Source organism: Leucopleurus acutus (genome assembly GCF_964270905.1).
Source record: "Leucopleurus acutus genome assembly, chromosome: 5".
Taxonomy (NCBI): Eukaryota; Metazoa; Chordata; class Mammalia; order Artiodactyla; family Delphinidae; genus Leucopleurus; species Leucopleurus acutus.
In genome coordinates, this window is record NC_139147.1 from 57,187,154 (window position 1) to 57,259,242 (window position 72,089).

Genomic DNA, 72,089 nt, shown 5'->3' on the forward strand with positions numbered 1-72,089 from the left:
TTCCTGAAATTTTGTGACAACCAAAACCTTTTTTTGTAAACCAAATTTAACTAGATTCTATAGAATCCTCTTTAGGACTCTTTAAAATAGGATGATTGCTTAATTCTGAAATCTAAGAATAATTGCACATTTAAAAAAAATTTAACATTTAATTGAAGTATAGTTCATCTACAATATTATGTTAGTTTCAGATGTACAGCAAAGTGATTCATTTATACACATATGTGTCTATTCTTTTTCAGATTATTTTTCACTATAGGTATTACAAGATATTAAATATAGTTCCCTGTGCTATACAGGTCCTTGTTTATCTATTTCATATATAGTAGTGTATATATGTTAATCTTAAACTTGCACGTTTTTCTAAGGAACACATATGGTCTGTTACCTTGCTACTCTGGTCTGAGGACCAGAACTGAACAAGTCCCAGAGTGATTCCTATGCCTGTTCAGCTTGAGGCACTCTTCTATAATCCTATGTCATTATTTTCCAGTGGGACTTTAATCTGTGGTAAGTAGAAGTCTTTCCTTGGGGCACATCCCTCATACCTGTTAGTATAAGATGGCTCACTCTGAGGAAAGAGAGGGAAGATTTATGTACCTTACCTCCTGATCTCTCATCTTCAATAGAACTCAACCCCAGCAAACACACACACACACACACGCATGCATGCACGCGCGCGCGCGCGCACACACACACACACACACACACACACACTCAGAGTCCAAACACTCCTTTATTGGGGGCTGGAGAGAAGTGAAAGTTGGATCCAAACTGAGACTTATTTCCTCTGGAGATGAGAGAAAAAAATGGGCCACAATAGCATCAACAGAGGGTAGGGTTGGGGAACTAATTCATCAATTCATTAAGTAAGTGACTTCATTCCTAGAAGGCAGCCTAGGAGATTGACACTATATATTTCAGTAGACTAGATAATCAACAATTATTTTTTTTTTCCTTTTTAAGGAGGTTGGTAGAGATGTGTGCATTTGCGTTTAAGGGTTATGCTGGGTCAGTAACAAGGGGTAGAAACAATAGTATAATCTCATAGCAACTCAAAAAATACTCAACATCACTTAACTTGTTATTCCTCACCTTCTTCATTTCTCATAAGAAAAATGAAAATTATGGCATTCACACCAGTCCTAATGAGGACTGCAATCAAGACAAACATGTATTTTCTGACACCTTTGAAATACGATACATGAGCTCACAGCTTTCTCTTGAGAAAAATTCCTTCTTAGAAGTTGAAAATTCAATAAGTGATGCATTTTAACCTTTTAAAATGGTGAGCTATAAAAATCAAGGTTTTCTACCAACCTTTTCAACCAAGTTGGACTGCTTCCCAGTGTATTTCCCCTGTTGGAAGAGCAGAGGAGGCCAGTTGTACCTATGTGCTTTTCAGATGCCAGAATAGTCCCTCTGACCTGGAGATGTCTGTTCTTGCGTTTACGGGAGTGGCATTTTCTGGGTCATCTAGCGTGCCCTTCAAATTTGCTGAAATGTCAGCTCTTTGTTGGGCCTCCTCCAGCGCTACTTTGCTTCCCTAGCCACCTTGTTGGGAAACAGCTGGGCAATGTTGGATTTATCCAAATGTGTCAAATTGAATATTGAATCAACAAGGTCTGCAAATGTTTATTATTGAATTCCAGCATATCTCACAGGATTTGATTCTGTATCCAGGGTAGGGATTCCTCACCACATTTCTTAGATCGAGCATGTAGGATTTTGTGTCACTGCATAATAGAAGCCAGAAGACTGCTATGCACACAAGATTAAGTTGAGCCCCCTTGATATACAGGTTTGTTTTTTTTTTTTTTCCTGAATACTACATATTCTGGGATTGTGACATTACATCCCTCCCGAGGCATATGAAAATGTTCAAGGGCATCATAAAATCCCTGCATAGCAGAAACAAAGCATCTTTCTGATTCATGATTGATCTGACAGTGTCACATTGCTTGCTTGCTCTTCTCTGAGAATATCTTCAATGTGGCAGAACTTCCTCGTTCATATCAAAACTGTGAAAGGGGTTAGTGAAAAGTTCTTTGACAAAACAAATTATAGTAAACGTGCATAAAATCAGATCATTAATTGTACCGTTGTTCTCTATGACAAATATTTGGCAAATAGAGTTTTTAATTAAAAAGTTTCTTGAGAACCCAGTGCTTATCATGTTCCTATTTGTTTTCTTTGAATCGGTTCCTGCAATTTCCACTGAACAGTGCTAGAAAAAGTAGAGATGAGTCAGTGAATAAGGATAAATCTTTCTAAGAAAGGCTTATGTGAAATCTTTTCAAGAATCACTAAAACAGAAGGTCATCTTGCTTTACACAAAAGCACATTTTTTTTTCATCTGTTTTATCAAGGAAGCAAAGAGCTTTGGAAGTGATTTGCAGTATGCTTTTGGTGAATAATAAAACGTTTCTCTTTTCTCTCTTTTTCTCTGTCATAGTGACAAACATTTTGACACCATTCTTCAAATTATGGAAAATAATCAGAAAGGGAAAAAAGAGACGCTGTGTCACACTGTCAGAAATCCCTGGGCATTTCAAATTTTAGCTCTGCATGAAGGAGTGTATATTTATCTAATTTCACACTTGGGTAGTGAATCATTAATCCAGAATGAAAATGGACTTTTCACTTTTCCGGATCCTCTTCCCGTTTAAAGTAACCAATCAAACAGCTTAATTTTTCATTACTTAAACAAAGAAAGAATATTTGGAAATTATTTCTTGTGCATCTCATTTATCCACAAGCACTCTAATTAGCCCGCATGAAATTTGAAGCTATTTACATACCTGCCTAATACAACTGTTTTTATTCTCCTATTTGATCTTACTTCTGTTTCTATTGCTATTTACTCCCTACTGCCCCTGGCTTTTTTCTTTTTTTCCTTGTGGATTTCACTGCTATGTTGCTTTCAGGTCTTCTAGATTTATACTTACTTGTAATAAGGTGAGCAAGTTTGGTGTTGCTTCCTTTACATGATGAGAATATGTATAACCAGACGATGGCATGATATATGCTAATAACTATCCTTTCGTAAGTACTTATTTTTTATATTATTACATTTATCCTTACAACAAATCCTTGAATAATAAAATTACTATTTTTCAAATGAATAAAATGATGTTTGTATAACTTCCCCAAGATCAAAGAGCTAAAACATGTTGTATAAGGATTCAAACACAGTGTTAGCCACACATATTGTCTTTGAAGTCAGATTGATTTCATTTAATATTGACTTGTGAGCCCAGAGTTGTTCATTCACCTAAGCCCTGAAGAGCAGCCATCCTGATGTTTCCTATCATGCTCCCCCAGCCTGTTGCTTTTAGGCAGGCTCCCTCTTCCTCATTACTTTTCCCTATCTCCTCTATTTTAAAATGTTTCTCAATCTTAAAACCTGCTAGAAGAATCTCTTATTCAGATTTTCACTGTTCACTTCCCCTGGAATTCACCTCTCTCACCTCAAACAGCTATAGAATTTTACTTTGTGATGCTATTCTGGTGGCCTAAGTCTGTCCTTTCTTCTTCTGTGGTCCTTATCTTTCATATGTATTGTAGTTGCTGCAGTACTTAAGAGACTTTGCCTACCGTATATTAAATTCTTTGAGATCAGGTATTTACCCTTATATCTTGAATGTATGAGTGCTCAATTAATGTTTGCTTGAGACTAAAGGTTGGTAAAAGATATCAGCAATTGAGTACAGAATCAAGCCATGACTTATTCTTCTGGCCTGACTAGTTGCCTACACTCACTTTCTAACGTAATATCTGCAATGGGGGTGGGTGAAATAATGAAGAGGGGTCAAAAGGTACAAATTTCCAATTATAAAATAAATAAGTCATGGTAATGTAATGTACAGCATGGTGACAGTTAATAATACTGTATTTGAAAGTTACTAAGAGAGTAGATCTTGAAAGTGCTCATCACAGGAAAAAAAAGTTTTGTAACTATATATGGTAACGGGTGTTAACTAAATTTATTGTGCTGATCATTTTGCAAAAGATGCAAATATCAAATCATCAAACTGTATACCTGAAACAAGTATGTCAATTATGCCTCAGTAAAAAAAAAAAAATTTTAAAGAGTAAGAATGGGTACTTTTAACCAACAGCACTCTTTGCCGCTGAATCTGATTCATTCACGGGTCATCTTGATGCTCCCTTGGATCCAGGTGTCAATCTTCTAATTTTTGGTTTCTGGATCAGACACATCTTTACAGACTTTTCAAAATAAAATTACCTCCATCAGTGTGTACTGTTCAAATGACATCCTTTTACAGCCAGCATTTTCTCTGGGTCGTGTCATTGACATAAGCCACTGGTTGAGTCATCGCCTCTCGTTATCAGGGGCCTGGCCTCTTTTAGACCCTGGGACGCTGTTGGAAGGAACCTCAGAGACAAAAGCATAATCCTTCCTCCTCACTTTAAAATAATGATTATACTAAGGCCCAGAATCCATACCCTTTATATTCACTCAGAGAAAGTGAGAGTAACCTCACACACTGACATTTCATGTCTGACAGAAGTACCTCTAGAGCAAATGTCTCCGCCACCTGAAATGCCAAGGAAGCCTTTGTGTGCCTTTGAACTTTCGGGGCCGGGTGATTGCAAGGAATGCCTCCCTCACAGAGGGGGGTGGCACCGCTGTTCACCATACTGGTGACGGGTACGGCTGAGGGTGAGGTCCCTTTTGTCTCTTGAACAACCTGCCCAGATAGTCATCCTTTTAAGCTTGTATGAAAAATAAATTCAAAGGTCACCTTCAGAATATATGGTTAAGAGAATCTCCACCCCAATCGCTCATAAATCTCAGCTGATAAATTTATGAGACACCACCTCAGTTGATGAAGTGAAGCCAGAGCATGTTCACACTGCAGCACCTGGGTGACTTGCTTTTAGACACAATTCTTTGCTGATAACTCATGAAAAAGAGCTTTCCTCTAATAAGGGAAAAAGGAAAGAAGTCTCTCTTGGGCTTAAGATTGGAGCCACAAATACATTTATATGCTATTTAAGAGGAGTCAGCTAATTCACTTCAATAATCATTTATTGAAACCCTAACATAAGTTACACACTATGCTAGGACCCAGAGTCACAAAGATGATTGAGACCCAGTTCCCTGACTTGAAGAAGTTAACTGTATAATTCAATATATAACTTGTAATCTTAGTAACTACCATCTGCACCAATGATGAAACTGCATTATAAAAAACACCACTTGTTTACCCTCAGCTTTCATTCAATAATTTCACACTCTTTGTGTTTTTTGGAAAAAATAGGAAAAAGATTACTTTGAATATTTTATGGCATTTGTTAGACATTTATTTGTTCATCAAATGTTTATTGAATGTTAGTTATGCACTAGGTCCTATTCTAGGTGCTATGATTACAGCAGTGACCATAGTTACATAGTTTGTGCCTTCACAGAGATTTCACTCGAATAGGGAAGAGAGAGTTGGGGGAAAAAAAGTAATAAAATTTCAGATAGGGATGCTTGCTATGAAGAAGAACAAGTAGGCAAGAGAATGGTTAGGGGCTAGGAAGGATGGATATCTGATCCTAAGGAAAGTAAATTTGCAGGTCCAGGTGATATGACTAATTGAAAGAAATTTCTCTCTGAGTTGGCATTTATGTGATCAGCCATGCTGCTTGCTTTGCTCCATCCTTATGCAGGTTAATCAGTTGGGAGAGATTCTTGACAGACGTTTGGCTGTGAATGTTTGCGTTCATTTATTACTCTTATTTTTAAGAGGAAAATGAGGATTGCACTCCTTAGATGAAGGGTTGAGTCAAGTAAGTTTTCATCTATTTCAGATGGATATTTCTAGGTTCAATAGAGATTTGGAAAGCATTTTCATGGACAATAGAGAAAGGAGGTTTTAGCTCTGCCTTTGGAACCCGGGTTTCTCAATTGAAAAAATCTAAAAGTTCCTTTTCTGTGAGACAAAATGTGTAATTTCATGAAGGTCACCGTAATTCTCATCTACCTCCTGGAGAAAATTCTTGACATCAGCTTGAAGGTGCTTTTATAAGAGACTCACTATAGAAACGTTCATTTCTTTTCAGTGTTTTTAATTCCCTACTCTGATACTGGCTAGTTAAGTGACCTTGGGCAAATTTCTTTCTCTCACAAAACTTTTGATTCTCCCTGACAAATTCCCTTTTCTTCATCACTCACACAGGTCTTGAAATCTCATCTCCCGCAGGAAGCAGTTCTAATAAATTAGAGAAGAAATGATTAATTCCAGTATGTCACTTCCACTGTATTCTTCTTCTATTCTGTGTCCCTACTAAATGCACTTATCCCCTATCCCAGTTTATAGCTAATAAAAAGACACTTTGGTTTTAATTTTATTATTTATTTAAAACTAATTACTTATGTTGTCATCCCATCTACATACTTACCTATTTCGTAGGTTATATTCTAAAGTAATTAACTTATCCTTTCAGCTTCATTGAAAATGGTCTTTACCCTCTACCTTTAATTCTGCTTAACAAAAGAGGATATTATTTTCAGGAGTGCAACTTCTTCCAGACACATCTGAAAATATCAGATGGCCCTGGGTGTCAGAGTATGGCCAAACATAGAGACTACTATGAACACAGAGCCTCAATATGACTTTTATATCTGTATTCCTAGTCTTACATCCAGTGTCGTGCACACTGTAAGTGCTCAGTATTAGCTGGTCAAATGTTGGTAGCAAAACACATCTTAGTACTGCCTAAGAAACCAGGACACATCTCTTAGGATCTAAGGTTTCCACAGAGTTTAGTCATGGCTTTGACAGCCTGGTCTCTGGAAAGGTTGGCGGGGGGGGTAAAGGCGCAGAGAATTCTGGAAATCCAGCTTGCCACCATCTCTGATACTAATTAGCTGGATGATCTTGGGCAAATCACCTGCTCTCCTTAGCACTCATATACGTATATGAAATTGAATGAGATTAGAGTAATTTAGGTGTATTATTATAGGAGTCCATGATTCTATTCATAATATCTCAAATAAACGAAAGCTTCTCCTAGGGACTATAGCTAAAAGTATGTTATGCTGTGGTCAGAAGTAATGTCTGGGTGATTGTGATCCTTCCCAATAAGCGGTAGGTATAATGGTTATGCTTGCAAGTGTATCAAGGAAGGAGTTATCTTCTAAGCATTGGCATGTCCAGTGTAGCAGGAAACTAACACTGGACTTCAATCAACTGGGAGCCTGAGATGAGAGAATTTTGATGTCGCCAACAGGCACATGAAAAATGCTCAATTATCAGAGAAATTGTTAGAGAATTTTGCAAATCAGAACTACAATGAGGTATCAGAATGGGCATCATCAAAAAATCTACAAATAATAAATGCTGGAGAGGGTGTGAAGAAAACGGAAGCTTCCTACACTGTTGGTGGGAATGTAAATTGGTGCAGCAACTGTGGTGAACAGTATGGAGGTTCCTTAAAAAACTAAAAGTAGAGCTACAATATGATCCAGCAATTCCACTCCTGGGCTTCCAGAGAAAACTCTAATTCAAAAAGATACATGAACCCCAATGTTCATAGCAACACTATTTACAATAGCCAAGACATGGAAGCAACCTAAATGTCCATCAACAGATGGATAAAGAAGATGTGATATATGTATACAATGGAATATTACTTAACCATAAAAAAGAATGAAATAATGCCATTTGCAGCAACACGGATGGACCTAGAGATTATCATACTGAGTGATGTAAGTCAGACAGAGAATGACAAATATCATATGGTATCGCTTATATGTGGAATCTAAAAGAAGGAAACAAATGAAATTATTCACAAAACATAAATCGATCCACAGACATAGAAAACAAATTTATGGTTACCAAAGGGGAAAGGAGGGGAGGGATAAATTTGGAATTTAGGATTAAAAGATACATACTACTATATATAAAATAGATAAACAACAGGGACCTACCGTATAGCACAGGGAACTGTGTTCAATATCTTGTAATAATCTATAATGGAAAAGAATCTGAAAAAGAATGCATATATACATATATATATATATATGTATAACTGAATCACTTTGCTGTACACCTGAAACATTGTGAATCAACTATACTTTAATAAAAATTAAGAAAAAAGAAGTTTGATGTCTAGCAGGTAACTGGATCTTTTATTTAGCAAAGAAGGCTACACACATAGCAGGGTACTGGGAAATACTACTTCTAGTACTGCTGCTGCAGCTATGAATATAATCTGCTTCACACTCAAGAGCACTGTAAGAATTAATGAGTGCAAAGTGCTATTGTGAAGGAGTGAAACTTCCAGAGCCTGGTCTATGCCTGTGAAATGGGCTGACACTAAATAATCCAGAGGTCCCCTAAGCAGGGTGCCATAAATATTAACATATGTATTACAGTGCATTAACAGTAGGGGCAATTAAAGTAACTCTGACCTAAACATAACAATGGCTGAATCATCCCTACTAGGCAGAGCAGAAAATTGTACACAGCTTTTGGGTATGGGGCAGTGAATAAGATCACAGCACCTCAGTGACAGTGAGGCAGGTGCAGCACTAAACGAAAGCTGTGGGATTCACAAGATACCCTGGCTCATTTCCAGGGAACACTTCCCCTGCAATTAAACATCGAGAGGACATTCATGCACCCTGCGCTAACTCAGTGCTGTGGTGTTTATTTATCCCTTTCAAGACACATATAGGAAAAAAGAACACTATTATCACACGTGGTAGGGGCAACATCTCAGCTGAATAATAAACTCTATCTTTTCCTTTACATTGCAAGTCTCCAGCTTTGAGGGTCTCCCTGCTGCTCGCATAAGAGAGCGCAGAGAGATGTCACCACCGGTGCTGTCTCGAGCATCATTCATGGGGATTACAAGCATGACTTTACGGGGTAGCAGCACAAGTGGTTATATCGGGCATTCATTAGAGGAAAGAAAACTTCTGTGAGAACTGACAGAGCACATTGTAGTCTTAAGAGCTCCTTATTCAATGGCCTGTACTAATCATTGCTGGGGAAAAATAATCTTTTTATTTTTTGCTCAAATAATAAGAACTCCTGAGCCACTCTTCGGTTATCAAAGGCTTCCTATGTGGTCTTTGTTCTCTTTGGCCACTGTGTCTGCTCCCAAAGACGCCTGTGATTTTGAAGTTACCCTCACCTTCTCCTACTTGAGCTTTCTCTTTCCCCGTCTCTCTTCTGTTAAACAGGAGCTTTGTGTGAGCAAGTTGCTATGGATGTTGCTGCTGCTTCAATGAAAAGTGTTATGAATAAAGCCACATTTTCCTAAAGCCTTCAAAAAACAAAACAGCTGGTTGGTTTAACAACCATCCTTTCCAAGAGTTTTCTGCATGATTAGGAATATAAGAATACTGCTTATAATCTGAGAACTCCCCTCTTTCCTTCAGAAAATAGAACAAAACAAAACAAAACTTTTTTGCTGCTTCCTGAAAAATAGCTACTTGATAAGAAATAAGTACAAATTGTGTGACTATTTCTCAAAGCCTGGCTCTGTTTGGGGTTCTGAGGCCATAGTACCAGGCTATATCTTCACTCGTGGATTTCAACTTTCCATGTGTTGCAGTGGGAATCTGGCCTATAGGACACAGTTACACATGTTTATAAATTACAGTCCTCTGTTCTGTTCTCACACTGGTAGAGGACAGATTCTTAAAGGTACAGAGGTTAAGCAGTGGAGTCATTAACATCAAGATGGTTAATTCTCAGAATTACCTTCTGCATTATGAAAATTTATAAATACTCTGTTTTACAATGTGACTTATAATGTGACTTTTTCTGTTACTGTTTTAGTTTTGGTTTCATTTGGTTTTGATTTTTAACAGTAATTTGCTGGGGATTCTGTCTGGTTAGGAAATAATCTTTGGGAAAAATGATGTATGAAACCCTTCTATTTCAAAACATAAGTTATAAATAAGATTTATTTGTGTTGAAAAACATCAGAATTACTTAACAAATAATCCTTTTACTTGCACATTTCCTCCTTTTTCTATCCAGATTCCATCAACCCAGGCCTGGCTTATGTGACCTATGTGGCCCTGTTAAAATGCTTAAATGTTAAAAAATGATTAAAGAGGATAGTCAAGGTGATAAAAACAAACTTTATCTAACATTTCATGAAGCAGTCAGTCTCTATTCCCAAGGGTCCAGAGAATTGCAAAATGGGGCGGAAGGCAGGAAGCTTTTATAGGATAAAGAATAAGGAACAAAGAAGAGAGAAATAGAAAATGAATAAGGAACAGGAAATATGTAACAGAGCCCATATGCAATGGCTCATTCTTTTCCTGCTCCTGAGTTGACTCTGTACCACTTATTTCCTATCTCAAAGACCTCATCTTTCCAGTTGCTCAAGGAGACACATAAGAATGTTCATCTTCTTCCCTTTCCCTCCTGCATCACATCTAGTGGCTCCTGGATTTCTCTTTTCACAGTTCGTGACTGATTTCAGAATAAAATAAATTCTCTGTAATATGGCGTGAAAGATCTTCCTGATCTGGCCCCTAATTATTTTCCAAATTCATTCTCTGTTGTCTTTACTGTTTCCCACCCCCCAAATCACTTTTAAACTACTTACAATTCCTCAAATGAAATGTCCTCTTTCTCATTTTCATAGTTCCCCACATTCTACTCTTCTTCCATAACACAAACACATTGTATTTGCCTTCCTAGTAACATTTATCACAAAGCATTGCTGTTGTTTATTTATGTGGTTTTTCCAATAGGTTTTGAACTTCTTGAAGGCAGACACCATGTTTCAGTTTTTTGTATCCCCTATAACTAGCAGAGAATTTAGTATAAGATATATATTAAATATAATACATGGATATAAGCACGTGCCCCATATTTTAAAAGTTTCAATGACCTCGCATTGTTTTCAGTATAAAGTACACACTCTTCAGCACCTCTCCTGTATCATCTTTTCCCACTTTTCTATTTATGTTTCAACAATAAGAGTGTACTTCTGGCTAGTCATTGTCTCATACTGATTTACGTCTCTTTGCTTCTGTATACGATGTTACTCATGCCCAGAACAGCTCCCCCTCCCCATTTTCTGCCCAGTGAACTTCTGCTCATTCTCAAAAATTTAACTCAAGCGTCCGCTTTCTTTGGAAGTCGCTGTGCTCTCTCTCCTTTCCCTTTCCTGCAGTTTAGGCTCCCTCTCCTTTAGCATCTTAGAACTTCTTTCTCCATTACTGTACTTTTCATATTATATTATACCTTTTGCTTTTATTGTCTTGCTCTTCAGAGAAAGGAAACAGATCCTTTTTACATCCTCAGTATGTAACAAGACACATGGTGCTGGGCTCAATAAATATTAAAAAAGGGGAAACATTATATATATAGAACTAAGTCCTAGATATCTGTCCTGCTTTTCTGAATAATTTACATTGCATCATGACACTTTCCATGAAAAGAGTTCCCTCCAAGATAGATCACACAGTATTTCAACGATGCAATCATTGCATAACACATTATTAGTTCTGTATTAGATAGCAAACAGATTAAGAGGCTATAAGAAAGACACTAAAATATAAAGTAAAATTAAAGCTTCTGGCTCTCTCTTGTAACATTCTAGAGATACTTGGCTTTAGGCTGCTATTATTTTCCCACACGCCCCCCCCACCACCACCACCACCAACAACCAGTTCTCCAATTATCTGACACCAACCTGGTGTCCTACAATTCAATTCAGTTCTGACTCTGACTAACCAGAATTAGTGTCAGACTCCACAGATTAAGGGCTTAATTCCACAAGACTGTCCTCACTTCAGATGCCAATCTCAAGTAACAGGTCCGCAGGTTACCCACACTTCTGTTTGACATGGTTTTAAAATTGGGGGTTCCCATAAGCTCTTCTGCATGCTTGATAATTTGCTGGAACTACTCACAGAACTCTGAAAAATGCTATACACTCTGTTATAGTTTATTACAAAGGCTATAAATGAACAGCCAGATGAAGAGTGAAAGAACAACCTAACTAACCAATAAGTGTACTCTATATATTAAACAACTCAAGAAATAAATATTTTTATATCCTATGTTCAATTTTCATAAATGTCTGCCTTTATCCTCACTTTGAGATTCTCAATTATTACTTTTTATACTATCGGTGTATCTTCCTCTAGAAGGCTTCTCTTTCTAATTTACGGATTATAGTATCTGTAAGTTTTTCCACCAGGTAATTGAACTTACTAAGGCTGTGTGTGAAATAGAATTAAATAGGCTCTGGGAGATAACATAAGGGACATTTTTATGATGTAAAGTAAGTATACATTTTAGTGCCTTGTCCTTGCAAATCTTTTTTTATTATTCAAGTATATTTTTGTTTATTTCCAATGTTTATAGATAGCTTCAGCAAATAAGTATCTCTGGAGAAGTTAGTTAGGAAGTTTCATTTACTCATACACATAGAGATAATTACCAAAAACTTAATAAAGTTTTGAAATGTGAAGTATAAAGGGAATTTTAAAAAACAGTAAGTATCACAACATGTTGAATTGAATGAAAAGTTATTTTCCTCTCTGAAAAACACAAAGAAAACAGAAACCTCATTAGAGTTTATTGGTAAAAGTATGCATGATGAGGTCATCCTCTGGTTTATAGACTGCAAGAAATTAGAGAATTCCCAAGTAACTATGTGGCATGTACTAAGAGACACCTTTTTGAAGTCACTTCCTCTGACGCTGTCTGAGTAAGAAGAATCTCTCTCCTTCTATATCTTTTTTTAAATCCCCTGGTCTGTATTCTGGCCAGAGCTAAGCCATTTTTTATCCTTAGTCTGCTTGATTACAATTGGGAAGCAAAACAGTGAAAGTGACACTATTAGGGAAGACAGGAAATTTTGGAAGCAGCTAAAATTGAAGTGCAATAGGATGTGTGTGTGTGTGTGTGTGTGTGTGTGTGTGTGTGTGTGGTTTGATGTTGCATTTATAGCTGTTGCCTGCCCAGCCCCCAACATCTCCCAGACATCCAAGAAGCCAGAGATCCTGGTTATTGAACATGAACAATTGTATGACAATTGGGTAATGAAAGTACCAGTTGGCTTAATTGCTGCTTTTTTCTAACTTGCTGAGATAACCATAAATAAAGGCAGTGGCCCTGATTGGATAAGGTAAAACCACATCTTTCTTCAGAATTTTTTGGTGGAAGTCAGTATATCTGAGTATGAAGGTGCTAAGCTTCTTAGGATGGAAAAAATGATGGAACAGCCTGTCACCTCTATGTCATTCATTTCACCCCATTTCCCCAAACAAATACCTCCAGTCATGAACAGCAGCAAATCTTTAGATGGTGATTGAATTCTAAACACTCATCACACAAGGAATAGTCTACAGATTTAAGGATATCAAATTCCTAATTTGATTTCTATGTGTGGCTGAATAATCTTAGCAAAGGGCTAGTGGAACCTTTTTTCTTTTTCTTTAATCATTTTGTAAAATCTTTAAAATGGATGATTAACAACATAATGATTATTAAAAATATTCAGAGATCCTATTACCCATAGTCTTCTTTTTTATCTGCCAGGAGAGCACAAAGTGTTGTCCCTTGGCCCCCTTCAAAGATTTTCTTCCTTGCTTTTTACACAACGTAAAGTCCCCTTCCTTCTCTCACTACAGTTGTTATATAATAGAGAAATGACACAGAGGTGTTAGTCTGTGAGGATAAAACTAGAGCCAGGAGACAAAATAAAGCATATAATGCAGAAAACAAAAAGGTTAGTCCATTGTGCCTCAGCAATATCTGTTGTCTATGGATAAAGAACTGGAATTCTCTACATCTACCGTGAGTGACCAGAACAAGAGCAAGTTTTGTGTTGTACTTCCTATTACATACTGCATACTGTGTTTCTTTATTATGAATGCTAATGAACCAACCAAAACTATAAAAAGAGGCCAAAAGAATAAGGAAAAAATAAGATTTGAGTCATAAAAATGCAGTATTTTTTTTCCTTTTCATAGAATCTTAGGCAAAGGCATTTCTTAGTAGATCTAGCGTCTTGAAATAAAAAGAAATACTAATGAAATGCAAAAAAAACCCCAGAAAAAATCAAACTTACTTTTATGTTCTGTATTCACACTTTATTTAACAAACTTTCTTATGGAGTAATTTATTATTGTATGTATCATTGAAATGTTAAAAAAAGATAAATCAAGCTCTCTCTTTTTCTCTCTAAACATCTACCTCTGTATCTGTATATCTCTATCTATATCTCCAGCCATAGCCAATGTGAACTTTTTTTTTTTAATACACCTTCAGGCTCTTAGAGTTCCACACCCCTGAGTATGCAGTGCAGTCATTTTTGTTTATTCTACTCTAAGCTCTTCTGACATTTATTTTGTGTTCTCATGAATAATTTTGGACTCATATAAGCATGTTAGTGGTGGTAATGTACCTCCCAAAAGAAACAAAGGGAAAGTACCATGCAAGATCAAGACTTGAAGCAACTTCAAGGAGAGGGTCAAGGAAGCAGAGTGTGAATGCGAGTGTGAAGGTAGGGAATGACATTGTAAAGGATGTCATAACAACCTCTGGGCAAGGAAGGACTGACCCACGATCACATGAGCTGGAGCTGGAAGACACTAAGGCCTGAGGCAAATCACATCTTTAAGGAATATGAGAACCACAATCATCACCACTCTAAAATTCAATAATGCAAATCCTTAAAATTTTTGCACTAAGAAATTTGTATTTGTGCTCATCCAACTCAATATGTTCCTGTATTAGTCTACCTGGGCTGCCATAACGAAATACCATAAACTAGGTGACTTAAACAACAGAAATTTATTTGCTCACAGTTCTGGAGGCCAGAAGTCCTACATCAGTGTTCCAGCATGGCTGGGTTGTGGTGAGGGCTATCTTTCTGACTCACAAACATCCTCCTTACCGTGTCCTTACATCATGGAGATAGAGTGAGGTCTCTGGTTTCTCTTCTTAGGGCACAAATCCTGTCAGGGCCCCATCCTTATGACCTTTTCAAATCTTAACTACTTCCTTACACCAAGTACTGTCACACTGAAAGCTAGAGCTTCAAAATATGAATTTTGGGGGGACAAGTTTCCGTCCACAGCAATGACGTTTCTAGAAATTTTTCTTGTACTCTCCAACAATGTGTGCATATGCAACTGTACTGGCATATTCTTTAATAGCCAGACTGACAAGAGTACAATAAGCAGAAACAAAATCCAAGCAGGACTTCCTTATCTAAACATAATTGGCAATGTTCAACTCTTTTTCACATTTCATCACTCTGGAATAACTTTTCTCCTTCTATCTTCCATCTCTTAAAATCCTTTGTGATTATGTTGGACCCACTAAGATAATTGGGGGAAATCTCCCAATTTAAAGTCATCTGATAAGAAGCATTAATTTCATCTGCAACCTTAACTTCCCTACCCATGTAACATAACATTGTCACAGGTTCCAGGGATTAGAATGTAGACATCTTCGGAGGACCATTCTTCTTTTTGTTCCTGCCTACCACCATATTCATATAATTATATTAGAACACGTAATTTCTTGTACCTGTAATCTGACAAGGTAAAGGACAAGCAAATTAAATAATTAAGTTTGGAACTGGGATTTCACCTAAATACTATGATTCTCCTGGGCATTTTAATTTCCGGCTTCCTAAAAACGGGCGTTTTAACATTGGATAATACTCAAATCAGATTATGGATATAAATTAAAGTGCATTTAATCAGCGGTACACAATTCAATTGTCCTCCAGTCCTCTTTAGCATTCAGTCAGCTGACACTCGCAAATTTTCAAACAGTTTAATAAAGAGAAACACATAAACTTGGCTATAGGGAATACACTGAATTTGAAATTAAGATTTAATGTATTCCAATTTCAAACTATAAAAGATTTTAGAAAGTATGAACAAAGAATTGCCCACATTTACAGTGGATTTGGAAATATAAAATTGTTTTATTACTGTCAATGCACAATATCAGTTTTACAAACAATTAGTATTTCAATTATGTTTTATACAGGGAGAACATTAAAAAAATAACATAATGTTAATTTGATGATCTTGGAAAATGCTCAAATGTAAGTTACTTGAAACAATAATGCACTCTTTCCAAGTAGTATGGAAAGTAATATGAAAGATATTAAAGTAATATCTTTAATTAAGATATTTACTAAGTGCTTATTTTATACAACATTTGGAAGAATATAAAATTTTAAAAGGATACAGACTCCTAAAATTTATATATCTGGTAGAGGAGAGAATAAAAACAAAATTATATAAAATATTACCTTTATATCACCTTATGTTTTACTTTAATACAAATAATATAAAATATAACTTTTTTTTTCTTTTTGTAAACCAATGCAATTTGGTCAATTGGACTAGCGTCTTCTTGAGAGAACAGGACAGGTAGTGAAAAAACTCTATTTTTGTTTCAGATATTTTAGTTGAATCAACATAGCTGATTGTTCGCTTTGAGTTCTGTACACAAACTTACAGTGATCAAAAGTCAGAGTAAAAAATTAAAGCACCAAAAGAGTCAGCACATGCTCGCTACACACACACACACACACACACACACACACACACACACACACACAAAAAAAAAAAAAAAAACTTGTTCTTTTTATGCATCATGTTAAAAGAACCAAGATAATAAAGCCATGTTGGGCATATATTTCATATTTGTCATGCCATATATAAATACCAAATAAATACTTGCCAAATGAATGAGCAAACAGTTGTCCTCAATGAATTTATTCAACATATTAAAGTCTTTAAGGTTGGAAAGAAGAGACAGACTCATTCAAAATTGAAATTTATTGAAAAAGAAAATGGGAATTTAGGAATAGAAAATTTCATCTTTTAACTATATGGCCACTCTGGGTCCTAGGATTTCTCACCCTGGATATAGCAGAGCTTCCATGGAGTACTAGAGCATTATTTCAGTACCTTGTAAGCTATGTCCTGATTTTCTTAACTGAAGATTTTTATTTCTTTAACACTTATCATGGAAAATTTTAATACACAAAACTAGTTCAGTGGCCCCATATCTCCATCACACAGCTGCAACAGTCATCATTTCATTGCCACTCTTCTTTAATTTCTGTTACCTCTACTGGCCCTTACCTCACTGCATTATTTTGAAGCAAATCCCAGACATCATGTCATTTCATCTATACATATTTATAGATGTGCCACATTTTTAAGTTGACAGGTTGGATGTGATGTTTTGAAAGTTCCACATTAAATCAATATATTGCCAATTTCTATCTACTGGGTTCTCTTTTATAATGGAATTACAGGAATACATTATACGCTGTATGTATGAGTCCTTTGTTTTTATGTGTTTGTGTCTATATTTAAACAATATGTTCTCCCACTCTATGTCTTTTGAGTTAATTCATGGTGTATTTGGAGAAATAGAATTTCTCATTTTTATTGTAGGCTGTTTAACATCTTTATTGGAGTATAATTGCTTTACAATCCTGTGTTAGTTTCTGCTGTATAACAAAGTGAATCAGCTGTACATATACATATATCCCCAAATACCCTTGCTCTTATACCGTTTCCCTCCCATCGTCCCTATCCCACCCCTCTAGGTGGTCACAAAGGACAGAACTGATCTCCCTGTGCTATGCAGCTGCTTCCCACTAGCTCTCTATTTTACATTTGGTAGTGTTTATATGTCCATGCCACTCTCTTACTTTGTCCCAGCTTACCCTTCCCCCTCCCCATGTCCTCAAGACCGTTCTCTACATCTGCGTCTTTATTCCTGTCCTGCCCCTAGGATCTTCAGAACTTTTTTTTTTTTTTTTAGATTCCATATATATGTGTTAGCATACGGTATTTGTTTTTCTCTTTCTGACTTAACTTCACTCTGTATGACAGACTCTACGTCCATCCACCTCACTACAAATAACTCAATTTCGTTTCTTTTTATGGCTGAGGAATATTCCATTGTATATATGTGCCACATCTTCTTTATCCATTCATCTGTCGTTGGACACTTAGGTTGCTTCCATGCCCTGGCTATTGTAAATAGAGCTTTCAATGAACATTGTGGTACATGACTCTTTTTGAATTATGGTTTTCTCAGGGTATTTGCCCAGTAGTGGGATTGCTGGGTTGTATGGTAGTTCTATTTTTAGTTTTTTAAGGAACCTCCAAAATGTTCTCCATAGTGGCTGTATCAGTTTACATTCCCACCAACAGGGCAAGAGGGTTCCCTTTTCTCCAAACCCTCTCCAGCATTTATTGTTTGTAGATTTTTTGATGATGGCCATTCTGACTGGTGTTGAGTAGTTTTGAGTGTCATTGTAGTTTTGATTTGCATTTCTCTAATGATTAGTGATATTGGACATCCTTTCATGTGTTTATTGGCAATCTCTATATATCTTCTTTGGAGAAATGTCTATTTAAGTCTTGCCCATTTTTGGATTGGGGTTGTTTGTTTTATTGATATTGAGTTGCTTGTAAATTTTGAAAATTATTCCTTTGTCAGTTGCTTCATTTGCAAATATTTTCTCCCATTCTGAGGGTTGTCTTTTCGTCTTGTTTATGTTTTCCTTTGCTGTGCAAAAGCTTTTAATTATCATTAAGTCCCATTTGTTTATTTTTGTTTTTATTTCCATTTCTCTAGCAGGTGGGTCAAAAAGGATCTTGCTGTGATGTATGTCATGGAGTGTTCTGCCTATGTTTTCCTCTACGTATTTGATAGTGTCTGGCCTTACATTGAGGTCTTTAATCCATTTTGAGTTTATTTTTGTGTATGGTGTTAGGGAGTGTTCTAATTTCATTCTTTTACATGTAGCTGTCCAGTTTTCCCAGCACAACTTATTGAAGAGGCTGTCTTTTCTCTGTTGTATATTCTTGTCTCCTTTATAAAAAATAAGGTGACCATATGTGTGTGGGTTTATCTCTGGGCTTTCTGTCCTGTTCCATTGATCTGTATGTCTGGTTTTATGCCAGTATCATACTATCATGATTACTGTAGCTTTGCAGTTTTGTCTGAAGTCCGGAATCCTGATTCCTCCAGCTCCATTATTCTTTCTCAAGATTGCTTTGGCTATTCGGGGTCTTTTGTGTCTGCATACAGATTGTGAAATTTTATGTTCTAGTTCTGTGAAAAATGCCACTGGTAATTTGATAGGGATTGCATTGAATCGGTAGATTGCTTTGGGTAGTATAGTCATTTTCGCAATGTTGATTCTTCCAATCCAAGAGCATGGTATATCTCTCCATCTGTTTGTATCATCTTTAATTTCTTCCATCAGTGTCTAATAGTTTTCTGCATACAGGTCTTTTGTCTCCGTAAGTAGGTTTATTCCTAGGTATTTTATTCTGTTTGTTGCAATGGTAAGTGGGAGTGTTTCTTTAATTTGTCTTTCAGATATTTAATCATTAGTGCATAGGAATGCAAGAGATTTCTGTGCATTAATTTTGTATCCTGCTACTTTACCAAATTCATTGATTGGCTCTAGTAGTTTTCTGGTAGCATCTTTAGGATTCTCTATGTATACTGTTATGTCATTGGCAAACAGTGACAGCTTTACTTCTTTTCTGATTTGGATTCCTTTTAATTCTTTTTCTTCTCTGATGCTGTGGCTCAAACTTCCAAAATTATGTTGAATAATAGTGGTGAGAGTGGACAACCTTGTCTTACTCCTGATCTTAGAGGAAATAGTTTCAGTTTTTCCCTATTGAGAATGATATTGGCTGTGGGTTTGTCATATATGGCCTTTAATATGTTGAAGTAAGTTCCCTCTATGCCTACTTTCTGGAAAATTTTTATCATAAATGGATGTTGAATTTCGTTAAAAGCTTTTCCTGCATCTATTGAGATGATCATATGGTTTTTCTCCTTCACTTTGTTAATATGGGATATCACATTGATTGATTTGCCTATATTGAAGAATCCTTGCATTCCTGGGATAAACCCCTCTTGATCATGGTGTATGATCCTTTTAATGTGCTGTTGGATTCTGTTTGTTAGTATTTTGTTGAGAATTTTTGCATCTATGTTCATCAGTGATTTTGGCCTGTAGTTTTCTTTCTTTGTGACATCTTTTTCTGGTTTTTCTATTAGGGTGATGATGGGCTCCTAGAGTGAGTTTGGGAGTGTTCCTCCCTCTGCTATATTTTGGAAGAGTTTGAGAAGGATAAGTGGTAGCTCTTTCTAAATGTTTGATAGAATTTGCCTGTGAAGCCATCTGGTCATGGGCTTTTGTTTGTTGGAAGATTTTAAATCACAGTCTCAATTTCATTGCTTGTGATTGGTCTGTTCATATTTTCTAATTCTTCCTGGTTCAGTCTCAGAAGGTTGTGCTTTTCTAAGAATTTGTCCGCTTCTTCCAGGTTTCTATTTTATTGTCCTAAAGTTGCTTGTAATAATCTCTCATGATCCTTTGTATTTCTGCAGTGTCAATTGTTACTTCTCCTTTTTCATTTCTAATTCTGTTGATTTGTCTTCTCCCATTTTTTCTTGATGAGTCTGGCTAATGGTTTGTCAATTTTGTTTATCTTCTCAGAGAACCAGCTTTTAGTTTTATTGCTCTTTGCTATTGTTTCCTTCATTTCTTTTTCATTTATTTTTCATCTGATCTTTATGATTTCTTTCCTTCTGCTAATTTTGGGATTTTCATGTTCTTCTTTATCTAATTGCTTTAGGTGTAAGGTTAGGTTGTTTATTTGAGATGTTTCTTGTTTCTTGAGTTAGGGTTTTATTGCTATAAACTTCCCTCTTAGAACTGCTTTTGCTGCATCCTATAAGGTTTGGGTTGTTGTGTTTTCATTGTCATTTATTTCTAGGTATTTTTTGATTTCCTCTTTGATTTCTTCAGTGATCTCTTGGTTATTTAGTAGTGTATTGTTTAGCCTCCATGTCTTTGTATTTTTTACAGATTTTTTCCTGTAATTGATATCTAGGCTCATAGCATTGTGGTCGGAAAAGATACTTGATACGATTTCAATTTTCTTAAATTTACCAAGGCTTGATTTGTGACCCAAGATATGATCTATCCTCGAGAATGTTCCATGAGTACTTGAGAAGAAAGTGTATTCTCTTGTTTTTTGTCTTATCAATTATTGACCTTTATGTATTTAGTAATTTTTATGTCCAGTGGAAGAAAGTTTCACCTACACCAAGGTCATGGATATGTTACTGTATGTTGCTATGGTCTGAATGCTTGTGTCCCCCCAAAACTCATATGTTAAAATCCTGATGCTCCATATGATGGTATTAAAAGGTGGTGTTTCTGGGAGGTGCTTAGGTCATGAGCATTGAGGTCTCATGAATGGGATTAGTGCTCATGTAGAAGAGACCCCTCAGAGCTCCCTATCCCCTTCCACCATGTGAGGACACAGCGAGAAGTCAGCAGTCTGCAACCTTGGAAGAGGGCCACTGCCATAACCTGAATATGCTGACACCCTGATATAGTTCTTCCAGCCTTCAGACCTGTGAGAAATAAATTTCTGTTCCTTATAAGCTACCCAGTCTGTGACATTATGTTATAGCAGCCCAAGCAGACTAAGACATATGTTGTTTTCTTTTTTAAAAATTTTTATTTATTGTATTTATTTATTATTTTTGGCTGTGTTGGGTCTTCATTGCTGCGCACAGGCTTTCTCTAGTTGCGGCGAACGGGGCTACTCTTTGTTGTGGTGCGTGGGCTTCTCTTGTTATGGAGTATGAGCTCTAGGTCTGTGGGCTTCAGCAGTTGTGGCACGCGGGCTTCAGTAGTTGTGGCTTGTGGGCTCTAGAGCACAGGCTCAGTAGTTGTGGCGCACAGGCTTTGTTGCTCCGCGGCATGTGGGATCTTCCCGGATCAGGGCTCAAACGTGTGTCCCCTGCTTTGGCAGGCGGATTCTTAAGCACTGTGCCACCATTGAAGCCTGACATATATTTTTTTATAAAAACTTTAGTTTTTAACTTTCACATTTATCTTCAATCTAACTGAAATTTAAATTTGTGTACTATGAAAGGCAGGGGCCAAGTTTCACTTTTTTAATGTGGGCATTTAATTGTTCCAGCACCATGTATTAACTACAGCATCCTCCTTCACAATGCAATGGTACCATTGTCTTTTATTAAGTGGACTATGTGTGTATGGGTCTTCATCAGCACTATGGTATTGTAAAATTGTAAGTTCTCTGGAAATTTTCTTCTAGTTTGTTTTGGCTTGGTCCTTTGCCTTTCCATATACATTTTAGAATATATTTGCCAAATTCCACTAGAAATTAAAAAGCAAAAGGCTGCTGGGACTTCCCTGGCAGTCCAGTGATTGGGACTTTGCCTTCCAATGCAGGTGGTGGGGGTTCAATCCCTGGTCAGGGAGGTAGGATCCCACATGCCTCATGGACAAAAAAACCAAGGCATAAAACAGGAGCAATATTGTGACAAATTCATTGGAGACTTTAAAAATGTTCCACATCAAAAAATCTTTAAAGAAAAAAAGATATCTTTACAATAGTGAATCTTCTAATCCAAGAATATAGTATATCTCTCCATTTATTTAATTACTCTCAATAATGTACTATTTTTGTAGAGATTTCCTCTGAAGAAATTTAACATCATTCATTAGTTTACCCCCTCCTATTTTTTATTATTTTATTTCTTTGTAAATGGTATGAGTTTTAAATTTAATTTCCTATTTGCTGTTGGTAGATAGAAATGCAATTGATATTTGGTATTAAATTTGTACCTTGTGACCTTGCTAAATTTATTTATTAATTCTAATATATATATGTGGACTCTTGAATTTTATATTTTACAAATGATAGTTCTATTTTTTTCTCCAAAGCCATGTATTTTTAATTTATTTTCCTTGCTTTACTGCATTGGTTAGAATGTCTAGTGTGGGGTTGAATAAAAGTAATACTAGCGTCTTAATCTTGTTCTCAATCTCAATAAGAAAGCTCTCCATAGCCACTTCTAAGTTTGTTGGTGTTTTTGGGTTTTTGTAGATGCTTTTTATCATAATAAAAAATTATTCTACCCCTAGTTTTATTATGAATGGATTATTGACATGATCAATGATGACTGTCCTTCTTTCTGTTAATGTGGTGAGTTGTATTGATTTTCTAATGTGGAACCAACTTAGCATTCTTGAAAGAAGCCCAATTTGGTCAAGGTAGAACTATTTTTCATGATACAGGATGTGGTTTCCTAGTTGTTCATTTAGAATCTTTGCATCTATGTTTATAATGCAGACTGTCCAGTAATGATTTTTTCCTTACATTTTAGTGACTTTTTCAACTTTTGATATCAAGTTTATGCTGGCCTCATAAAATGAATTAGAAAGTCTGCCTTTTTTCTTAATTTCTTGGGTCATTTTGTATATTATGGGATTTTTTTTCAGTAAAGTCTTTGGAAGAACATTAGGAAAATTATCTAAGCCTAAAGTTTTCTTTGTGGAAAGATCTATAAATTAAGGATCAAATTACTTTAACAGATATAAGATTATTTAGATTTTCTATTTCTATTGGATTCAGTTTTGCTAAGTTGTATTTTCCCAGTTCATCTCCATTTTCAAATTTACTTGCACACATCTTGTTTATAATATCTATTTATTAATATTTTATTAAGTTTAAGATCTCTTGCTGTTGCCTTTTTCATTGCTGAGACTAGAAATGTATTTCCACTTTTTTATTTATTATTGATCAATCTTAATAGAAATGTTTAATTTTTATTAGTTTTGTCAAAAGACCCAAATTTGTTGTTTTCTTTTTATATAAATAATATTTCTATTTAATTTTGTACCTGTTCTTTGTATTTTTATTTTCTGTATTTTACTCTCTTTGGGTTTAGTTTGATGTTCCTTTGTTAATTCCTTGAGATGGAATTTTAGGTCATTAAATATCAGATTTTTTAGTTTTCTAATCTATGCATTTTGTATTATAGATTTCTCTTTAAGCATATCTTTCACTGTATCCCATATTTTTTCATTATCACATTTATTTCAAATTAAATTCTAATTTCCTTTGTGATATCTACTCTTATTCATGTTTCATTTTAGAATAATATTGTTTAGCTTCCAACATTTGGGTGTTGTTTAGACTTTTCTTTATTTAAATTGATTTCTAGCATAATTCCTTTCTGGTCAAAAATATGCTTTGAAATAATTTAAAACTTTGAAAATTTGGGGGCCTTACTTTAGGGTTCAACATATCATCATTTTGATAAATATTACATATGCACTTGAAGAAAATGTCTTTTTAGGTCATTAGTCGGTTTAGTGTTCTTGATGACAGGTTAATTTTATTAATTTAGTTTAGATCGTCTATCTTTCTGATGTTTTTGTTTGTATACACCATCAGCTATGAAGAAAGGTTTGTTTTAAAGTCTCATATGCAACGTGGATTTTCTGTTCCTTTTTTTAGTTCTGTCAATTTTTGCTTCATGTACTTTGAAGCTCTGATATGGGAACATGGATTGTACATTGTGATATCTTTCTTTTGGGTTGACCCTTTTATTATCATAAAATATATCTCTTTATTTCTTATAAGACTTTTGAATTTAAAGTCAAATTTGTCTGTTTTTGGTATAGTTTCACCAATTTTATTTTGTTTACTGTGTATATGATATATCTTTCTGTACTTCTAATTCCAACCTTTCTTATATTTTTATTTCAGATGTGTTCTTATATTTAAGGTGGATCTCTGGTAAGCAGAATATACTTGAATTATTTTATGAAATTATTGATACGTTTAGGTTTATATTTACAGTCTCATGATTTGTTTTCTGTTTGCCTCATCTTTTTCATAGTCCCTTTTCCTCTTCATTTTGCCTGCTTTTGAATTAAACTACTTTTATTATGTGGCTTTTTCCTTTAAAGGGAAAGTTGAGTGACACTCCTTTACTCTTCTCATTAGTGTGTATTCTAAAGAATATAAAATGCATTTTTGAGTCAGAATAATAAAATATAAGATAAATTATATATTTTTTAAATGAATATAAAATATGAAGTCTAATATAAAATATTACTTTTCCCACTTCCATTGAAATGTTCAACTGTTAAGTTTCTATAGGTTGCTTCACACTTTTATTGAAGCAAAACTCTTTGTTCACTTCACTATAGAGTTTCTTTTAAGCATTTTGCAGATTGCACTCTGTGTTGTCATTTAATATGTTCTGCTATCCCCTGTGTTACTTTTCAATTAGTAATTGAATCTAGAGGCTTGATCTACTACAGTCTTGATATTTCTTTATCAGGTACACTTCATAAATGGTGTTGTGTACTTCCATTAGATGGTATGTAATGTATAATTATCTCTTTTTTAATGATATAAGTGGCCATTGGAGTAATTTCAAACATGATAATATGTAGAATACCTAAAAAAAAAATTAATGGGAAACTTCCCTCAAATAATATGAGAATAAAAATATGATGTTATAAAAATCCCATATATAAAAATTGAGAGCTTTCACATATACATACAAATATAAATTCAGTGATATAATGGAAGAAAAGATTCCATTGCTATAGCAATAAATAAATGGATAGAAAAATAAGTAAATATAAAATACCTAGATGAAATTTAACAAAATTGACTTGAATGAATGGAATGGCATATTGCTTCTTAAGTAAGGAATCTCAATATTATAAAGAAGTCAATATCCCTATGATAAAATACAAAATTAAAGCAATTGCAGTGTAAACCCCATCAGTTTCCCCCTTCCCCTTTGTCTTCCTAAACTTAATAAATTGATTGTAAAGTTTGGTTGGAAAACCAAACTAGAATGAATAGCCAGGAAAAAAAAAACCTGAAAAATAAAAGCAGTGGTATGTGGGGATGAGGGGATTGAGGGGTAGACTGTCTCTGCAGATTTTAGAACATATTGTGAAACCTCTGCAAATAAAATAGAATTGTATTAGCTCATGAATAGAAAGATAAATTAATAGAGGAGGAAAAAAGCCCATTTGAATATGGACATTTAATATTTGATAAAGGTGACAAATTAGGGGGGAAAAGATGGAAGTTTTAATAAGTGATACTGTTCCAACTGAATAACTTTATGGAAAACAATAAAATTGAAACCTGATCTTAAATCACGTGTGTGTGTGTGTGTGTGTGTGTGTGTGTGTGTGTGTTTGTTTAGTGATTAGATCTGTTGGCCATCATCCAACATGTTCTACTATATGAACTGTCATGTCCAGCTCTCCGTGATGTAGCCAGCCAGTTTTTGTCCAATCTTATTGAGTCTGTCTAGCTCTGGTACTGATTCCTACCTGAGTCTCTTAGAGCAGATGTATATATGTTTACATCCAGTTATCAATTTACATTTCACTGTAAAATATGTACAAAAAATATTTTAAGTCACTTTCTTTAAAAGGCATCTACATTTATTATAGCCACAATAGCTTCAACATTTTATTATAGTCAGTCAAGTACAGTGTAATGAAATTATATGATTATTAATGTATATTATACATAATGCACATATTCAAAAGCAGTAGTATGACTGATTATTCAAAAAACTAAGTGTTCATTGTTTCAGACTTTCTATTTCTCAACTAAATGATTTCCTCTGAAGTCTTTTGCAACTGACTTTCCTTTGCATAGTTCATTTGGCTTGGAATCTGATGAAAGTATTCTGACTTCTTGGTAAGCTCTTGGAACAAGCCTCTATTGCTATGGGAAGGTATCCAAAATTTATGGATCAGTAATCTAATCCAGACTGGCAACTCCTATGGAATAAACTGAATTTCCCTTTTACTGTGTTCACCCTCTCACGTGGAGCACCTGGTCACAAGCCCTGTTCATCACCTCAGCCCAGTTCTCAAAATCACCTTCACAAGCCATGTTCCTGCCTTTTAGGTAGCATCCAAGTTTCCATGCCTGTGCTAATAAATTGGATGACATGAATGATTGTGTAAATGCCATGTCTGACAGTTTTTGTAGTTCAATGTATTCCTTCTGTACCATAGATTTTAGGCTTTCTGAGTAGATAAGACTCAACATAGAATGTCATTTTATGCCACAGGAAGTGGTAAGTCCCATCCCTAATATGATCATGTATATATAGAGAGGAGTCTTGGTTGGGAACAGTGTAATAAATTCCAAAAGAGGTGTAACATTGGGAAGAATAGCATAAATGTTCTTTCAGTCATTCAGGAAAATATATTGAGAAAAACGTAGAGGGTGTGATAGTACCAGATAAAAACTGAACTTTTGAGATCATAGGAAGATTTTCAGGGTAATGGAAAGAGTCACAATGGTACTTAGATTTTAGTCTCAGCTTTTTCAGTTTTGTGACTTTGAACAATACTTCAGTTTAAGATCCCTGTCTATATCATTGAAGGATTGGTGCAAGTAACCATTAACAGCCTTTCAAAGTTTGACTTTGGTGAATCTGAACCTTGATACCTTGATATCTATACTTTGAGACATAGATAGGACTGGATTTTCAAGTGACTAAACCTAACTACTTTGACTTGAGGTACATGGAGACTCCCTTTGAAGAAAACATCTACCTACTCTATGCTCTGGATCTGAAAATAAATGTATGACACCTCTTTTTCATCATGAAAGCTTTTTAGTTATCAGGAGAAGTGATTTCTTAGGGCTTACCAACCTATGAATCTTGACTTCTTAGAATAAATGTTATTCTCTATGAATAGAGTACAAGAAAGGGACACAGATGGAGGAGGAAAGTACTTTAAAAAGAAGAAAAAGAAACCTTACTTTGAAACCAACCTTCAGTCAACTTTTTTGATAAATAGCAGTTAACCTCCAGTGAATTTTGAATAGGCTTTGCCCTTTGGTTCCCACAGGTATGCTAAACAGAAGCCCAGGAAGGAAAAAATCCATTTGATTAAAAATTGTCTATGAGAGGAGATATGGCAGAAACATCATCCTTTTTAGATTTCTGATCTTCAGAGATAATTGTATTATATAAAGCTCATAAGATATTCAGATCAATACCAGACATTGATAGAAGAAATACATGCTGTGGTGAAGGAATATATGTGTTAATATATACAAATATATCTTACAGAAGTATAAAACAAATGGATCAATGAACAGCCCATTGTGATGTAATATTTGTGTATCCATCTATCCTGACATTCCTACATAAGTATCAGCGAAGTTATGCAAAAAAAAGCTGTAAAATGCTGAACATATACCCATTTATTACATGTAATGTAATAAATTCCAAAGGAGGCATAACTTTAAGAAAATAGTATACATGATCCTCCAATAATTCTAGAACATTTACTGATGAAGCGGCAGAGGTTGGGATTATATAACATAAAAGCTTCAAAGTTCTGGGGTCCAAGGAAAATTCTCAGTGTAGTAGAGAATGTTCTTAAAAACTGATCCCACAAGGAGCACATAGCATTTGACCTCTTGAAATTAGCGCCAGTCTCACAACAGATGTGAGCTGAAAGTGGGGACAATAAATACGTAAATAAAGGCCCTAGCCAACTCCAACTGCAGGGGGATCATTTTTACAGGCAGAAAGTAATTATCCTGCTGGAAGTTAGCCAGAACACCAGAGAGAGTGAACATCCTTATCCCATCTCAAAATTCTCTGGGATTTTTAATGAACACAAATGGTTATGACCTTGAGTTTTATTCTCCATCCACAAAAAGAACTTCTTAACAGCAATGCCTGTGTGTTTCCTCCGTCAACTCAAGCTGCAGGGCACTGATTCAGAACCAAAGATTAAGTCTGTGAATGCTGGGAAGATAATGAGGACCCCTACAAAAATTACTCAGTTCAATTAAATGACTAATTTTACAAAATAGTAACAGTAATGTTTGGCTGCCAGTAGCAAACTGCAAAACTGCTTAACAAATTTCTATAGAGGAATTTAGTATTTTAATGACAAAGTGGAAATCATCTATAAGGTCTTAATGCTACTTCTGCTGCCACATAGAACAGCTCTCTTATCCTCCCCAACACCAGTTTTACTTTTGTTCATTAGTCATGGTTTCCTGGTCTTGGACTAATTTTGCACACATGTATTTGATTTGCAGTGAATGGATGACAGATTAGCCAGATTGCAAATCATAATTGAGCAGAGATCCATGTAATGTAAATCACATAGCCCAGCATCCACTTCTGTTTGCCAAGACAGCATTCTTGGAAGTTGCCAGATAAAATGACAGCCCTCAGGTTGAATACCAAGCATCATTTATGAGATGGTAGACTTTTTGAGAGCTTCTTAACATGAACCAAGCTCTGACTTTGTAGCTACAGCCCATGAATAACCACAAAGAGAAAGCCTCTAGGAGGATATTGGTATAATGGGATCACAAGTTAAAAATGGGAAAGTATCACTTTTGATCACTTACTATGTGCCAGACCTTGTACTAGGAATTTTACACATAGTACTTCATTAAATTTTCTCAATATGGAATGGGTACTATTAATGGCATTTAACACATAAGGCAGCGAGATATTATTTCTGTAGAGGAATGTAAGCAACTAACACCTCTGTCTTTACCTCCCTGAGCTTCTTTGCAAATAAAAATAATTTAGTCCTTTAAAAATGCAAAACACACACAAACACACACACACACACACAAACGCAGGCTAGAAGTTCATGTTATTTACATAGATCTGGGAAGAGAAACATTATGGCATGAATAGTCCATATAATCATATTGTGTCTATTGTAAAACCATGACAATTAAATTGTAGTTTATATGCCTAACACTAGAAGATGATGTTGTATTGTGCCAGGCATTTATTTTCCCATTTCCTCTTAAATGCATCCCCTCACACTTCATGTGTTGCAATCTACTGGAGGGAACCAGTCTTTCAAACTATTTCCTAGGTTCACTTGCTTCTATGGGAGTACAGCTAATGGGAGGGAACTGGTATGACATTGCAGGACAGGAAAAATAAAAAGCCAGGGTATGTGTCCTCTTTTCTCTGCCTCAAGCGGTGAGCAGTGGCTTTGTTCTTCCCTGGCTTCAGCTCCTACCAAACTTGTCCTTCCTCCCTGGTCCCAGATGCTGTTATCAGTTACATTATTTTCTTAATTTCGTTTTCAAGTTGTTTACTCTTGCTTTACAGAAATAAAATGGATTTTTCTATTGATCTGGTATCCTACAACCCTGATGAACTCTTTTACTATTTATAATAATTGTTATTTGTGGCTTCCTTAAGATTTCTGTTTACAAGATCATATCTTCTGCAAACAGAAGTGGTTTATTTCTTCCTTTCCAATCTGGTTGCCTTTTATTTCTTTTCCTTGCCTAATTACCCCGGCTAGAACTACAGTACAATGTTGAATAGATGTAGTGAGAGCAAAGATCATTGTTCTGTCACTAATTTTAAGGTGCAAACATTGCCTTTGTCATTACATATGAGGTTAGCTGTGTGTTTTTTGTAGGTGCACTTTATCAGGTTAAGGAATTCTTTTCTATTTCTAATCTGTTCGTTTTTATGTAAAAGGATGTTGGATATGTTCAGTTGCTTTTTCTGTGCTTTTTGAGATAATCATGTGTTTTTAGTCCTTTAATCTTTAATATGATGTATTACATTAAATGTATTTTGGATGTTAAACAAATGTTGTGTTCCTGGCTAAATTCCACTTGGCCAGGGGGTATAATCCTTTCCATATTTTGTGGATTCAGTTTGCTAGTATTTCGTTAAGAATTTTTGCATCTGTTGGGTGGGCCAAAATGTTCGTTTGTTTTTTTCGGTAAGATGGCTCTAGTAGCACTTATATGCCTTTAACTTCATTCGAAACAATTTTGTTAGATTGTATGTGACATCTGTCATATCAGTGTGCATTTAAAAAGACTTATCAATTCTTTTTCATTTATTTCTGATCTGATCTTTATGATTTCTTTCCTTCTGCTAACTTTGGGGTTTTTAATCCTTCTTTCTCTAATTGCATTAGGTGTAAGGTTAGGTTATTTATTTGAGATGTTTCTCATTTCTTGAGGTAGGATTCTATTGCTATAAAATGAAGGAAACAATATAAAAATCAATAAAACTAAAATCTTGTCCTTTGAGAAGATAAACAAAATTGATAAACCATTAGTCAGACTCATCAAGAAAAGAAGGTAGAAGACTCAAATCAATAGAAATGAAAAAGGAGAAGTAACAATTGACACTGCAGAAATACAAAGGATCATGAGAGATTATTACAAGCAACTTTATGCCAATAAAATAGAAACCTGGAAGAAATGGGCAAATTCTTAGAAAAGCACAACCTTCTGAGACTGAACCAGAAAGAAATAGAAAATATAAACAGACCAATCACAAGCAATGAAATTGAGACTGTGATTAAAAATCTTCCAACAAACAAAAGCCCATGACCAGATGGCTTCACAGGCAAATTCTATCAAACATTTAGAAAGAGCTACCACCTATCCTTCTCAAACTCTTCCAAAATATAGCAGGAGGAGGAACACTCCCAAGCTGATTCGATGAGGCCACCGTCACCCTGATACCAAAACCAGAAAAAGATGTCACAAAGAAAGAAAACTACAAGCCAAAATCACTGATGAATATAGATGCAAAAATCCTCAACAAAATACTAGCAAACAGAATCCAACAGCACATTAAAAGGATCATACACCATGATCAAGTGGGGTTTATTCCAGGAATGCAAGGATTCTTCAGTATACACAAATCAATCAATGTGATAAACCATATTAACAAAGTGAAGGAGAAAAACCATATGATCATCTCAATAGATGCAGAAAAAGCTTTCAACAAAATTCAACACCCATTTACGATAAAAACCCTCCAGAAAGTAGGCATAGAGGGAACTTACCTCAACATAATAAAGGCCATACATAACAAATCCACAGCCAACATCGTTCTCAATGGTGAAACACTGAAACCATTTCCACTAGATCAGGAACAAGACAAGGTTGCCCACTCTCACCACTGTTATTCAACATAGTTTTGGAAGTTTTAGCCACAGCAATCAGAAAAGGAAAAGAAATAAAAGGAATCCAAATCGGAAAAGAAGAAGTTAAGATGTCACTGTTTGCCAATGACATGATAGTATACATAGAGAATCCTAAAGATGCTACCAGAAAACTTCTAGAGCCAATCAATGAATTTGGTAAAGTAGCAGGATACAAAATTAATGCACAGAAGTCTCTTGCATTCCTATACATTAATGATTAAATATCTGAAAGAGAAATTAAGGGAACACTCCCACTTACCATTGCAACAAACAGAATAAAATACCTAGGAATAAAACTACCTAAAGAGACAAAAGACCTGTATACAGAAAACTATAAGACACTGATGAAAGAAATTAAAGATGATACAAACAGATGGAGAGATATACCATGTTCTTGGATTGGAAGAATCAACATTGCAAAAATGACTATACTACCCAAAGCAATCTACAGATTTAATTCAATCCCTATCAAACTACCAATGGCATTTTTCACAATTTTTATGGAAGCACAAAGGACCCGGAATAGCCAAAGCAATCTTGAGAAAGAAAAAGGGAGCTGGAGGAATCAGGCTCCTGGACATCAGACTATACTACAAAGCTACAATAATCAAGACAGTATGTTACTGGCACAAAAAGAGAAATATAGATCAATGGAACAGGATAGAAAGCTCAGAGATAAACCCATGCACATATGGTCACCTTATTTTTGATAAAGGAGGCAAGAATATATAATAGAGAAAAGACAGCCTCTTCAATACATGGTGCTGCAAAAATTGGATAGCTACATGTAAAAGAATGAAATTAGAACACTCCCTAACACCATACACAAAAATAAACTCAAAATGGATTAAAGACCTAAATGTAAGGCCAGACACTATCAAACTCATAGAGGAAAACGTAGTCAGAACACTCTATGACATACATCACAGCAAGATCCTTTTTGACCCACCTTCTAGAGAAATGGAAATAAAAACAAAAATAAACAAATGGGACCTATTGAAACTTAAAAGCTTTTGTACAGCAAAGGAAAACATTAACAAGATGAAAAGACAACCCTCAGATTGGGAGAAAATATTTGTAAATGAAGCAACTGACAAAGGATTAATCTCCAAAGTTTACAAGCAGCTCATGCAGTTCAATATCAGAAAAAGAAATAACCCAATCCAAAAATGGGAAGAAGACCTAAATAGACATTTCTCCAAAGAAGATATACAGATAGCCAACAAACACATGAGAGAATGCCCAACATCACTAATCATTAGAGAAATGCAAATCAAAACTACCTCACACCAGTCAGAATGGCCATCATCAAAATCTACAAACAATAAATGTTGGAGAGGGTGTGGAGAAAAGGGAACCCTCTTGGACTATTTGGGGGAATGTAAATTGATACAGCCACTATGGAGAACAGTATGGAGGTTCCTTAAAATCTAAAAATAGAACTACCATATGACCCAGCAATCCCACTACTGGGCATATAACCTGAGAAAACCATAATTCAAAAAGAGTCATGTACCACAATGTTCATTGCAGCTCTATTTACAATAGTCACGACATGGAAGCAACCTAAGTGTCCATCGACAGATGAATGGATAAAGAAGATGTGGCATACATATACAATGGAATATTACTCAGCCATAAAAAGAAATGAAATTGAGTTATTTGTAGTGAGGTAGATGGACCTACAGTCTGTCATACAGAGTGAAGTAAGACAAAAACAAGTACCGTATGCTAACGCATATATGTGGAATGTAAAAAAAAAAAAAATGGTTCTGAAGAACCTAGGGACAGGACAGGAATAAAGACGCAGATGTAGAGAATGGACTTGTACACGGTAGTGGGAAGGGTAAGCTGGGACGAAGTGAGAGAGTGGCATGGACTAATATATACTACCAAATGTAAAATAGATAGCTAGTGGGAAGCAGCTGCATAGCACAGGGAGATCAGCTCCGTGCTTTGTGACCACCTAGAGGGGTGGGATAAGGAGGGTGGGAGGGAGGGAGACGCATGAGGGAAGAGATATGGGAACATATGTATAACTGATTCACTTTGTTATAAAGCAGAAACTAACACACCATTGTAAAGCAATTATACTCCAATAAAGATGTTAAGAAAAAGAGAGAGAAGAGGGAGGAGATACAGGGATATATGTATAGCTGATTCACTTTGTTATAAAGCAGAAACTAACATACCATTTTAAAGCAATTATACTCCAATAAAGATGTTTAAAAAAAAAAGACATCAAAATTGGTGAATTTTTAATGTAGCCATTTTAATATTGAAGATGGAAGAAAAAAAGCAACATTTTTGTTATATTATGTTTTATTATTTCAAGAAAGGTAAGAACGCAACTGAAACGCAAAAAAAAGATTTGTGGAGTGTATGGAGAAGGTGCTGTGACCGATCGAATATGTCAAAAGTGGTTTGCGAAGTTTCGTGCTCGAGATTTCTCGCTGGATGATGCTCCACAGTCGGGTAGACCAATTGAAGTTGATGGCGATCAAATCAAGACATTCATTGGGAACAATCAACGTTATACCAAGCGGGAGAGAGCCGATATATTCAAAATATCCAAATCAAGCGTTAAAAATCATTTGCACTAGCTTGGTTATGTTAATCGCTTTGATGTTTGGGTTACACACAAGTTAAGTGAAAAAAACCTTCTTGACCATATTTCCACATGCTGTTCTCTACTGAAATGTAATGAAAATGTTCCGTTTTCAAAACAAATTGTGATGGGCAATGAAACATGGGTACCGTACAATAACGTGAAATGGAAAAGATCGTGGGGCAAGTGAAATGAACCGCCGCTAACCACACCAAAGGCCGGTCTTCATCCAAAGAAGGTGATATTGTGTATATGGTAGGATTGGAAGGGAGTTCTCTATCATGAGCTCTTTCCGGAAAACCAAACGATTAATTCCAACAAGTACTGCTCCCAATTAGACCAACTGAGAGCGGCACTAGACCAAAAGCATCTGGAATTAGTCGACAGAAGGCGCATGATCTTCCATCAGGATAACGCAAGACCGCATGTTTCTTTGATGACCAGGCAAAAACTGTTACAGCTTGTCTGGGAATTTCTGATTCATCCACCGTAATTCACTAGACATTGCACCTTCAGATTTCCATTTATTTCGGTCTTTACAAAATTCTCTTAATGGAAAAAATTTCAATTCCCTGGAAGACTGTAAAAGGCACCTGGAACAGTTCTTTGCTTTAAAAGATAAAAAGTTTTGGGAAGATGGAATTATGAGGTTGCCTGATAAATGGCAGAAGGTAGTGGAACAAAAGGGTGAATATGTTGTTCAATAAAGTTCTTGGTGAAAATTAAAAATCTATCTTTTAGGGCTTCCCTGGTGTAGCAGTGGTTGAGAGTCCGCCTGCCGATGCAGGGGACACGGGTTCGGTTCGTGCCTCAGTCCGGGAAGGTCCCACATGCCGCGGTGCGGCTAGGCCCGTGAGCCATGGCTGCTGGGCCTGCGCATCCGGAGCCTGTGCTTTGCAACGGGAGAGGTCACAACAGTGAGAGGCCTGCGTATCGCCAAAAAAAAAAGTATCTTTTATTTTTGCTTAAAAAACTGAAGGCATTCTTTGGCCCACCCAATATATTCATAAGGGATATTAGTGTGTAGTTTTCTTTCTTGTTTTATCTTTGTCTGGTTTTGTTATCAAGGTATTATTAGCCTCATAGAAAGAATTGAAAAGAGATTTTCCTCTTCGGTGTTTTATAAGATTTTGTGAAAGATGTGCTCTAAATATTGGTAGAATCCAACAATGAAACCATCTTACCTGGAATTTCTTTGTGGCAAATTTTAAAATTACTAATTCTATCTCTTTATATGTTTTGAATATTCAGATTTTTTATTTCTTTTTGTATCAGTATCAGTAATTTGTGTCTTTCTTGGATTTATTCATCTAGGTTTTCTAATTTTTTGGTGTACAATTACTTATAGTATTTTTTATAATCATTTTTATTCCTGTAAATTCAACAGTAATATTCTCTCTCTCATTCCTGATTTTGGTTATTGTGTCTTTTCTCTTTTTATCTTGGTCATTCTAACTAAAGGTTTTTCAATTTTATTGATCTTTTCAAAGAACTAACTTTTGGTATCATTGATTTTTCTCTATTGCTTTTAAATTATCTATATCACATATTTTTGCTCTAATCTTTATTATTTTTTCTTTTGTTTGATTTAGATATGCTTTGTTCTTTCATTTCTAGTTTCTTATGGTGGAATGTTAGATTATTTCAGACATTTCTACTTTATAGGCTTTTATAGGTAAAAATATCCCTCTAAGGGCAGTTTTAGCTCATTCTACAAGTTTTGGTATGTTAAAATTATTTTTTTTTTCATCTTAAAGCATTTTCTAATTTTCCTTGCAATTTTTCTTTGACCCACTGGTTATTCAAGACAGTATTTTTTTAATTTTCACATATTTGTGAATTCCTAAATTTTCTTCTTTATTTCTAATACTATTCAATTTTGGTCAAAAACATACTTTGTATGATCTTAATCCTTTTAAATTTATTGAGACTTGTTTTATGTTCTAATGTATAGTATATCTTGGATAATGTCCTATATGCACTCGAGAAGAATGCATATTCTGCTGTTAATAGGTGAAGGAGTCTATAACTGTAGAGTTTATAGAATTATAGTTGTATATTAGATATAGATGTAGATATAGATATAGATATAGATATAATTGGTTAATGATGTTACCCAAGTCTTCTATTCACTTGTTGCTTTTTTGCCTGGTTGTTCTATACATTATTGAAAGTTGGGTAGTGAAATCTACTATGATTGTGAATTATATATTTCTCCCTTCAATACTGTCAGTTTTTGCTTCATCTTTTTGATATTATGTTATTAGATATATGTTTATAATTGTTATGCCTTACTTGTGGAATGACCCTTACCATATACATTGTCCTCCTTCATAGGTATTAAAATTTTTGCTTTAAAATCATTTTGCCTGACATTAATCATGCCAATCCAGACCTCTTTTGGTCACTGTTTGCATAGTATATCTCTTTTTTCATCCTTTTCTTTCAACATATTTGTTTCTTTTAATCTGAAGTATGTTTTTTGTAGCTAGCATATGGTTGTATCATTTTTTAAACTATTCTGCCAATTGCTGCCCTTCGATTCTCAGATTAGTGTATTCATTTATATTTAATGCAATTACTGGTAAGGTAGGACTTACATCTGTCATTTTACTATTATTTTCTATATGTCTTATATCTTTGTTTCTCTCTTCCTCCATTACTGCTTTATTTTGTGTTAAATAGATCTTTCCTAGTGTACCATTTTAATCATCTTGTGTTTGTTTGCTGTGTTTTTTAGTTATTTTTTTAATGGGAACCCTAGAGATTAAAATTATTATCTTAATTTAAAGCAACCTAGTTTGGATTTGGATTAGTGCTAACTTTGTTTCAATAGTATATAGGAACTTTGCTCCATAATACATCCATTCCCTCCACCATCTTTTGTACATATGTATGTATGTATATAATATGTGTGTGTATGTATTTTCACTGTTTCCATCCTTTATTATTAGTTGGAAACAAACCTAACAAACTGGAGGTGATGACATTCCACAATCCCAAGAGGTAAGAGAAATAGCTTTGCATTTTGTCCCTGTTTTAAAAAATTAAATACATCTTAGCAAAAGTAGATTAAAAAAGAAAAGGTGAGAGCCCCAGATGTCAGTAGGGAGAGGGAGGAGATCCAGGGGAGCAACAGGCCCCCTGTACCACAGTCTTCCTTGAATAAATGTTCCTCAAATTTTTGCAAGCAAGTGTTTGCTAATTTACAGAATTCCAAAAAAGCTGTGTTTTTGTTGCTTTTTCACATGAGAAGATATATGAGGGACCTCATTCTGCCCTTCCAGAAGTCCTACCCCTAGAGACATTTTAGGGAATGTTTTAATGTAACCTCTTCTTGTATATGTATAAAGGCAGTTGTTAGGAACAGTTTAATGTCCAATACAGTATGAGTCACAAATACAAGCCACATATATTAATTTAAATATTTAGTGGTTATATTAACATAAGTAAAAAGAAACAAGTGAACTAAATTTTAATAAGCTATTTAACCCTATATATCCAAATTATTATCTGTTCAACATGCAGTCATTAGAAAACATTGAGGTACTTCATATTCTTTTTTTCATACTAAGTCTTTGAAATCTGGTGTGTATTTTAACTTATATCATAATTTAATTCAGACTAGCCATATTTAAAGTACTCGAGAGCCACATAAATCTAGTGACTACCATGTTTTAGAGCACAGTTACGGAACATACTACTTGGGTTAATCACCATTCTGCCAGTTGCAAGCTGAATTACCTGTGCTGTTTACTTATTTGTGTCTCCTTTAAATTTTCTCAACTTGTAAAATATGAACTTAAAATGACTTTTACTTTACAGTTTGCTTGTCAAACTAGGGCTTGTTAGCCAAGCCTAATTCACTGTGTGTTTTCATAAAAACAGTTTTATTGGAATTCATTCATTTATGTGTTGCCTATGGCTGCATTTGAGCTACAATGGCAGAATTCAATAGTTGAGACAGAGTCTATAAGGCTTGCAAAGCCTAGGATATTTATCATCCAGCCCTTTATATAAACAGTGTGCTGGATCTTGCTTTATACAGTTGTAAGGATTCAGTGATTTAACACGTGTAAAATACTTACAATAGAGGCCAATATGTAAGTATTTTTCATATATTAGCTAAAATTATTATGAATAGACACAGCCTAAGAAGAAATGTATCTAATACGCTAATACTTTGCACCTGAAAATACTGACAATAACAGAAAAGAACAGTTTTTCCCAATTAACATAGTTAGCCAAAGTATGTTGTTCTTAACTTTTCATGAATTTTAAGATAAAAACAGATACAATAGTTTTTATTTGGGGGCACAATAATCCTCATAGTGTAAAGCATATTAAGAAACTATATTATGCCAATACATTCCAAATTATGGTTCTTTTTACCTAAAACAATTTTTTGGCATTTTCTTCACACCTGAGCTTTTTCAATGATAAAATGAAAGGCTAGCTATAGGAGCATCTTACCAAATTTCCCATCCAAATCCTTGATCCATGAGATGCTACATATGGCTGACCCAATGGAATATTTTTGTGCTATCTCGATTGTTGGCAAATATGCCAGCAGGTTGTTATCTAAGCTAATAGTTTTCTCACAGCAGCCTGTTCTTTAAGGGGGAAGAGGAGTCTAGAGGAAACTTGTCATGAGGGAATTTCCAGTCTTGATTCCATGCAGTACTTATTGTCATTAACTCCCAGTAGTTGTTAGTCACAGAAGGTAACTTGTTTAACTAAAACAAACATCATATGAAATACATGTTAGAACTACATTAACAAGTAGCTACTTCCTTGTCCCTTCTCATTAGGACAATTTATTTATTTTTTAAAATAAATTTGTTTTATTTATTTATTTTTGGCTGAGTTGGGTCTTCGTTGCTGCATGCGGGCTTTCTCTAGTTGCGGCGGGGGGGGGGTAATCTTTGTTGTGGTGCGCAGGCTTCTCATTGAGGTGGCTTCCCTTGTTGTGCAGCACGGGCTCTAGGCACGTGGGCTTCAGTAGTTGTGGCATGCAAGCTCAGTAGTTGTGGCTCGCGGGCTGTAGAGTGCAGGCTCAATAGTTGTGGCGCATGGGCTTAGTTGCTTCGCGGCATACGGGATCTTCCCGGACCAGAGCTCCAGCCCATGTCCCCTGCATTGGCAGGTGGATTCTTAACCACTGCGCCACCAGGGAAGCCCAGGACAATTTATTTGTATGTAAGTTCCAAACTGATAGAAAACTTAATTGAAGTCCACTGGTTGTTTGTATCCTCTCCTATTTCTGTTATATACATCCAATGTTTAACCAACGTTAGAGAGTACGTACTCTGCCAGATGCTGTGGCACACACAAGTTAACAACTGAGACTTTGTTCTCTAGGAGTTAACATTAAACAATGGAGTATAATACAAAGCAGTACCAGTATTCAGTACCAAGTTAAAGCAGTCATATTGTGCTGTGGGACAACAGAAGGAAAAGAGGCCAGTCTGATCGACAGGGCCTGAAAATTCTGCACGGACATGATGCCCTTTGATTTGAGCCTTGACTGATGACTTGGCATTTCCTGGCTTCAAAACAATCCCAGGTGAATTAAACCTTAAGAAAACTGTATCAATATATAATATACCCAGGAAAAGTCCGTAAGTTTAGTATGAATGAGTGATGGAATAGCCAAATACAGGTAACAGTCAATGAGTTTAAAGAAATAAGATGGGGGACTTCCCTGGTGGCACAGTGGATAAGACTCCATGCTGCCAATGCAGGGGGCCTGGGTTCGATCCCTGGTCAGGGAACTAGATCCCACATGCATGCTGCAACTAAGAGTTCACATGCTGCAACTAAGACCTGGTGCAGCAAAATAAATAAATAGATAAATATTTTTTAAAAAAAGAGAAAGAAGATGGTACAAATGAACCTATTTACTAAACAGAAATAGAGTCACAGATGTAGAAAACAAACTTATGGTTACCAAGGGGAAAGTTGGGGGGAGGGATAAATTGGGAGACTGGGATTGACATATATACACTACTGTATATAAAATAGATAACTAATAAGAACCTACTGTATAGCACAGGAAACTCTACTCAATACTCTGTAATGACCTATATGGGAACAGAATCTAAAAAAGAGTGGATATATGTATATGTATAACTGCTTCACTTTGCTGTACAGCAGAAACTAACACAACATTGTAAATCAACTATACTCCAATAAAAATTAGTTATAAAAAAAGAAATAAGAAAGGATTGTTTATGGAATATTTCTCATACTGTATTAAAGAGTTTGATCATATACTATAGGAAAACATGAATCAAGAACAGGTTTTCAGCTAGGAATAAAATATATTTAAATCCTCAAAATTCTTTCCAATGGGTAATTTTTTAAAAAGGTACAAATTGATCTTTTGGGAGAGGTAAATTTCCCTTTACTTCATCTTTAGGTCTTAGTTAGAGGGATAGATATTTCTATATTTTTAGGAAAGAGGAAAAAAATTCTGAGTCTTCATAGGAGTAAACTCTCTCCCTTTATTGTCCTGTTTAATATTCTCTATAATGATTCTGTCTCCGATTGAGTCTTTGTCTCCCGAAGCTGGTACAATAAGACAGGCTGAGGTGACCTAGTAGAGGAAGCTTAAACCTCTTGCTGTGGGGCTTAGGGTAAAAACAGACCCCTCTTTTCTTGTCCTGTTTGTTCTTGGACTTATTGGAGCAGCTAGTATTTCAGTGTGAGCTTGGAAAAGAATTTCTCAAACTCACCATTATTGATATTTTGGCCAGATAATTCTTTGCTGTGGGGAGTCTGTCCTATGCATTATAGGATGTCTAGCAACTTCTATGACCTCTATCCACTAGATGCCAAAGCTCTCCCCAGTTGTGATAACTAAAATATCTTCAGGCATTGCCAGATATCCCCTGGGAAAGGAAAATTGTTCCCAGCTGAGAACCACTGGCTTCGAGGCAAAGCAGGACAAGGAGGCTTTCAGTCTGTTGGGTTCTAAATACGAGTCCTGTCTCTTAATGGTTCCTCATAATCCAATTAAGTACACAATGCATATACATTAATGAATGTGGTTTTAAAACTTATCATAAAGATTATAAATTTTCCTACAGCATCCTCTCTTCCAATTCCCATTAGAAACCTTATACTAAGTAGCCCTTCAAGAATTCAGATGTCGCTCCTTTATTTAGTGTAATTTGTTTTTTAGTGCAGTGTTTTTGAGATTCAAGGATTTTTTTGAATGTTCCATTTACACACACATCTTCATGGACACTATTTTGATTCATTGAGCTGTATGTCTATCCTTAAGCCACTACCACACTGTTTTGATAACTATAGCTTTTTAGTAAGTCTTGAAATCAGGTAGTGTAGATCTTCCAATCTTGTTCTTCTTTTCCAGAGTTGTTTTAACTATTTTAGATTTCATATTTTTCAATAGAAGTTTTCATCATTAACTTGTCAGTTTCTTCAAAAAGACTGTTAGGATTTTAATTGAGATTGCATTGAATCTATAGTACAATTTGGGGAGAATTGTCATTTTAATAATATTGAATCTTCTAATCTATTAACAAGGTATATATATCTCTATTATTTAATTTCTTTTTGCAGTGTTTTATAGTTTTCAGTGTACAGGTATTCCGTATCTTTGGTTAAATTTATTCATAAATATATATTTTTTTGATTTGTGTGTAAACGGAACATTGAAGAATTCATTTTCTAATTGTTTATTGCTGATATGGAAGGAAAAAAAAAGAATTCAGATGTTGAGAATGCTAAGGTCATAGCTTACTGCCAAATATAATAATCTTATTTCAATTCAGTTTATAATTTTAACTCTGTTTATTTCAATAATACAACAGACTTACAGTTTAAAATAGTTTCTGGTTCCCTGTCACCAAAATAAATAAATAAATAAAATTGGAAACAATTTTCACTTACCAATAATTCAAGTTGGATTGAGAGAAAATGTAGATTTAACTTATGGCATAGAGTGACCGTTGTTCCTGAACAAGAGGACAATAAGAAACTTTAAAAACCTGGGGTATATGGCATCACAAGAAATTGCTCTCTGAGGGGAACAAAGTAGTATTTTCATCCTCCTGATCCATCTAAAGCAATTTTCTTTCTTTTACCGAGAGAGAACTGTAGAAAATAACTGAGTAGAAAAAGGCTAATTCAGGGTAAAAATAATGCTCTTGGGGGATGAAGGAGGGTAGTGTGTAAATAAGAGCCCTAGTAATTGGGTATGGTGGAAATTATATTATTTCATGTACAAATATAAGCTAAAAGTGTATGTTTTCATAATTCAGCATATCAGAGAGCCAACCTTCGAAACAGAAGGAGATGTCATGTCATTATAGCAGACACATGTTAGTTTCTGGGAATTGAATGGGCTGCTGTACACAGCACCAACCTCCACTGGTAGATTTTAAAAGGAGATTTGGCCATGACAGACATGAACAGAAAGCTAGTCCAGGATCAAGCTGTACACCCTGTACTTGTATGCTGACCTAATGAAATCTCACTTTACCAATATCAAGCAAGGGGCATAAAAAATTGAACAGAACAAAGGAAAGAAGAGAGCATCCACTAGAGCTGAATGCAGAATATGCTGCTGAAAATGATCTAATACACAATTCATAACATGGACTGACTACTTCAATAGAATTCAGTGAGGTGAGGCCACTAAGAATTAATGCAGGAATCCATATGGAGAGACAAAGACTAAGCTGAAAAGACAACAAAGTAAGAAGAAAACCAGGTGTATTAGAAAGGATGATAGCCTAGATAATAAAGAATACCACTGGGGGACTCCAGCTCCTGCTTACGATGTAGAAATCTGGAAGGAGCATCATTCCCACCCTAACAGCATGAAAAACCTGGATACTATACAAAATCACATTTTCTTTAAAGAATTGATGTCACAAAGTAACGAAATACCCTGAATCCTATGTAAAAACGGGTGTCTTCATGGAGAGACAGAACACCAGAAAAGTGAGTAAGAAGAACTCAGCTGTTGTAAAATTTTTTAATTATTTCTGAAAAAACTGAGACTGGGCTACCATTGTGTGATTGGCACCCCTAGAAGCCACAGACATAAGGAGAGTTTGCACCTGTTCACAAACTGCTGCGCAGACCTCCACTAGGTAGTCACAAGGAAGATTGGGGTTGTTGTGGAAGACTGGAGAAAGCTTCCCTCAGTGGTGCAGGCCTGGTAGAGGGGAGTGGCTGCTGCTATAGAAAAGGCAGAAAGCACTACAGAGAGCATTGTCCCCAAAGAACAGCAAGCCCTGTCATCCCTGGGGGCACAGGAGAAAAACCTTTGTGCCTGGGGGAAGGGAAATGAAAAAAAACCTTTATCCTTAGAGGAGTGGCAGGATTATGAAATTTACATAGAAAGATAAAGAAACTAGAATAGCCAGAACAGCTTTGAAAGAAGGACAACAAAGGAGCTTTCAATCTACTTGATATCAAAGTTTACTGTAAAGCAGCATTACTCAAGATAGTGTGGTATTGGCAAAGGATTGGAATAGATTAGAATAGAATATTGGGATAGAATAGGAAGTTCAGAAATAGGCCCACACTGAATAGGGTTAATTTTCAACAAAGGTTCAAAATAAACTCGGTGGAGAAAGGATAATCTTTAAACTGTTACTGCTACTACCACTGCCAGTATTGTCTAACGTTTATTGATTTTTGATTTGCACTACGGTAAACCATTTACATGAGTTATTTGACTTAATCTTAAAACTTGTTTTCTTTATTTAATAGCTAAGAAAACTAAAGTTTAGAAAGGTCATATTATATGATAAAATCATAAAAATAGTAATTGGCAGAGTTAGAAAATATATGGACATATATTCTTAGCAAGTAAGAATTGAAAGAAAAAGAAGAGCTTTGAGAAAGATGGTCATGGTGCAAATAGATGGGTGATTAGTACTAAAATCAGTAATATTATAACAAATTTCAACCCCAAACTAGTTTTAAATTTAAAAATAAATTTTATAATAGAAAATATCTAATGTAAAATGTACTAACACTAAATGTAAATAGACTAAGCATTCAAATGAAAGGAAAATGACAGTAGAAAATAAATAACCACTCCAAATTAAAATCTCACTTTCTCTAGTTTAGATTATGACCTTGTAATATATATTTAATATATATTTCCAGTGGAGTTATTGGAGTTAATTTCCTTTTTAGTATTCTTCCATTTCACATTTTTCTTAGCTATTTCCTCATGTATTTTTTCAGTATACTGTTTCAAAAATTTAACAATTTCCAGAACAAAAGATCATTGAGATTTTTATTAGAAGCATATTTAATTTATCATTCAATTTGGAAAGAATTGGCCTTTTTATTTTTTGGTGTTTCCACTTAAAACAAGTTTTGATTTCTCTTTAGTGTGTGTTGCACAGTTCTAGTTACTGATATTTCTTGTGTTTTCTCTTGTTTTAGGTTTTTATTATTGTCATTGAAAAAAATTTATATCCTAATTTCTGTGCTGTTACAGAACTATTATTGTATTAAAGACCTCTAGAAAATGGTTCCATTATTAAAATATTTTAATGTCATACTTCAATAGCACATTGGTTTCATTTTACCATAAAGTCTACAACCAAGAGCCAGCACATACTGATGACATTCGAACCTACATCAACTACTGACTGAATTCTCTGATGCTACCTTTGACTAGTATTTAACTCCATTTTCAGTGAGAACGTATTTTAAATTCTTAAAGAAAGATAATGAGTATGTTTTAAATTCTGAGAAATCTCTTCCTACACTCCTTACACAGTACTTGAGAATATACAGAACACAACTTTTGAAAACATTTTCCAAGTGTGTGCCTTTTATATTTTTTCAGATGGATTTCTTAGGTTGGCTTTTGTGTGGCATTTGAATACTGAGCAACATGTTCTTTACATTTTCCTTTACATAGAGCAGTGGAGTTTTCTCTCAACAGCATTAGGTCAGCAAGAGAGAAAACTACAGTCCATGGAAGTACTTATAAGACTGCAAGGGAAGTTCAGTCAAATGAAATGTGACCCTTGAAAAGCTTGAATATTCTGAGCATTAATCTAAAAAACAAAGTAGATGAAATTCACAGTGACACAGCAAGTTGAATCCCAGGGAAAGAGAATAATTCAGAGTTCCCTATTCCTGCCAAAGGCATTCTTAAAGAGCTGTTTCCCATCTTTTAATATTTTGTTGTTTTCAGGGATATCTATCTTTACCCCAAAATGAGGTCACTTAATGACTATTTATTTAGTCACCCAGATTCAAATATAGGTTTCTTTGAAAGAAGATATGTTTTGCCTCATTGTGCTGTTTAGGATGGCAGCAGCCAGACTTTGAAAATCTCCAGCTCTGAGCCACTTTCACAAGGCTACCAACTGCTCATCCCGAATGGGGTTCCTGCTTCTTCCAAAGAGTGGGGTTAGGGGACTGAGCAGGAATCACTAAAGATAATTACCATAGTTCTACTACAAAGACCCAATTGTGTAGGTGTAGAGTGTGTGTGTGTGTGTGTGTGTGTGTGAGAGAGAGAGAGAGAGAGAGAATAAGATAGTGATTGGATTCAACTGTAGTTAGGAATTACAAGCCTTGCACCATAAAGTCAATTTTTGCCTTCTGGAGTGAAACTGATTATTTTATTTAGCTATCCAAACAGGAAATATTTTTCTTCAGTGTGTTTAATCATGCTTCAAGAATAGTTGACAAAAAGATACTATGTACGATCAATGAGGTCCATGAATAAAGAAAGGGTATTCACTTTATTTAATTACTCAACCAATATTTTGAACATCTGTGAAATACAAAACATGATGCTAGCTGTTGTCCATACAGGTGTGAACATGACAGGAGGTCAGACACTAAACAAATAATTCAAAAGTGAATTATGCATTTGCAATTTTGGTAAGAGTCATAGGGAGGAGAAAGACAACAAGGGGACCTGTTACAGGAGGCATCTTTTATTCCCTCTTAATAACTCGTGTGTGTGTGTGTGTGTGTGTGTGTGTGTGTGTGTGTGTGTAATCCTGGAGGCCAGTCAATAACAAGCATCTTGTTTACCATGCCAGGGGTATGGCATCTGACATGTTGGAGGAAAGAGCAGAAAAAGACATCAGCTTGTCTCTTTTTCTGCACTTCTAGGATTATTGTGTTACTTCTTGTGCTGTTTACTGTTGGATGATTAAGAACTGCTTTAAAGTTTGGAGTCTCTATCAGAATTCCTAATTCTGCACTAATCTGGCAGTTAGTCAATGATTTCTCTAACTTGGGATGCAATTATTCAAAATAAATAGAAAGTGTGGTAAATAGGGAGTAAGAGGTATAAACTACTAGGTATAAAATAACTAAGTTACAAGGATATAATACAGCACAGGGGATATAGTCAATATTTTATAATAACCTTAGAGTATAATCTATAAAAATACCAAATTACTATGTTGTACACCTGAAACTGATGTAATATTGGAAGTCAACTATACCTCGATAAAAAAAATTAAAATGGAAAATAAATAGAAACTGTGAAACAACTAATCTGTGTCCTGGTTCTGGAGAATAACCGTGAAGTTTTGCTGGCACACTCTGTTCTCCCTTAGAATGACTGAAAGTAGAATGGCCTCTGTGGTCCGTCATCTCACAGAGCAGCTTATTATACTGTTCCCAGAATCATGGCATTTAGAACAATGGGCAAAGTAATTTTGTATGTTAGGTATAATTTGGGCATGATATTTTAGGATGTACATACCCATGTGGGTTGCTTAAAATGCTGAAGTAAGTCAATGTAGCGTTATTTCTCAGGACCTGAGAGATTATCTGGTAAATATGACCTTTTTTTCCTAGAAAAAAAAAGACGGTCTCGCTATTAGACAGATTAAATGACTGACTTGACATCAAAATTGTGTCATTTACAAGGACAACTTGATTTTTTGGTTTGTATTTTGTTTTCGGACTAAATAAGCTCAGTCCTTTCCAACATTTCTCTTACTAACTCAAAAACGTCCTTTGATAAGAATAAAATGTTAATGTATAAAATCAAAATAAGTAAGGAGAAGCAAACGTTCTGTTGGAAATAATCAATTTTGCTTGCTTTTTTATTCTCCCTCGCTGCTTCTTAGGGCTGCAGCCATCAAAATTTCCTCCTGGAAAAGTGAATTCTACAGCTTTCAGCCTCTGCTCATTTTCTGAGTGTTGCTGTTCTTGGTTTCATTAGGGAGCATTTGGGGAGAGAAGCATATCTGGCAGTGGCCATTAGGCTATCACTAGCAGAGTGGTTAGAGACGACAGATGAAATGTTCTTATTAGCATTACAGCAGCTGCACGTCATACCATCTAAGCCTAAACTGGAAGTCTACAATTCATCCTTCTGGAAAACACACATGCACATGATTGCTGAAGTGACAGATACAATTAAATCTCCAACAGCAGGTGTCTGGTGGGAAGGGGCTGGAAAGTGAGAACATGGCTGTGGCCAATGATGCTGGGTTGGACGTTGTAGTTTAAAAAAAAGCAACTAATCTTTATCTGATTTTCTGTGTCAACTCTTTTGTTCCTATGGTACCAGAGATGAAGGTTCAGTTTCTCTCACGTTAGCTCTTACAGAATTTTATGTTTTCTTTGAAAGGGTCAAATGTCCTAGGAATGACCAAACTTGGGATGGATGTAACTGCCTTAAATTTGGAGTTTTTATACATCCTGTCATTGTCTAAACTACCGTGGCTGCAAAATATGATTTGGCCATGCAGTTACCTCATTTTACTTCTTTTTCAAGTCCACTGCCATCTTCCTAGTCCTGGTATATGAATTAAATATAAAGCTAAACATTCTCTGTAATAGATAGGTTCAAAAACTCCCATGAAAATTTGACATGTTTTTAGAAAACTCTTCTAGACTCTAAACCTACACTTTGACTTATTTTGTTTTGAAATTCATTCACAGGTAACCATTGATTTTTTTCTTACTCTGTTAATACTTCCCTTAGAAGATTATTTGGTTTGTTTAGAAATTTATTTATTTATTTTATTTATTTTTTGGCTGCGTTGGGTCTTCGTTGCTGCACGCGGGCTTTCTCTAGTTGTGGCGAGCAGGGGCTACTCTTCATTGCAGTGCGCAGGCTTCTCATGGTGGTGGCTTCTCTTGTGGTGGAGCATGGGCTCTAGGTGCGCAGGCTTCAGTAGTTGTGGTACGTGGGCTCAGTAATGTGGCTCACGGGCTCTAGAGTGCAGGCTCAGTAGTTGTGGTGCACGGGCTTAGTTGCTCCACGGCATGTGGGATCTTCCTGGACCAGGGCTCGAACCCGTTTCCCTTGCATTGGCAGGTGGATTCTTAACCACTGCGCCACCAGGGAAGTCCCAGGAGATTATTTTGATAATTAAAGAAATATCTAAAAGAGTTCCTAGCATGTAGTAGGTGTTTGATGATTGACAGCTGTTGCCTGGAAAATGTGGAAAGATCTGGATTTTACTTTAATGTAAACCTGGGTTGATAGTATATTTCCACGGCTTGTGAGCTATGCAGTTTTAGTGATATATCCTAGCCTCTTCAAGCATCAATTTCCTCTATGAGTAGGAAATAAAACCTAACTTACCATGATAATTTGAGGATTGCTGGTAACATCTCCAGCAGAAATGGGGTGCTCTGTAAATCATAGTGATATCATCATCACCATCATCATTCTTAGCTGCTCACTTCAGGATCCTGAAACGTTTGAATTGTCTGTTAAAATACGTTTTCTTAGTTTTCCACACAAGAAATTAGCTGGTAAACTCAGAGCCTCATTTCGAGTTTGAAATAACTAAAATCAGTGGAAAACAACATGGTACAGGGATTATGGGCAGGACCCCTGGAGAGAGAAAACTTGGCATGAGTGTGAACTCTAGGCCCAGTGGTATAAACTTGAGCCGGAGGTATCAGGCTCTAAGTCTCTGGCCCTATTCTAAGAAAAAGAGAGTTTTTCTGTATTAATTCACCAAATATTTAAGACTACTACACATGGGCCTGTTCCATGGCCTGGGGATATAGGACATAAATTTCCCCTGTCCTCATGGACTTTACCTGGGCAGAAATGGACAATAAGCCATCAAATGCATGGTTAGCTTATTTGTTTTTTAATTGAAACTATGAATGCTACGAAGGAAAAGTACAGAATGCCGTGACAGCATTTAATGAGCACCCAACCTAGCCTAGGAGAGCACTGTGGAATATAACAGTACTTTCTGCAATATAGTCATGAAGATTAACTGTTACAATGAGGGAGGATTAGTGAGGATTAGCTGTTACAAAGTGCTTAGCAAGATGACCTGGCACAGAATAAGGGCTCAGTAATTGTTTGCTATTAAAGCGATGCTTATTGAGGTCCTAATGGATAGTTTGCACAGGAATGAAAACTCTAAACAAAAAAGTGTGAGTTAGGTTGCAAAACTTGTCCTCTATGGATTATACAATCCCACTGAAGACACAACAGGTCATATAAAAATGGGACTAAATGCCCAAGCAATAACCCTCCAGCAATTCATATTAGGCAACTTATCAATGGGAGTGATTGAAAAATGATCCCAGAGGAGGTGGAACTTAATCTAGGTCTTAAAAAAAGAGTAGGTTTTGTAAAGTTGGAGAGTATAGAGAAGGGGTTAATATTAATGTGGGCCTTCACTCTTTATTCCCTATATAAGTGAGATCGATTTAGATATATCACTTGGTGGGTGATTCTGGATGGGTGCAGCAGTTCCGTGACGTCATCAAGGACCAAGGTTCTTTCCATACTCCTCCATCACTCTCAGAGTGTTTGGGATATCTCCCAAACAACAAAGCAACAGCACCTTCAAACACACACAAGTAGCTTCAAAGCCAAAGCCAGGGGGAAAAAAAAAGGCTTTTATCCCAGCAGCCATATTTTTTTTAAGTCAAAGAGGAAAATGTTTTCCGTAAGTACCCCCAACAGATTTCTTCTCACACATCATTGGACAGAAAGGATTCCATGATTGTCCCTAATCCAGCATTTGACAAGAAAAGAATGAGAGTACCATGAATGGATCAGATGGATCATGATTCGTCCCTTTATAGGGCCTCTGGTGTTTAAGAACAACAGAAACAAAAAAGAGCTCTTCAATCCAAGGACCACAGCGAAAGTTGCCTCCTTGGGCAACTAACAGCCACCCTTCCTCTCCCTCATCCTTTATATGCAAATTCTCCTCTCGTATTCGTCTCATTTAAGATCCCAAAGAAGAGCTCATTCGTAGTGTATTACACCCCTGCTCCCCACAAGCTGACTATATATGCTCCTCCAAGAAAGACGTAGGTTCTCCTCCTTCCTCTGTTACCCACAAGATACGATCAGCTAGAATTTCTTCTCAAAGAGCTTTCGGGTACATGATGTTACATAGGAGAAGTCTGAGAGATGGAACACATGGATGGAGCCGAGGAAATCTTTTACAGAGGCATGTGATAAAGTGAAGGACAAGAGTGCCTGACTGTTGTAGACTTAGATCCAGAAATTTTCTTGGAGGAGTGACAATTAAATAGCCTATGGCATCAGGAGGACTGGTGAGACAGTGAGCACAGACTAAAAATTAACATAGTGATGGGCTTCCCTGGTGGCGCAGTGGTTGAGAGTCCGCCTGCCGATGCAGGGGACGCGGGTTCGTGCCCCGGTCCGGGAAGATCCCACATGCCGCGGAGCGGCTGGGCCCGTGAGCCATGGCCACTGAGCCTGTGCGTCCGGAGCCTGTGCTCCGCAACGGGAGAGGCCACAGCAGTGAGAGGCCCGTGTACCGCAAAAAAAAAAAAAAAAAAAAGAATAGACACAAACAAAAATGTACACTTATTGTGTAGAAACATTGGTAATTAGCCAGGTGTGCACACCCCTTCCACTGATCACAGATTACCACTCAGTACAATATTTGATTGTGCATGTCATGAAATATGATTTTGATTATCTTCTTTGCAAGTCTTCTAGTCTTATCATAGGAAATTCCGCATACCTCTGTGTTTTGTCTTCGTGGTGAGCTGCCTACACAGCAAGTCCATCTGTTCACAGCATTAAACGTTTAGAAGGTATATTTGTAAAACAAGAACTGTTATTCCCCTGACCCTCTAAACTGAGGTGGTTCTAGCACAGCACAGCATATGGTACGAGTGAATCCAGTAGGGGGCATGGAAGCTGGGAGTTCACAGGGAACATATGAGCATAACTATGATGCAAGAAGCAGAAAAACAGAAATGGGAAATTTCGAACATTTTACAGAGAAGAGAGAACTAAAAGTTGTTAGGAAGAAAGATTTAAGAAGTTAAAGACAGAAGAAGAAGGAAAAAAAGTTCAGGAATTTGTAGAAACTGAATGAATTCTGGCTCGCCGAGTAGTTTCATTTCTGTAGCTGTCATGCTCTTCTGTGTCCGCCAACTACCAACTAGAGAAAAGCTCCAGTTACTTCTCATTTTAATATTTTATATTTTTCATAAGTTGCCATATATTTAGCATCTAAAACAATGGCCAGTCTTTTGTGTCTGAATTTGTGCCAGAGGCTAAAGAAAAGGAATGGCAGAGTGAATCCCCGGTATCTGCAGTAGAAGGAGGGCTGGGGGGCATGTGAGTTTCATAAAGAGAGTTGAGTCCCAACATCCTAGGCAAATTGGAATAGTCTTTGTTTTGGTCCTTCTTCTTTGAAGTATTTAATCTGCCCTTGTGCTGTCTTCTCCTCTTCATCAAATACACGCAAGAGTCAATTGCTCAGGACTGTGATCTCTGCAGTACAGTGTTTGGTTCCGCTGAGAGAAATTAGAGAATCAGAAGTAATGGGGCAGGTATTTTATAAAGGGGAGCAGAAAGCAAACGAGGCCACTGGAAATCGAGAAGCGTCACGTCTTTCCCAGTGCTTTGTGGAGATTTGAAATTTTAATCCAGGGTGACTTGTTCCAAAAGACTTGGGCACCCTGCATAGCCCAGGGATGGTGGTGGAGAAAGAGAAGGGCAGGATCTAGAGACTGGAGCAGTCCCCACTGCCCAGTGACACCAGTCCCCCAGGGACAGAGGTCACCACCGCGCTGCCCTTATGAGCTGGACTTGCCACAGCGATGTAGCCTCACTTCCCTGAGACTGGGCACTGGGTACCTAGGGGGGAGACCATGAAGGTATGGGAGTAAGAGTGACTTCTCTGCCTTCTGAAAGTGTGTTTGACCCTGCATGAGAAAAAGCAAGTGGGTAGCATGTTTTAAACAAAAGTACAGAAATCACCTTCAGGCACTCAGGTAAGAAGGAATCAAGGAGGAAAACCAAAAAGGCAGAAACCTAACTATTGGCAGGCTCTCTTCTGTCTGCCCAAACAGTGAGCACCTGTTGTTTATTTGAATGCCGATGTTTGAACTTGCCGACGTTTTTATAAAACTCATGCTAAGATTTGATAGCACATTTTAGTGTCAGAGTAAATTCTGGGAAGGAGACTTTGTTATGGTTTGAGCTATACAGGTGTGGTTTGCTTTTCGAAGCATTCTGTCTAGCACCCCGCATGTTGGTACTTCATATTTACATGTTAAAAATCTGTTGCCATGTACCTGGTCTAAATTCAGACTGATATCCATGAATGCACAAGGATGGATGGAATCGATTTTAAATCAGTGAGCCAAATTGCAGGAATGTAAACTAAATATGAGCTGTCACCCTGCAGAGTTGGCTCAAGAAAACCAGGTCCTTAAAAACAGCGTGTGATTTCAGTGGGTCTTCTGATGAATAAATAAGTTACTGCTGCTTAAATATGCCTTTACAATACACCTGACAGTAAAGGGGAGAGAGACAACTGATGCTCTTACAAATAAAAACAGCTACTGTCAGAAAAGGTGGGATATCCTGGCAAGTCAGTGTCCGTTCTGCATCCTCACATAGAGCATATATAGCAGTAGTTTGCTAATAATAATAATTTGTGTGTATTGAGCAATTACTTTGTGCCAGGAAGTTTACATTGATTATCTGGTAGAATCCTCAAAACATACCTGTGATATTAGTACTGTTAGTGTCATCATTTTACATATAAGATAACTTATAAGGGTGTCCAAGGTCACAGAGTCCTTCAATGATAGAGCTGTAATTTGAATGCAGGTATGTCTAACCTGGAGCCAACATTCTCAACCACTAGGGTAGGTGAAATAACTAGAACATCTCCTGGCTTTTGCTGAATAGTAATAAATGCATAACCTGTAGTGCCTTTGCTTTTTCTGTACATATCACCTGCACTTATCCATACCAGAGTCCTGACAGATGGGTGAAAAGATTTATTGACTGTAGGCATTTAGTGAGTGTCACCAAAGCAGACTTCTAGGTCCTTTGACTCTGTATCCATGGTCATGCCTATACTTCACTCTGTGTATTAGTCTGTTCAGGCTGCTATAACAAAATACCACAGACTGGGCAGCTTATAAACAACAGAATTTTTTTCTCATAGTGCTGGAGGCTGGATAGTCCAAGATCAAGATACCAACATGGCTGGGTGAGAGCCCTCTCCTTGGTTCATAGCCAACAACTTCTCACTGTGTCTTCACTTGGTAAAAAGAGCTGTAGAACTCTCTGGAGCCTCTTTTATTAGACACTAATCTCATTCATGAAAGTTCCACCTCATAACGTGAGCGCCTCCCAAAGTCCCCATCTGCTAAATCCCATCACCTTGCAGATTAGGATTTGAACATAAGAATTTTGGCGAGACACAAACATTCAGACCACAGCACTCCTTAACAGACCTAACCAATGCTTGTAACAATTCTGGCAATTTAGAATAATATTTAATATGATCTTCTACCCTTTCTTCATTCCAACTGGAACACACTGTAACTCACACTTTCTTACTAATATAAAGCAAGGTATATTCTCTTTGGTCTGGAACATTCACACTGCTTGCTGACTTTTCAGAATTTCAGAATCAAACACCTCTACTCTATCCTTTCTAATGAAAGCAAGTTAAAATTATTCAATTTAAGTAGTTTAAAGATAATACTGACTTTCAGATGGATTGCCAAGCTCTTTGAGGGCCAGGAAAATGTCAGAGAAATCCTTTGTGCCCTAGTCCCCTTCTCCAAGTTTGATTAGATAAAAGCAGAGGCAACTGCCCTTTCAGTTACTATTCCCACCGTAGCCGCTTGAGATATTCTTCAAATTCTCTGTTGTTATATCTAAAATAGCTACCATGTCTGCTAACCAATAATTCATTTTAACTACATGGACTAAATACTAAACGACTGTCTTGAGGGTCTGAGAGCAAACTACTAGATCAGGCTCAACCAATTCTAATTTATTTTTCCGAAGGTCACAAGATTTATCAACCAATAATAAAAGTAAAGCTGCCAATGTGGTTCTATGGCAGTAACAAAGAACATGGTGATTTAGGAAAATAAGTAAAATTAGTATTTCCGAATGGCCAAGGTATGGCCAGGTATGGAGGGAGAGGAAAGAAATGGGTAGATCATGAAGGGTCTTATGTGCCAAGATTTGGGATTTTAATATTCAAAATAAATTTACAGAGAGGTCAAAACATAAAAAGATTTTTTTTTTAACATCTTTATTGGAGTATAATTGCTTTACAATGGTATGTTAGTTTCAGCTTCACAACAAAATGAATCAGTTATATATATACATATATTCCCATATCTCTTCCCGCTTGCGTCTCCCTCCCTCCCACCCTCCCTATCCCACCCCTCCAGGCGGTCACAAAGCACCGAGCTGATCTCCCTGTGCTATGCGGCTGCTTCCCACTAGCTATCTACCTTACGTTTGGTAGTGTATATATGTCCATGTCTCTTTATCGCTTTGTCACCGTTTACCCTTACCCCTGCCCATAGCCTCAAGTCCATTCTCTAGTAAGTCTGTGTCTTTATTCCTGTTTCACCCCTAGGTTTTTCATGACATTTTTTTTTTTTAAATTCCATATATATGTGTTAGCATACGGTATTTGTCTCTCTCTTTCTGACTTACTTCACTCTGTATGACAGACTCTAGGTCTATCCACCTCATTACAAATAGCTCAATTTCGTCTCTTTTTATGGCTGAGTAATATTCCATTGTATATATGTGCCACATCTTCTTTATCCATTCATCCGATGATGGACACTTAGGTTGTTTCCATCTCTGGGCTATTGTAAATAGAGCTGCAATGAACATTTTGGTACATGACTCTTTTTGAATTATGGTTTTCTCAGGGTATATGCCCAGTAGTGGGATTGCTGGGTCATATGGTAGTTCTATTTGTAGCTTTTTAAGGAACCTCCATACTGTTCTCCACAGTGGCTGTATCAATTTACATTCCCACCAACAGTGTAAGAGGGTTCCCTTTTCTCCACACCCTCTCCAGCATTTATTGTTTCTAGATTTTTTGATGATGGCCATTCTGACTGGTGTGAGATGATATCTCATTGTAGTTTTGATTTGCATTTCTCTCATGATTAGTGATGTTGAGCATTCTTTCATGTGTTTGTTGGCACGCTGTATATCTTCTTTGGAGAAATGTCTATTTAGGTCTTCTGCCCATTTTTGGATTGGGTTGTTTGTTTTTTTGTTATTAAGCTGCATGAGCTGCTTATAAATTTTGGAGATCAATCCTTTGTCAGTTGCTTCATTTGCAAATATTTTCTCCCATTCTGAGGGTTGTCTTTTGGTCTTCTTTATGGTTTCCTTTGCTGCGCAAAAGCTTTTAAGTTTCATTAGGTCCCATTTGTTTACTCTTCTTTTTATTTCCATTTCTCTAGGAGGTGGGTCAAAAAGGACCTTGCTGTGATTTATGTCATAGAGTGTTCTGCCTATGTTTTCCTCTAAGAGTTTGATAGTTTCTGGCCTTACATTTAGGTCTTTAATCCATTTTGAGCTTATTTTTGTGTACGGTGTTAGGGAGTGATCTAATTTCATACTTTTACATGTAGCTGTCCAGTTTTCCCAGCACCACTTATTGAATAGGCTGTCCTTTCTCCACTGTACATTTCTGCCTCCTTTGTCAAAGATAAGGTGACCATATGTGCGTAGGTTTATCTCTGGGCTTTCTATCCTGTTCCATTGATCTATCTTTCTGTTTTTGTGCCAGTACCATACCGTCTTGATAACTGTAGCTTTGTAGTATAGTCTGAAGTCTGGGAGCCTGATTCCTCCAGTTCCTTCTTTCGTTCTCAAGATTGCTTTGGCTATTCGGGGTCTTTTGTGTTTCCATACAAATTGCAAAATTTTTTGTTCTAGTTCTGTGAAAAATGCCAGTGGTAGTTTGATAGGGATTGCATTGAATCTATAGATTGCTTTCGGTAGTAGAGTCATTTTCACAATGTTGATTCTTCCAATCCAAGAACATGGTATATCTCTCCATCTATTTGTATCATCTTTAATTTCTTTCATCAGTGTCTTATAATTTTCTGCATACAGATCTTTTGTCTCCTTAGGTAGGTTTATTCCTAGATAATTTATTCTTTTTGTTGCAATGGTAAATGGGAGTGTTTTCTTGATTTCACTTTCAGATTTTTCATCATTAGTATATAGGAATGCCAGAGATTTCTGTGCATTAATTTTGTATCCTGCCACTTTACCAAATTCATCGATTAGCTCTAGTAGTTTTCTGGTAGCATCTTTAGGGTTCTCTATGTATAGGATCATGTCATCTGCAAACAGTGACAGCTTTACTTCTTCTTTTCCGATTTGGATTCCTTTTATTTCCTTTTCTTCTCTGATTGCTGTGGCTAAAACTTCCAAAACTATGTTGAATAAGAGTGGTGAGAGTGGGCAACCTTGTCTTGTTCCTGATCTTAGTGGAAATGCTTTCAGTTTTTCACCATTGAGGATGATGTTTGCTGTGGGCTTGTCATATATGGCCTTTATTATGTTGAGGAAAGTTCCCTCTATGCCTACTTTCTGCAGGGTTTTTATCATAAATGGGTGTTGAATTTTGTCAAAAGCTTTCTCTGCATCTATTGAGATGATCATATGGTTTTTCTCCTTCAGTTTGTTAATATGGTTTATCACATTGATAGATTTGCGTATATTGAAGAATCCTTGCATTCCTGGAATAAACCCCACTTGATCATGGTGTATGATCTTTTTAATGTGCTGTTGGATTCTGTTTGCTAATATTTTGTTGAGGATTTTTGCATCTATGTTCATCAGTGATATTGGCCTGTAGTTTTCTTTCTTTGTGACATCCTTGTCTGGTTTTGGTATCAAGGTGATGGTGGCCTCGTAGAAGGAGTTTGGGAGTGTTCCTCCCTCCGCTATATTTTGGAAGAGTTTGAGAAGGATAGGTGTTAGCTCTTCTCTAAATGTTTGATAGAATTCGCCTGTGAAGCCATCTGGTCCTGGGCTTTTGTTTGTTGGAAGATTTTTAATCACAGTTTCAATTTCAGTGCTTGTGATTGGTCTGTTCATATTTTCTATTTCTTCCTGATTCAGTCTTGGCAGGTTGTGCCTCTCTAAGAATTTGTCCATTTCTTCCAGATTGTCCATTTTATTGGCATAGAGTTGCTTGTAGTAATCTCTCATGATCTCTTTTATTTCTGCAGTGTCAGTTGTTACCTCTCCTTTTTCATTTCTAATTCTATTGATTTGGGTCTTCTCCCTTTTTTTCTTGATGAGTCTGGCTAGTGGTTTATCTATTTTGTTTATCTTCTCAAAGAACCAGCTTTTAGTTTTATTGATCTTTGCTATTGTTTCCTTCATTTCTTTTTCATTTATTTCTGATCTGATTTTTATGATTTCTTTCCTTCTGCTAGCTTTGGGGTTTTTTTGTTCTTCTTTCTCTAATTGCTTGAGGTGCAAGGTTAGGTTGTTTATTCGAGATGCTTCCTGCTTCTTAAGGTGGGCTTGTATTGCTATAAACTTCCCCCTTAGAACTGCTTTTGCTGCATCCCACAGGTTTTGGGTCGTTGTGTCTCCATTGTCATTTGTTTCTAGGTATTTTTTGATTTCCTCTTTGATTTCTTCAGTGATATCTTCATTATTAAGTAGTGTATTGTTTAGCCTCCATGTGTTTGTATTTTTTACAGATCTTTTCCTGTAATTGATATCTAGTCTCATGGCGTTGTGGTCAGAAAAGATACTTGATACAATTTCAATTTTCTTAAATCTACCAAGGCTTGATTTGTGACCCAAGATATGATCTATCCTGGAGAATGTTCCATGAGCACTTGAGAAAAATGTGTATTCTGTTGTTTTTGGATGGAATGTCCTATAAATATCAATTAACTCCATCTCGTTTAATGTATCATTTAAAGCTTGTGTTTCCTTATTTATTTTCATTTTGGATGATCTGTCCATTGGTGAAAGTGGGGTGTTAAAGTCCCCTACTATGAATGTGTTACTGTCGATTTCCCCTTTTATGGTTGTCAGTATTTGCCTTATGTATTGAGGTGCACCAATGTTGGGTGCATAAATATTTACAATTGTTATATCTTCCTCTTGGATTGATCCCTTGATCATTATGTAGTGTCCTTCTTTGTCTCTTCTAATAGTCTTTGTTTTAAAGTCTATTTTGTCTGATATGAGAATTGCTACTCCAGCTTTCTTTTGGTTTCCACTTGCATGAAATACCTTTTTCCATCCCCTTACTTTCAGTCTGTATGTGTCTCTAGGTCTGAAGTGGGTCTCTTGTAGACAGCAAATATATGGGTCTTGTTTTTGTATCCATTCAGCCAATCTGTGTCTTTTGGTGGGAGCATTTAGTCCATTTACATTTAAGGTAATTATCGATATGTGTGTTCCTATTCCCATTTTCTTCATTGTTTTGGGTTTGTTATTGTAGGTCCTTTCCTTCTTTTGTATTTCTTGCCTAGAGAAGTTCCTTTAGCAGTTGTTGTAGAGCTGGTTTGGTGGTGCTGAACTCTCTCAGCTTTTGCTTGTGTGTAAAGGTTTTAATTTCTCCATCAAATCTGAATGAGATCCTTGCTGGGTAGAGTAATCTTGGTTGCAGGTTTTTCTCCTTCAACACTTTCAATATGTCCTGCCACTCCCTTCTGGCTTGCAGAGTTTCTGCTGAAAGATCAGCTGTTAACCTTATGGGGATTCCCTTGTGTGTTATTTGTTGTTTTTCCCTTGCTGCTTTTAATATGTTTTCTTTGTATTTAATTTTTGACAGTTTGATTAATATGTGTCTTGGCGTATTTCTCCTTGGATTTATCCTGTATGGGACTCTCTGTGCTTCCTGGACTTGATTAACTATTTCCTTTCCCATATTAGGGAAGTTTTCAACTATAATCTCTTCAAATATTTTCTCAGTCCCTTTCTTTTTCTCTTCTTCTTCTGGAACCCCTATAATTCGAATGTTGGTGCGTTTAATGTTGTCCCAGAGGTCTCTGAGACTGTCCTCAGTTCTTTTCATTCTTTTTTCTTTATTCTGCTCTGCAGTAGTTATTTCCACTATTTTATCTTCCAGGTCACTTATCCGTTCTTCTGCCTCAGTTATTCTGCTATTGATCCCATCTAGAGTACTTTTAATTTCATTTATTGTGTTGTTCATCGTTGCTTGTTTCATCTTTAGTTCTTCTAGGTCCTTGTTAACTGATTCTTGCAATTTGTCCATTCTATTGTCCATTCTATCTCCAAGATTTCGGATCAACCTTACTATCATTATTCTGAATTCTTTTTCAGGTAGACTGCCTATTTCCTCTTCATTTGTTAGGTCTGGTGGGTTTTTATCTTGCTCCTTCATCTGCTGTGTGTTTTTCTGTCTTCTCATTTTGCTTATCTTACTGTGTTTGGGGTCTCCTTTTTTTTTTTTGCAGGCTGAAGGTTCGTAGTTCCTGTTGTTTTTTGAGTCTGTCCCCAGTGGCTAAGGTTGGTTCAGTGGGTTGTGTATGCTTCCTGGTGGAGGGTACTAGTGCCTGTGTTCTGGTGTATGAGGCTGGATCTTGTCTTTCTGGTGGGCAGGTCCACGTCTGGTGGTGTGTTTTGGGGTGTCTGTAGACTTATTATGATTTTGGGCAGCCTCTCTGCTAATGGGTGGGGTTGTGTTCCTGTCTTGCTAGTTGTTTGGCATAGGATGTCCAGCACTGTAGCTTGCTGGTCGTTGAGTGAAGCTGGGTGCTGGCGTTGAGATGGAGATCTCTCGGAGATTTTTGCTGTTTGATATTATGTGCAGCTGGGAGGCCTCTTGTGGACCAGTGTCCTGAAGTTGGCTCTCCCACCTCAGAGGCACAGCACTGAGTCCTGGCTGCAGCACCAAGAGCCTTTCATCCACAGGGCTCCTTAATTTGGGATGATTCGTTGTCTATTCAGGTATTCCACAGATGCAGGGTATATCAAGTTGATTGTGGAGCTTTAATCCGCTGCTTCTGAGGCTGCTGGAAGAGATTTCCCTTTCTCTTCTTTGTTCTCACAGCTCCCAGGGGCTCAGCTTTGGATTTGGCCCCGCCTGTGCGTGTAGGACGCCGGAGGGCGTCTGTTCTTTGCTCAGACAGGACGGGGTTAAAGGAGCCGCTGATTCGGAGGCTCTGGCTCACCCAGGCCGGGGGGTAGGGAGGGTCACGGAGTGCAGGGCGGGCCTGCAGCGGCAGAGGCCGGCGTGACGCTGCAGCCTGAGGCACGCCGTGCGCTCTCCCGGGGGAGCCGTCCCCGGATCCCGGGACCCCGGCAGCGGCGGGCTGCACAGGCTCCCTGGAAGGGCGTGTGGCTAGTGACCTGCGCTCGCACACAGGCCTCCTGGCGGCGGCAGCAGCGGCCTTAGCGTCCCATGTCCGTCTCTGGGCTCCGCACTCTTAGCCGCGGCTCGCGCCGGTCTCCGGAGCTCTCCCAAGCAGCGTTCCCAATCCCCCCTCCTCGTGCACCAGGAAACAAAGAGGGACGTAAAAGTCTCTTGCCTCTTCGGCAGGTCCAGACCCCTCCCCAGACTCTCTCCCGGCCAGCCGCGGCGCACCAACGCCCTGCAGGCTGTGTTCACGCCGCCAACCTCAGTCCTCTCCCGGCGCTCCGACAAAAGCCGGAGCCTCAGCTCCCAGTCCCGCCCGCCCCGGCGGGCGAGCAGACAAGCCTCTCGGCTGGTGAGTGCCGGTCGGCCCGATCCTCTGCGCTGGAATCTGTCCGCTTTGCCCTCCGCACCCCTGTTGCTGTGCTCTCCTCCGCGGCTCCCAAGCTCCCCCACTCCGCCTCCCGAAGTCTCCACCCGCGAAGGGGCTCCTAGTGTGTGGACACTTTTCCTCCTTCACAGCTCTCTCCCGCTGGTGCAGGACCCGTCCCTATTCTTTTGTCTCTGTTTAGTTTTTTCTTTTGCCCTAACCAGGTACGTGGGGAGTTTCTTGCCTTTTGGGAGGTCTGAGGTCTTCTGCCAGCGTTCAGTAGGTGCTCCGTAGGAGTTGTTCCACGCGTAGATGTATTTCTGGTGTATCTGTGGAGAGGAAGGTGATCTCCGCGTCTTACTCTTCCGCCATCTTCCCGGAACTCTCCAAAAGATTTTTTTAATTCAAGAAAAAATAAATAAATTTTCAGAGTGCCAGTTCTGCTCCAGGGTACCATTTGAAGCATGGAATACACACCAATTACCATGACAGGAATGATTCCTGCCCTCACGGAGATTAGTGTCTCACAGACAAGCTATACAATAATCCCCAAAGGGGAGGCATTGGCAGAGTTTCACATAGGTAAGTCATGGTATCAGTTTTACTCTAATTTTTCAAAAATCAGCTCTCCAAGCCTAATTTTTTTTCTTGAATGGAGAAGTGAAGATGCATGAAAAGCTTCTAACAAAACTTCTGGATGTTAGAAAGCATAATCAAAAATCATCTTTCCCTGTACTTGTGACACACAAACAAGAGGTGGCTGGTGGCAGTGACCCTGTGGGTGGTGTTTGCATACCCACAGTGACCCTGTGGGTGGTGTTCGCAAGCTCTTCCAGGCTCAGTTGGGTCAGCCTCCTAGGGGGAGCCATGAAGTCCTTGGGCTTTTTGTTTAGAAACAAATGCAACGGAATCTACAGAATATTTGCCTATATAAAACAGTGGCTTTCAGAGGTTTTAACCTTTTTCTAAATGCTGACATTGGGGGATGCTTTGGAACTACTTTTAAAACCAGTTTTGAAATACAAAATAAAATCAGGACAATTATTTTAAGATTGTATATTATTTCAGTGATTCTCAAAATGCAGTCCCTAGACTAGCAACATCAATATCACTTGGAAACTTGTTAGAAATGCCAGTTTTTAGGTCCTTCCCCAGACCGGCTGAATCAGAACCTCTGAGGGTGAGACCACCTACCCTCCAGGTGATTCTGATGCTACTTATCTTGGAATCACACTTTGAGAATCACTACTATTTGACCAAATCAATATTATTCAGTTTAATCATTTTTTCATCGTATCCTCTAACCATCCTTAAATGACTGGATAGCTTCTAGAAAGCCACCCTCAGAAGATGAAATGCCCTCATCATTGAGGTTTTCCAAGGAAATATGCTGAAGGACGTTAAGGTAACTATAAAAACAAAACCACAACAAAAAAGTGCAAGAACAACACAAGATTCTATAACAAGGTTGTTGAGCAGGAGATAACACTTCTTTCAATAAATATATACTCAATCTGTCTGACAATATGCTTAGGGAGAAATCTGTTACCTTATAATTCAAACTTAACAGAATTGAAGTCATATTTCTCTCTTCTGACTTATTTTCTGTCATCTCTCCATGATATGTGTACTAATCAAGCCATCAACTGGAGCATGTAAGCAGCAGGAATGTTCCATTTTGCACTTCATCATTGGGCCTAAGAACACTCTTTCACCCCCATTATCTTATCAGTTTACCTCCTTAATAACGTTGCTAATCACAGAACCTGATAGGCACACATTCCTTAAGTGCTTCACCAGCTGGTGGGTGACATTTCTATCTTCCACAGCACAGGGGGCCTCCAGTGGGGAGTACTACAGGTTTGCATGGCTGTAACTTGCAGAGAGGAGTGCCGGCTCTTGTAGGCCTTAATTTGCCAATTCTGTTAAAATGCTCTTTTACTAATGAAGAAACTCATAAGCATTTTTCTTTTTTACTACCTAATATAAATGTATATTTTCTCTGTAGAAAGGTGAAATTGTTTTTTAAAAAAATTTTTGTTGAAATATAGTTGATTTACAATGTTGGGTTAGTTTCAAATGTACAGCAAAGTGATTCAATTATACATGTAAATCTATATATTCTTTTTTTACATTCTCTTCCATTATAGGTTATGACAAGACACTGAGTATAGTTCTCTGTGCTATACAGTAGGTCCTCGCTGGTTATCTATTTTATATGTAGTAGTGAGTATACTCTAATCCCACACTCTTAATTTATCCCTCCCCCACCCCTTTGGTAACCATAAGTTTGTTTTCTAGGTCTGTGAGTCTGTTTCTGTTTTGTAAATAAATTCATTTGTATTATTTGTTTTGATTCTACATATAAGCAATATCATATGATATTTGGCTTTCTCTGTCTGGCTTACTTCACTTAGTATGATAATCTCTAGGTCCATCCATGTTGCTGCAAATCTGAGTAGTACTCCACTGTGTATATGTACCACATCTTCTTTATCCATTCATCTATCAGAGGACGCTTAGGTTGCTTCTATATCTTGGCTATTGTAAATAGTGCTGCTATGAACATGGGGGTGCATGTATCTTTTCAAATTATGTTTTTCTCCAGAAACTCGTAGGCATTTGTAGAATGATAATTTTTTTTAAAGAAACGACTGACTTATTTTGAAATCCATTTTTAGGTACATTGCTCCTTTTTTCAGACACACAAATTCAGGATAATACAAAGGAAGACAGTTGTGGTTTTACTAAATGAGTGAATTCATGGCAACATTACATAGTCAAAGGGGTTTCTGTCTTAACACAAGTGGTTAGAATTCTAAATAGCTCTAAAGCTCTCTTTCTGTTGATTTATATTCAGACCAAAAGACCCAAAAAACCAAGAAAACAAAACAAAGAAACCCTACTCTATAAACCAGGGAAGAGCAGCATGTAGACAGATTATACAGGTATCTTAGCGGCTGTGTCAGCAGTTTTCCATACTCAGATTAACAGACAAAGAGACTCTCTCCTGACACCTATGTTTATGCGCAGCAAGACAGACAGACAAAGACAATCCCACTAACTAGCATGAGTTGTATGTACATTTCTTGTCACTTATTACCAAATGGATTATTGCCACCCTCAGAGAAATGCAAAAGCTTTTTTCTTTAATGGAACAAAAGTCTGGACACAATAAACTCCTTTTGAAATGAAGAAGTGATGTATTTTATAGCATGTCTTTTAGACTTTATTTCAATTATTTCTTTTTAAATGCCCTACTCTCTGGTGTCTTGGTGCCAGGGGAGACATTTACCATGACCTCTCACTTACCCTTCGTTAAATTCTAGTAGATTGTAGAAGAGTGTGCAAGACACAGAGCTTTAATTGGTAGTAGAGAATCAGACCTCTGTTCTCCTCCTTCCAGCAATCAAAGTGTTTTCTCATTAGGAAATCAGAAGGGTAGGCCTCTCACATCAGACATGCTTTATTGCTGGTAAAATCCACGGTACCTGTTCTACTTTCTCTCACCCTACAAATGGAAAAAAAAAAAAAAAATTGCCAAAGAGAATAGGATGACAGCTACTAAGCAGTCAGGAAAAGTCTGTCTGCTGTCAGGGCTGAGTCAGATTTCTAGGGCACTGCATTGTTCCTTCCCATCCTAGGAAAATGTAGAAGGCCACAGTTATTCCACAGGGAAACACTAAGTTACCAGCTCAAATAACCTGGGTTTCATGCCAAGCCTGCCCCCCATTTGGATATTGATAACATATATATTTAAAAGAGCTCTTTGGCTACAGTAACCAGACGACTTGGAGGAATCTGGTTGTCTTTAGATATAGCCTAGCAAGAAACCCACTAGGGTTAATTTTACTTTCAAACTTCAGTCAAGAAGTATTGAGTATCTGGGTCCCTGTGTTAAGAAAGAGCCTGAGCTTCATTAAGCTAGAAGGAACGAAGGACATTTTGATTGAGATGTCTGTCTTGGATGGGAGAAGGGGAGGGTGGTCTTGGACCAGAGGTTCCCATTCCTTACGGAAAGAGAGGATTGTATCCAAGTGCCACGCAGGTGTCCAATGAGCATCTCAAACTCATCTTTCCCATTACTGAAGTTCTCATCCTCTCCCCACCCCCTCTGCCTCACACACTTTTCCCTATACCAGCTGAAGACAGCCTCATCCTTCCGGCTGCTCAGGCCAAAGACCTTAGAGGCATCTCTGGCCCCTCTCTTCCTTCCACCCCGTTCATCCAGTCTCTCAGGGTATCCAGTTGACTCAACCTTCAAAATAAACTCAGGGTCCACTGATATCATTCTGGTAGTAGCTACCACCATCTCTTCTAGGAAACCTAGACACTCCACCCATCCCACGCACACATGCAGTCTATTTGCAACATAAAAATCGAAGTGAATCTTTTAAAAACTTAAGTCAGATTATGTCATATGCTTTGTCCTTCTGCCTATGGCAGCCTTTGCATGGGCTGTTCCTTCATCTGCTCAGGAATATGCAAGGAAATACCCTTTGCTCCTTCAAGTCTTTTTCAAATTTTACTCTCGCAATCAGGCTTACTCTGGCCTCATGACAATTGTCCTCAGTACTCCTAAATCCTCTTTAACCTGATCTATTCTTCAATGGTATTTATATATTAACACACCATGTCTTTTACTTATCCATTACAGTTTTTTGTTTGTTGCCTTTCTTCTTTCACTAGAATATATACTTCACAGTGACTGGGATTTGGGGCTGTTGTGTTTACTAATGGATCCCAAGTGCCTGGAACAGTGCCTAGCATATATTAAGCTTTTAATAAATATCATTGAATGAGTGAATAAATTATGTTCACATGTGAATGTGGAGGACTATATTCAAGTGTTACTATGGATATTAAAACTCTGAAAACAAAACATCAAATACACACACATACAGAAATCTAGATTTTCATGATAATTATTTTTTAGGTGTCTCTCCCTACTCAGTTTATGAAACTGTGCATGGAGAAATGAAACCTTAATAGGCTTATATGGAATGATCTATGTAAGTACCTAAAATGGAAAAAAAAAAAGAGATTACATGAAACCCTTTAATTTCTACAGCTGTCTAAGATGAATTCTTCTCCTTGTTAGGAGTTTATTAAATGATGAGTCAATTTCCTTTTTTTCTATAAAGCTTTCTCTCAAATTTTTGTTGTGGCATATGTTTTTAATCCACAGTTACAATAATATAGTTATTAAATTAAATGAGTGCATTTAGCATAATTATCTTAAGTCGATGAAAACTATTTTCAGCCACTTGGTTCCAAACTGCATTCTTTATTCAATTTCATGTTGATGATCAAATTCCTCTTTGCTGTGAGCAAAAGCTCTTGATCTATCCATCTTCCAGCTCTACAGAACTTGCTGGCAGACTCTAGGAAAAAGCTACTAAAAAAGAAAGAGTCTCATTTAAAAGTAGCTAAACTGTATTGTTAGATGATTATGGTGTTTTTTAGTACCCACCCTGGAAACAGCCTTTCTAAAACCATGTTATTTTCGTGGAATGTGCCAGTGATGCAATTAAGCATAACGAGCAGAGAACTGAACTGTCGGAAGACCTTTGTAACACACTGGAAAAGTTGTAGCGAGGTTAAACTCCCAAATCCAGCCATCACTCTCGACCAAGCAACACATTTCAAACAAAGTAAGACACTTTCCCCACGGAAAAAGAAAGGTGCAGCCTCCTTTGTCTTTAGCGAGCGCTCCCTTGTGGCCGTGCTGTGAATAACCACTTGGACCGTGGTTCTTTCTGGTGGACTAGAACTTGCTCAAGGTCCAATAGCAATACCTGCACCTAATTGGTCATGAGCTCCTCCACGCAGGGTAACCTGAGTGCGGGGAAATCTTAATTTACATAATCAGTAAATTTTAATCACAATTTTTAACAATAATGTGTGCCCATCCCACAGCTAATTGGAATAGCTTTTAAGAGACCAGTGTCTGGAGGCAGGCTTCTCCCGCAGCTACCAGTCATTTGAAGTGAGGATAAGAATCACACCTGTCTCAGAGAATGATGTGAGGATTAAATGTGAAGCACCCAGCACAGTGCAGGATGTATCAATGCTTAACATGTTCACTATTAATATTATCTCATTCCTACATCCAGCTTGTAAGAAAAGTGCCTTCTTAGAAAACCCTCTGGACTGGCACCTACTCATCAAAAAAACAGAAAGTTTCAAACTAACTGAAATTCATGGAAAACAGGCTTCTGATACAGAAACAAGAAAAATGTATTTACTTTGGGGTAAAATCCATTAAAATTTTCTGCAAATGAAATCTTATCTGGATCAGGTAAAGTTGCTGGAACCCCAAAGACAGTAAAAGTCTGTAACATCAGCTGGTGCTATCAAAAATTTATGCATCAGATCATAGGGAGGTATATTGCTCTTTTATCTCACTTAAATTTATTAGGCACAAATCATAACTAAATATCCAGGCCTACTTAGCAATTTCATTTGCTTTATTTTAAGATTATACTGATTTAAATACAAGTCAAGTCTGCTGCATTGTTTGATGAGCTAATAAAAATCTATCTGGACTCCAGGCATGATAAGAAAATAAAGGATACATATCAATGTTGGAATGAGCACCTAGGTACCAGAAGATTAATATCTTCCAATTCCTGACTTATCAAATTGTTCACAACTCAGTTGTCTTTTTTTATAATTCCTTAAAGCCTTAAACATGTTTAATAGTTGAGAATAATACATGTGATGTATTGAAATAATTCAAATGTGCATCTCTCACTTTATAGCCAACAATCCCGCTACGTTCAATTCACCAAACTTTTACGACAGAATACTATGCACTAAGCTCTATGCTAAAGGGACAACTGGGAACACAGATGAATAGGAGATGGTCCCTGCCTTCAAGGAGATGAGAGAAACATGCAAAGATATCATTAAAATTGCAAGTGGCATATGCAGTCAGAGAAATATTTGCAAGGTGCATAAGCTGTAAAATGGTTGGGTGAGAAGGAACACACATTTGGGCAGAAGAGAGCTGGTTCATGGTAAGAAAAAAACAATTTTAGAACGATAAAGGGAAAAGAGCTTTCTAGGAAATGAGACTAACACGTGGGGAAGTGCAGGTACATTCAGAAATCCTTCATGTTCCGTTCAGCTATGACATAGCTTGGTGTTTTTGCCATTATCATACCTTTGGATGTTGGCCTAACTGAAATCATTCTTTTGATTCTTAGTTCTGGCGTTTTTCCAGAATATCGCTTCATTAAGTCCTGTTACTTTATACCCAAAATAAAGCATGAACAGATTCTACTGTTCAACCCCAAACAGTCCAAAAACAAATAAACACATCACTATTGCACAATATTGCCCAAGTCCTTTAAATTTGAATAGTCATTTGTTCTTTTTTTCTCTGATAAATACTATGAAATTTGGACTTTTTAATAAGCTTTTCTTCTACATCGCCCATTCTACATCTACATAGAATTCTACATTGAATTCATCCCACTGAATACTGAATGAGTCCAGTGGTTGTCGGCAAAGGAATAGGATATTCTGGATGGGGAAAGCAGTTTGCCAGGGGGTTCTTTTCTCTATAAATAAATCCTCTTATCTTCAGGGCAACTCCATAGGACCTGAACTTCACTTTTGTAGAAAGAGAAGAAAAAAATAAAGGAAAGGAGGGAGGGAGGGCGGGAAGGAAGAAGGAGAGTAGGATAGGCTAATATGAAGATTGGGCCCCCAAAAGAGCTCTTTTACAAGGAGAATTGTGAAATAGGGGAACGTTAGCCTTCAGATACCCTAAATGCCAAGGTGGAAAAAAAGAACTCTCCCCACGAGTCCTCAGCGGTTTGACCCTGGGGCTGACAAAAACTAGAGTAAATGTAGTATACTTGTATACCCCACAAGGCTTTACAGCTTTGGAAGAACAAGGAATTAATACCTGACTGAAAAGATCCCCAGTCCCAAGGATTTCAAAAGCTGCAAGGATGATAAATATTCCTGAAATGCCTCATGGGCAACAGATAAATATAGGTTGGAAGCAACAAAGATGTCCTTCTGAAGGTGAATGGATAAACTGTGGTACCTCCAGACTATGGAATTTTATTCAGTGTTCAAAAGACATGGGCTATCAAGCCATGAAAAGGCATGTAGAAACCTTAAATGCATGTAAACAAGTGGAAGAAGACAATCTGAAAGGCTACGCACTGTATAATTCCAACTATATGATATTCTGGAAAAGACAAAACTAGAGAGTAGAAAAATCACTGATTGTGGGGGAGTTGGGGTAGAGATGAATAGGCAAAGCACACAGAATATTTAAGGCAGTGATAATATTCTGTATGATATTACAGTGATGGATGGATGTCATTATACATTTGTCCAAACCCATGGAATGTACAGCACCAAGAGTGAATCCTGATGTAAACTATGGACTTTGGTTGCTTATGATGCTTTCATGCAGGTTCATCCTTGGTAAAAATTGTACCACTCTGACATATAAACAATGGAATATTACTCAGCAATAAAAAAGAACAACATTGTGCCATTTGCAGAGATGTGGAAGGACCTAGAGACTGTCATACAGAGTGAAGTTAAGTCAGAAAGACAAAAACAAATATGGTATATTAACGCATATATGTGGAATCTAGAAAAATGGTATAGATGAACTTATTTGCAAAGCAGAAATAGAGACACCGACGTAAATAGAGACACACAAATGTATGGGTACCAAGGAAGGAAGGTTGGGAAATTGGGATTGACATATATACTCTACTATGTATAAAACAGATAACCAATGAGAAACAACTGTATAGCACAGGGAACTCTACCCAGTGCGCTGTGGTGACCTAAGTGTGAAGGAAACCCAAAAAAGAGGGGATTATATGTATATGTATAGCTGATTCACTTTGCTGTACAGCAGAAACTAACACACATTGTAAAGCAACTATACTCCAATTAAAAAAAAAAAGTACCACTCTGATGAGTGATGTTGATAATTGGGAAGGTTATGTATGTGTGTGGGCAGTGGGTAAACGGGAAATCTCTGTTCCTCCCTTTCAATTTATTGTAAACCTAAAACTGCTTTAAAAATATCAAATCCTAAAAAGTAGGCTGCAGAGGGAAAATACAAGGGAACAATTTTCAAGAACATGTGAGTACTTTGCTCCTGGTCATACAGATAGTAAATAGCAGAGCTAAGTTGGAAACTAGGCTATTTTACCTCAAAGCCTCTCCTTATTTTCATAAGATAAGGAAGCTCAGTTGTTACTTAGTTTACACTTTAAAGTGGAGTCCAAAGAAATGAGGCCTCCGTTCCCCAAAACAATAGGGAAGAGAATATTCTCAGTTCTTCTCAAGGCCCCCAAATTAAGTTTGCCAGATTTAGCAAATGAAAATACAGATGCCCAGTTAAATTTGAATTTCATATAAGGAGCAAACATTTTTTAGTTTAAATAGGTACCAAATATTTTACACTAAATATTTATTTGTTGTTCATCTGAAATGCAAATTTAACTCAGTCCTGTATTTTATCTAGCCAACCATATTCAGTACACTACATTGTGGCACTCTCAGCATTAGTTTGTATTAAACAAATTAAAAATGAAGAAAACTCAAGTCAGTATTCTAGTGCATATGATTATTTCCTCAAAGCATTAGAGAAAAGCTATGTGCTCTATGCTGTTTTCACTGAAGCAGCCAGCAGATATGCTCAGAATTTTCTCTGAATTGTTGAGTAGATCTGCAAAACAACAAATACTGACAAAAAGCCTTCAGGGAAGCTTTAGTTATCCTGTGTACCTCATTGTAAGCGATTCCGGGGATTCTCTAGCATGTGATTCACTCTGGAAACAAAAACAAGAGAAATAAATTGTGTTTACTGAGACTAGTGTCTGTCAACTCATACCTAGCTACCATTGTCACTTTATTCCCACACGGAAACCCAGTTCCTTTTCAACATACTGGACAAAAGATGAAATCATCTAACTGACACTATAGCCACAGGGAAACTTTATGCTTTTGGAATGTAAAATTACTAACTTTGACATGTAATTAAGAGATTGGGGCTCACATTGACTTCCTTAAATTTAAGCATGTCTAATGTACGCAGAACCCTAGTTTAGATCCCATGCAGTCAGCCTCTTTATTTGCCTGCAGTTTTGGGGTCTGAACACACTTAAGGAAGAGTTGAGTCATTCCAGAACCACGACAACATCTGCCATGAGTGTGAGTTCCCTGGGTATGTGATTGTAAGCTGCATTCCCTACTTGAATTTGCTGTATGATCATGTGCAAGTTCCGTGGCCTCTCTGTACCAGACTGTCTGGTATGAATCCTAACTAGGCCATGCCATGTTTGTGTGACCAAAGCAAATTTTGGTTCTACCTCACCAGGATTGTTGGGAGGCTTCAAACAACACGTAGAAGAGTGCTAGGCACTTCGTGATTCTCAACACATGCTATTTACTTAATTTTTTTTCACAAAAGTAGTCCTATTACATACACTATTGTCCAAAGATAAATGCCAGTCACTGGCATAGCAGCATATGAAACAAGTCTGGATCTCAGTGTCCTTAAAGATGAGATGAGGAGATCTGAGAAACCGTCGTTAAATAGTGATATGTAAAATAATCTACGATAATTACTTACAAGTGG